Source organism: Globicephala melas, chromosome 4 (genome assembly GCF_963455315.2).
Source record: "Globicephala melas chromosome 4, mGloMel1.2, whole genome shotgun sequence".
NCBI classification, from domain to species: Eukaryota; Metazoa; Chordata; class Mammalia; order Artiodactyla; family Delphinidae; genus Globicephala; species Globicephala melas.
This window is the reverse complement of record NC_083317.1, coordinates 18,987,346-19,059,434: the sequence shown is the minus strand read 5'-3', so window position 1 is coordinate 19,059,434 and position 72,089 is coordinate 18,987,346. Positions and strand designations below refer to the sequence as shown.

General features: G+C 38.6%; 1 protein-coding gene across 4 annotated transcripts; it reads right to left on the bottom strand.

The window, feature by feature from the left end:
* Window positions 1-47,684: 47,684 nt before the first annotated feature.
* Window positions 47,685-70,158, bottom strand: MRPL39 (mitochondrial ribosomal protein L39). 4 transcript variants are annotated; one of them, XM_030880943.2, is made up of 10 exons: window positions 70,043-70,158; window positions 69,038-69,244; window positions 67,105-67,244; window positions 64,135-64,234; window positions 62,992-63,059; window positions 59,440-59,552; window positions 56,850-56,915; window positions 55,259-55,412; window positions 50,630-50,693; window positions 47,685-47,788 (listed from the first exon to the last, which is right to left on the bottom strand). In XM_030880943.2, the coding sequence occupies exons 1-10, from the start codon at window positions 70,104-70,106 to the stop codon at window positions 47,781-47,783; spliced, it is 984 nt and encodes a 327-aa protein (XP_030736803.1). In that variant the 5' UTR covers window positions 70,107-70,158; the 3' UTR covers window positions 47,685-47,780. The 4 variants fall into 4 exon arrangements, with proteins under 4 accessions (XP_030736803.1, XP_030736802.1, XP_030736799.1 ...); XM_030880942.2 differs by having other exon boundaries at window positions 70,022-70,119; XM_030880939.2 differs by lacking the exon at window positions 70,043-70,158 and adding an exon at window positions 69,882-70,018.
* Window positions 70,159-72,089: the final 1,931 nt, after the last annotated feature.

Genomic DNA, 72,089 nt, shown 5'->3' with positions numbered 1-72,089 from the left:
AACACTAGATGCAAGAATACAACAGAACGGGGCTTCGAAGTTCTAAACAAGGGATTGGCAAAGTACATCCCGTGGGCCAGACGCAGCCTGCTGCCTCTTTTGAAAATGAAGTTTTACTGGAACACAGCCAGGCTCATTCATTTACCTCTTGTCTATAACTTCTCTTATGCTACAAAGGCAGAGTTGAGTAGTTGCAACAGAAACCATATGGCTCACAAAGCCTAAAATATTTACTATCTGGCCCTTTACAGAAGTTTGCTGACCACTGCTCTTCAGGAAAATGATTATCAACCTAGATTTCTACAACCCTCCAAACCATAATGCAAGCTGGAGGGTAAGATATATTTACAAACATGAAAGAACTAATAGCTTAATCTATCATACCCTCTTGGAGAATGGAATACACAAGTGGAGTCATAACACAGAAAAGAAAAGGACGTGTGATCCAGGAAACAATGGCTCTTACATCAGAGAATAGTAAGAAAAGTGTAAGGATGACAACCGTGCAGCAAGTCAGGGCACCCAATCCATACTGTGTTGGGAAGACAGAGGAGAGGTCTCTAGGAAACAGAACTTGACAGGATTGACATAATGAAGAGACTGAGGTAGCGGGGAAATGAGGCTATGGTGAAGGCAATACTCTTCAGGGAGAGAACTCCATTTTCTCTAATAATGTAAATACTGACTATTGAGTTTCAATGTGTACCATGAGCCTGTAAGCAAACATGGAAGATTCAATCATGACTGCAAAAAAGAAAGTAAATGTCATCAATCATTACAGTGTAAAAGGAAAAATACAGATCAAAAAGGCTGAAAGATTAAGGGGAGAGGAGACTTAAAGGAAAACTCTCTTCTCTTTGTAATATCTTCATCTTACAGAGTGAGGCAGGACTCTGATGTATCAAGTAACAAAGGTACAATGCTGACCAATACAGAAATCAAAAGTGATAATGGAACTATACTGTAAAGAGAGAAAAGAGGGAGTATGTGGTATAAGTAAATTAAAATGTCTAAATCTGATCAAGTAAGTAACAGTGATATAAATGTGTCATTTAGAAATAGGGTTGAAATCGCCTAGAAAAAAAACTGGTAAAAGTGTTTAAAATGGCTCTGGGAAGCAGAAGTGGGAGTGGGAGGGATGGGGCAGAATTGATGTTTTTAAGCATAAGTCTCTCTGCATTTGATTTTCTAATGATGTGCTTGGTAAATGTTTATTTTAAATGAATAACAAAGTTGTTATTAACCTCTGGATGATGAAATTAAATAATGAAATGGAATGAAATGAAATGAAATGAGCTGGACTGCATGCAGAGTAGATTCACCACTCCTACTCTCACACCACTGTGCTGCTGCAATTGTCCCTGGGATAAATAAAGCAAATTTGCTCCATATTGCTTCATTATCTCCTTCTGTATTGTTATTACCAAATATACTATTTATTGTCAAATACATATTTTAATGCATATATTTTCATATATATAGTATATACTCAAAAATATGGTGTTACAATTATTTCATTATTGATTTAAACATTCTTACATTTTTAAGGAAATATAAAAGAAAAGATGGAAAAATACATATGCAGACTGTTACACATACCTACATATTTAATATTTCCTGTGGTCTGCATCTTTCCTGTGGATCTGAGTTAACATCTTCTGTCATTTTCTTCCTTTCTGCTGGACTTTTTTTTAGTATTCCATAAAGGGAAAGACTGCTAGCAATGAATTCTCTCAGCTTTTGTAGATCTAGGAATGTCTTCATTTTATCTTATAATTTTTGAAGAATAATTTTTTTGGATATTGGCAGGTTTTTTTTCCCCAGAACTTTGATTATGGCATTTCACTGTCTTTGGATCTCCCTTGTTTCTGATAAGAAGTCAGCTGTTTATTTCTGTATTGTTAATGCTCTCTGTGTGGTGAGTTGTTTTTTTCTTGTGGCTTTCAAGATTTCTCTTTATTTTTGACTTTCAGTAGTTGCGCTATGATATGTCTAAATGTGATTCTCTTTATGTTTATACTAGATTCATTGAGATTCTCATATGTGTAGGTAAATGTTTTTCATCAAATTTGGGATTTTTTTTAAAACAAGTAGCTGTAAATATAGGTCGATATATATGAACCTCATGGTAACCACAAATCAAAAACCTAAAACAGATTCAAAAAAAAAAAAACAGAGAAAGGAACCCAACATAACACTAAAGAAAATCATCAAACCACAAGAGAAGAAACTAAAAGAAGAAAAAAACAGAGAACTATAAAAACAATCCAAAAACAATTAACAAAATGGCAATAAGTACATACCTATCAATAATCACTTTAAACGTAAATAGACTAAATGCTCCAACCAAAGACATAGGGTGGCTGAATGGATAAAAAACAATACCCATCTATATGCTATCTTAAGACTTCAGAACTTAAGACACATACAGACTGAAAGCAAAGGGATGGAAAAAGATATGTGGTGCAAATGGAAATGAAAAGAAAGCTGGGGTAGCAACACTCATATCAAACAAAATAGACATTAAGACAAAGTCTATAACAAAAGACAAAAACGAGCACTAATGATAAAAGGGTCAATTGAAGAAGAGAATATAACATTCATAAACATATATGTACCTAATATAGGAGCACCTAAATATATAAAGCAAGTAATAACAGACATAAAGGGAGAAATTGAAAGTAATACAATAATAGTAGGGGATTTTAATACCCCATTTACATCAATGGGCCAACCATCCAGAGAGAAAATCAATATGGAAACAGTGGCCTTAGATGACACATTAGACCAGATGAACTTGATCTCTATAGAACATTCCAACCAAAAGCAGTAGAATACACATTCTTTTCAAGTACATGAAACTTTTTTCAGAGTAGATAACATGCTAGGCCACATAACAAGTCTCAATAAATTTAAGAAGACTGAAATCATATCAAGCAGTTTTTCCAACCACAACGTGAAATTAGAAATCAACTACAGGAAGAAAGCTAGAAAAAACACAAACACATGGAGACTGAAAAAGAAAAAAAAAAAAAAAGCATGCTACTAAAAAACCAATAGGTCAATGAAGAAATCAAAAAGGAAATCAAAAAATACCTTGAGACAAATGAAAATAGAAACACAACTTTCAGATCTATGCCAAGATGGGCCAATATCTGGAAAATAATCAATGTGATACACTACATTAACAAAACAAAGGAAAAAATCACATGATCATCTCAATAGATGCAGAAAAAGCATTTGACAAAATTCAACATATATACATGATAGAAACTAACAATAAAGTTGCTATAGAGGAAACATACCTCAATGTAATAAAGGCCATTTATGACAAACCCACTGCTAACTTCATACTAAATGGTGAAAAGCTGAAAGCGTTTCCTCTGAGATCAGGAACAAGACAAGGATACCTTCTCTCACTACTTTTTAAATATAGTATTGGAAGTGCTAACCACAGAAATCAGACAATAAAAAGGGATAAAAGACATCCAAATTTGAAGGGAAGAAGTAAAGCTGTCACAACTTGCAGATGATACGATACTTTATATATAATAAAGACTCCACCAAAGAAGTATTAGATCCAATAAATAAATTCAATAAAGCTGCAGGATACAAGATTAATATACAGAAATCTGTTGCAATTCTATACACTAATAATGAAATATCAGAAAGATAAATCAAGAAAGCAATCCCATTTACAATCAAATCAAAAAGAATAAAATACCTAGGCATAAATTTAACTGAGAAAGTGAAAGACCTGTACTCTGAAAACTATAAAACATTAATGAAGGAAATTAAATGCAATACAAATAAATGGAAATATATCCTGTGTTCATGGATTGGAAGAATTAATATTGTTAAAAATTCTATAATACCCAAAGCAATATGCAGATTCAATGCAATCACTATCAAAATACCCATGGCATTTTTCACAGAACTAGAATAAATAATTCTAAAATTTGTATGGAAACACAAAAGATCCTCAATAACCAAAACAATCTTGAGAAAGAAGAATAGAGCTGGAAGAATCATACTCCCTGACTTTAGACTATACTACAAAGTTACAGTAATTAAAACAGTAGGGGGATTCACTGGTGGTGCAGTGGTTAAGAATCCGCCTGCCAATGCAGGGGACATGGGCTCGAGCCCTGGTCTGGGAAGATCCCACATGCCATGGAGCAACTAAGCCTGTGCACCACAGCTACTGAGCCTGCACTCTAGAGCCCATAAGCCACAACTACTGAAGCCCACATGCCTAGAGCCCAGGCTCTGCAACAAGAGAAGCCACTGAAATGAGAAGCCCGTGCACCACAACGAAGAGTAGCCCCCGCTCGCTGCAACTAGAGAAAGCCCGCGTCCAGCAACAAAGACCCAACTCAGCCAAAAGGAAATACATAAATTTATTTTTTTTAAAGTATGATACTGGCACAAAAACAACCACATAGATCAATGGAACAGAATAGAAAGCACAGAAATAAACCCATACACATATGGTCAACTAATCTATGAAAGAGGAGGCAAGATATACAATGGGGAAAAGACAGCCCCTTCAATAAGTGGTGTTAGGAAAACTGGACAGCTACATGTAAAAAAATGAAACTAGAACATTTTCTCAAAAATAAGCTCAAAATGAATTCAAGACTTAAATGTAAAACCTGAAACCATAAAACTCCTAGAAGAAAACATAGGCAGTATGCTCTTTGACACTGGTCTTAGCAATACTTTTTTGGATATGTCTCAGGCAAGGAAAACAAAAGCAAAAATAAACAAATGGGACCTAATCAAAGTTAAAAGCTTTTTCACAGCAAAGGAAACCATCAACGAAATGAAAGGGCAATCTACTGAATGGGAAAAGATATTTGCAAATGATATGTCTGATAAGAGGTTGATATCCAAAATATATAAAAAGCTCATAAACTCAATATCAAAAAAACAAACAACCTGATTTAAAAATGGGCAGAGGATTTGAATAGACATATTTCCAAAGAAGACATACAAATGGCTAACAGACACATGAAAAGATGTTCAACATCACTAATCATCAGGGAAATGCAAATCAAAACCACAATGAGATATCACCTCACACCTGTTAGAATGGATATCATCAAAAAGACAAGAAATAACAAGTGTTGGCAAAGATGTGGATTAAAAGGAATTCTCACACACTGTTGGTGGGAATGTAAATTGGTATAGCCACTATGGAAACAGTATGGAGTTTCCTCAAAAAAATTATAAATATAACTACTATACAATCCAGCAACTCTACTCCTGGGTATTTATCCAAAGAAAACTAAAACACTAATCTGAAAGATATACACACCCCAATGTTCATAGCAGTATTATTTACAATAGCCAAGATATGGAAGCAATATAGTTTGCTTTCAAAAGATGAATGGATAAAGAAAATGTGCCATATATATACAACAAAATATTACTCAGCCATGAGAGAGAATGAAATTTTGCCATTTGCAACAACATGGATGGAGCTGGAGGGTATTACATTTAGTGAAATAACTCAGAGAAAAACAAATACTGTATGTTTCACTTACATATGGAATCCAAAAAATAAAACAAATGAACAAATATAACAAAACAGAAATAGACTCACAGATACAGAGAACAACTTAGGGGTTACCAGAGAGGAGTGGGGTGGGGGCGGGCAAAACAGGTGAAGCGGATTAAGAGGTACAAACTACTAGGTATAAAATAAATAAGTTACAAGGATGTAATTGTACAGCAGAGGGAACATAGTCATTATTTTATAATAACTTTGTGTGGAGTGTAATCTATAAAAATATTGAATTACTATGTTGTACACCTGAAACTAATATAATATTGTAAGTCAACTATACTTCAATAAAAAATTAAGGAAGTTTTTGGCCCTTAGTTCTTCAAATTTTTTTTTCTACTCCTTTCTCTCTCCTCTCTTTCTGGAACTCCCATTACATGTATGCTGTACACTTTATGTTGTCCTAAGGTTTCCTTTTTCTTCAATTTTCTTCTTTTCATTTTTCAGATTGAATTATTTCTATTGATCTTTTTCTTCCTTCAAGTCTCTTATTTTTTTCCTCTGTTATTTCAAATCTGCTGTTAAGCCTGTCTGATAAAATTTTTTATTTCAGTAATTGTATTTTTCAACTCTAGAATTTACATTTTGGGTTTTTTTATACTTTATAGTTCTCTATTTATATTTTCTGTGTATTAAGTCATCATCATCACATTTTCCTTTCATTATTTGAACATAATTTCCTTTAATTCTTTGAAAATATTTATAATAGCTGCTTTGAAGTTTTTGTCTATAACCCCAAACTTGGGCTCACTCTGAGCAGTTTCTGTGGACTTCTTTCTTTTTTATTTTTTATTTTTTTAACTGAGTATGGGTTATATTTTCCTGTTTCTTGCATATCAAGTAAATTTTGTTTTTTTTAAATGAACATTTTTAGATAAATATTGTAGGAATCCTTGATTCTGTTTTATCTTTCTTAGGGTTGTGGAGATTTTTAACTTTTTTTAGTAATTTATCCGGACTTAAGCTGTGGAATCACTGATGTCTATTCTCAGTTTTTTAATTACTTTTTTAGACTATTTATCTAAAGGTCTCCCTTTTATACACATAGCTTATTGGTAAACCAATGATGTGGGCAGAAGTTGAGCTCAAATTCCTCATTCCCATAGGACTTCCACCTCTGTCAATTGATTTTTGTGTTGCTTGCAAAATGCAAAGTTACAACCAGTTCTCAAGTTTTCCTTGACTTTCACTTTTCACCAGGCTCTCTCAGGTCTCCCCCATGCATGTACAGTTTTATAGTCAGCCAAGAATGTATAGAGAGTTTATATCAGGCTTTCTATGGATAACTCATTTCCAGGGTTTCCCCATTAAATTTCTGGCTAGTCTACCATTCACCCCAACCAGAACCACAAAGTCAGATTTGCAAAGCTATAGCTATTCCCCATTTATTCCCAACCATGTCCACCCCTTTTAAACAACAAAGCCAAGTATTTTCATCCCCCACCCATATTTAGTTCACTTCCCTTGCAGCAAAGCTGTTTGTTTCAAGATAATCCCCATGCTGATAAAACTATCATTCTTGCCAGCCAAGTTCGGGTGGGGCAAGTGCAGGAAGGATGAATACAGTCCCAGTCAAAAGGCCACACTCTACTGTCCTTACCTGAAGTTCTAGCATTTTTTCAAGAATAAATTCTTCTCAATTTGTTATCTGACTTTGGATGATTTCCAGTGCCCAACCTCTTCACAGCTTCATAAATGGATTTGCCTTCCCTCAAAGAGATTTGAGAAAAAATACCACCTAAAAACACAAGAACAGACTGTTTATAAAACAAATCAAACCAAAAATCTAGCCACTTAGTAATGTTTGAGTCTTATGAAAAGTGCTTGAATACTAAGAAATGTAAACTCTGATTATGGACTAATTAGAAATTAATAAAATTAGGACAACACATATAAAAACTAATGAAATTGTGCCAAAGTGGTATGCAAAGAAGTATTTTTAGCTTTACAATTATTTATAAGAAAGAAAGAAAAAGAGAGAGAAGGAAAGGAAGAGAGAAAGAAAAGGAAGGAAGGGAGGGAGGGAGGGACGGAGGGAGGGAGGGAGAAAGGTCTTAAGGAATTAGAAAAAGAACAATAACCAATAAATAAAAAACAATAAATAAATAACAATTAAATAAACCAAAATAAAATAGAAGGAAGAAAAGCATACAGTTAAAAGAAGAAAGTAATGAAATATGGAAGAGAAAATTAATCTTGGAAAATAAATATAGGAACTGGTTCTTTGGAAAACAGCAGTGAAATACACAAACTCCAAGCAAGTCTAATGAAGGAAAACATCACTAGAATTAAGCTCCATGAGAGCCTTATTTGCCACTGCATTCTCAGCACCAAGAAGATTGCCTGGTATATATAGGTACTCTGTAGATATTTGTTAAGTCAAAAAACTGAATGAACAAACATTAAATTTCTTAAAGAATATAGAAACAAATACAGAATAGAACTTTTAAAGCACATGCTTCTCACTTGTAGGTCTGCAAGTTGGCTACATATCTGCTGGACTATGCTGAGTTCCAGATTCTGGGGTTCAAGCTCTAAGCCCCAAGGCTCCAGGCTAAATGCTATATTCAGTTCTATTCCATGTATCTTCATCTTCATCTTGGACCACAGACTGCTCATTGCATTCTCGTCTCATGATAGATCACAGGCATAAAAGAGGCCAAGCAAAATTATGCAGGCACACTTAATGCCTTTACAAGCATCCATCCACTAACATTCTATTGTCCAAAGGTAGACAATGGGGCAATGTCTTAACCAGTTCAGGCTATAACAGAGTACCATAGATTGGGTAGCTTAAACAACATATATTTCTCACAGTTTTGGAGGCAAGATCAAGGTGCAAACATGGTCAGATTCTCTTCCAGTTTGTAGATGACTGCCTTCTTGCTGTATCCTCACATGGTGGAGAGATCATCTCTCATGTGTCTCTTTTTATCACAGCACTATTCCCATTCATGAGGGCTCCACCCTCATGTCCTAATTACCTCCCAAAAGCCCCACCTCCAAATATTATCCCACTGGGAATTATAATTTTTACATATGAATTTTAGGGGGCAAAAGCATTCAGTCTATAGCAGGCATGAAAATATACCACACCCACTCCAGTGTACTGTATGGTTATATGCCAGAAGGAAGTAGTAATGGATTAAGAACAGTAATCCAATGTACCACAAAGCTCAATTTACCACAATAACTGATATGAAAAATAAGTCTACAGTGAGGTAACATTTCTTACCTATGAAATTGAGAAAAATCCTAAATATATTTTCTTGGTGGGGCTATGGGGAAACAGGTATTCTCGTATGTTAGTAGTTAGAATACAAAACAGTCCCTCTGAAAGGGAATTTGGCAACCTCTAGAAAAATTATATATGCATTTATTCTTTGACCCAGCAATTCCACATCTAGCAATCTGTGCAAAAGACACATTGGTGTGACTATCAGTTTTTATGTGTCAGCTTGGCTAGATTATAGTCCTCAGTTATTCATTCAAACACTAATCTAAGTGTTGCTGTGAAGGTATTTTGTAGATGTGATTGATGGCCATAATCAGTTTACTTTAAGTAAGAAGGATTATACTAAGTAGTTTGAATGGGCCTGATTCTTTCAGTTTGAAAGTTTTAAGAGCAGAAGTTTCCCTGAGGAAGAAGAAATTCCCACTTGTGAACTAGAACTTCACCTTACAAGCAAGATTTCTAGCCTTCCTGACACCCTGTCCTGCCAATTTCAACTGACTTAGTCAGTCTCAACAATCACTCAAGCCAATTCCTTGCAATAAATATCCTACTAGTTCTGTTTCTCTGGTGGAACCCTGACTAATAAAATTGGTAAAAATACCAAAAGGCATAACACAAGAGTATTCATTATAGCACTATTTATAATTGCAAAAAATTGAAAATGTCCATCAATATGGGGACTGCAATGGAGGACTATTGCTATGGACTGTAAGCTAGTGTTCCCTCAAAGTTCATATGTTGAAACCTTCATCCCCAATGCGATGGTGTTTGGAGATGGGGCCTTTAGGAGGTAATTAGGTCATGAGAATAGAACCCTCCTCATGAGATTAGTGCCTTTATAAGAAGAATCAGGAGACAGTTTGCTTCCTCTCTCCATCGTGTGAGGACACGAGAAGGCAATATCTACAAACCTGGAAGAAGAGTCTTATTACACCCCAGATCTGCTAGCACCTTGATCTTGGACTTCCATCCTACAGAACAGTAAGAAATAAATTCCTGTTGATCTAGTCTATGATATTTGTTATAGCAGCCCAAACTGTATAAGACAATTATGCATCTAAAATAAGGAATAAAGACTAACTCTATCTTCTGCTATGGTGTGATATCCAAAATGTATTGCAAATCAAGAAACACAAGATAAAGAAAAGTGTAGACAGCACACTGACATTTATGTAAGAAAGGAAGATATATGCTCAAAAATTGAAGGATAAATTATAAAAATATATTTTAAGGAAAGTAAAAGAAGAAACAGAGAGAAGACAGGGAGAAAAGATAAACTTCTCTAAATATACTTGTTTTCTAAATTTGAGTTTGAAACCATGCAAATGACTTATGAAAATACATAAAACAAAAATAACTCAAAATAAAAAAGCAATACCTAAAAATTGAAAGTAAATTAAAGAAGTGAACTTAGTTGTGAATCACGTTATTAGCCAACAGGGAGAAATTACTTCAAGTGACTTTAAAACGAAGTATTTGGACTATACATCCCCTGTGGGCTATACTCTGAGGACAAAGAGAAGTGAAAAAAAATTATAAAGTATTAAGTTGTTTTCAGTAGTAATATTACCAGCAACAGTGCTGGTGTTATACACTCTGGTGTGTGTGTAGTAGGATAAAGTAAACAAGTAGTAATGTAAAGATACCTGGCATGGGAGAGAAGAGATACAGGTGTGACATCAAAGTAAAGTAATATCATGTAGTTTTAAATATGAACTAAAAATATTAGTGAGAGGTAGCAGTTAATGATAAGGGTTAACTTGTCCAAGAATGGTCACCTGCAAGGAGAAGGAGCTAGCCTCTGTGAAGCTATGTGACAACTGGCTACAACCCAGCCACCCAAGGCAATCAGTCCTGGCCAAGCATGATGTTTAGACCTAGCAACTCCCTCTGTATTAGTTTCCTATGCTGCTGTAACAAACCTCCACAAACTTAATACTTTAAAACAACATAGATTTATTATTCTACAGTCCTGAAAAGCAGAATTGTAAAATGGATCAGCAGAGCTCTGTTCCTTTAGAAGGCTCTAGGGGAGAATCTGTTTTCCTGCCTGTTCCAGCTTCTAGAATCTGCCCACATTCCTTGGCTCATGGCCTTCTTCCATATTCAAAGCCAGTGATGGCTGGGCCAGTCTTTCTCACATCAAGTTATACTCTGATGCCAACTTTTTTGCTTCCCTCTGTTACATTTAAATGACCCTTGTGATCAAATTGGGTCCACCTGAAGAATTTAGTATAATCTAATTTTAAGGTCAACTGATGGGCAAATGTAATTCTAACTAAAACCTTAATTCTCACTTTCCATGTAACATAACATATTCACAGGATCCAGGGATTAGGACAAGGACATCTTTGAGAAGACCATTATTCTGCTTCCTAAACACCTCACCCAGGACATGCCAGGAAAGAGGTTTATGTTTCCCGAACTACGAATGCTAATATGGTGAATTCTGTCACTAACTTGTTATATCATACAGCTACAACCAGAAGGCTTGGACCCTGGCCCCCGATCACATCAGGAGAAAGGCAAGTGCCTCCCTAATCATGATGCTTAAAGCCACACAGCCCAGGAGTCAGTTATCACTCTCCCAAAATCTAAGTCTTTTCCTATCAGGTTGCTGTGACCCACCTTAGAATGTGAATGGTAACAAGGAACGTTCACATCTGCTGCTGCCAATGTACTCATGAATTTTCCCCAATGAACACCAACCCAGCAGCTTTGGTGCTATTAAATTATTTGCTCCATGGAAATTGAATACAGCCTAGTGCTTAAAGCATTAAATCATGGTCAATCAAAATGCTTGGAGCCTGCCCCATCAGATAATTTTGATAAGAGCAAACAAAAGTACTTAACACTCTAGTGAATTAAAGCAAACATTTTGTTACAGAAGATAGTAATGCAGTAATGAGAAGAGAAAAGAACAATGAGAGAAAACCTATACTATCCAGAACCCATATTCACACAAGCCAGAGAGACAGGGACAGTAAAACCGAATGGGTGGTCATCTACAGCAAGAACAGGGCACTTGTAGTTTCTCTCACTGGGATGAGACAAAAATGATCTTACTACTTTGCCAAATGATCTTACTATCTTCATACCTTCATACCAGAAGCCTTCGAACCAGGCTTCTTAAATCCCTAGAAGTCTCATAATTAGTTACATCGGTAGCTATTTCTAGAGCTAAGTTTGCCTGTTGCATAACATATTTTTTTTAATTTAAGAATATGCAGCATGAACAAAAATTAATTCAAAATGGATCAGAGACCTAAATGTAAAATGCAAAACTCTAAAACTCCTAGAAGAAAACATAGAAGACCAAGAAGATCTTGGGTGTGTTGATGACTTTTTAGATATAACCCTGAAGGCTACATGATACATGAATGAAATAATTGATAAGCTAAACTTTTTTAAAATTAAAAACTTCTCTGTGAATACTGTTATCCAAAGTATACAAACAACTACTAAAACTCAACAATAAGAAAATAAACAACCTGATTAAAAAATGGGTCAAACACCTTAACAGATACCTCACCAAAGAAGATATACAGATGGAAAGTAAGCATATCAAAAGCTGCTCTACCTCATACGTCATCAGGAAAATGCAAACTAAAACAGCTAGATACCACTACACACATTAAAATGTCCAAAATCCAGGACATTGACAGCAAACGCTGGAGAGGATGTGGAGCAACAGGAATTCTCATTCAATTGCTGGAAAGAATGCAAAATGACACAGCCACTTTGGAAGACAGTTTGGGAGTTTCTTACAAAACTAAACATAATTTTGCCATACAACCCAGCATGCAACCCAATCATGCATCTTGGTATTTACCTAAATATCTAAAACCTAATTACCTAAATTCCTAAAATGACCCTAAAACTGAAGATTTATGGCCACACAAAAACCTGCACACAGATGTGTACAGCAGCTTTATTCATAATTGCCAAAACTTGGAAGCAACCAAGATGTCCTTCAGTAGGTGAATGAATAAACTGTAGTACACCCAAACAATGGGATATTATCAGCACTTAAATGAGCTATCGAGCCATGAAAAGACATGGAGGCATCTTAAATGCATATTACTAAGTGAAAATAGTCAATCTTAAAGGCTATTTACTATATGACATTCTGGGAACTCCAAAACTATGGGGACAGTAAAAAGGTCAGTGGTTGCCAGGGGTTGGAGTATGAGGCAGGAATGAGTAGGCAGAATACAGTATTTTTAGGGCAATGAAAAACTCTGAATGATACCATAATGGCAGATATATGTCTTTATACTTTTGTCCAAACCCATAAAATGTACAACATCAAGAGTGAACTCTAAGATAAACTATAGATTCAGGGTGACTGTGATGTGTCAATGCAGGTTCATTGGTTTTAACAAACATACCAATCTGGTGGTAATGTTAATAATGGGGCAGTCTCTGCATGTGTGAGGGCAGGGAGTATATGTGAAACCTCTGTACCTTCTCAATTTTGCTGTGTCTCTGAAACTATTCTTTAAAGGAAAAAAAAAAAGAATACACAACTTGTCCTGTATTCTCTTGTACATCCTTGGACACTTGCCCAGTAGATTCATGATTCCAGCATATCTAATGCCCTAAAAGATTATATTAGTGTTCGCACACAATTTATTACTCCAAGGAAGCCAAAGTTATTAATAAACTAATCTATACACACTTTTTCTCCATATGAGGTGGGAATCTTCTGTTTTCTACAAATCGACCCAATGGAGGTAGAACTTCTTGAATTATTTTACATCATTTCTCAGTATAATTTGTGAATATGATTTCCAAGTATAGTGGTAAAGACAGCATGTAAATGCAAAAGTGATCATTTAATGGTTAGGAACAATAAGAATAGAATAAAGAACTTTAAGATTTAAGGCTGTCAGTCTCTTCAGCAAGTGGTGTTGGGAAAGTTGGACAGCCACATGTAAATTAATAAAGTTAAAACACTCCCTCACACCATACACAAAAATAAACTCAAAATGGCTTAAAGACTTAAATATAAGACATAACACCATAAAACTCCTAAAGAGAACATTCTCTGGCATAAAAAAAAACAAAACATTCTCTGGCATAAATCATAGCAGTGTTTTCTTAAGTCAGTCTCCCAAGGCAATAGAAATAAAAGTAAAAATAAACAAATGGGACCTAATCAAACTTATGAGCTTTTGCACAGCAAAGGAAACCATAAACAAAACAAAAAGACAACCTATGGACTGGGAGAAAATACTTGCAAACAATGTGACCAACAAAGGCATGATTTCCAAAATATACAAACACCTCATACAACTCAATAACGAAAAAACAAACAACCCAATCAAAAAATGGGCAGAAGAACTAAATAGACATTTCTCCAAAGAAGACATACAGAGGGCCAACAGGCACATGAAAAGATGCTCAACATCGCTAATTATTAGAGAAATGCAAATCAAAACTACAATGAGGTATCACCTCACACCAGTCAGAATGGCCATCATCAAAAAGGCTACAAATTATAAATGCTGGAGAGCGTGTGGAGAAAAGGGAGCCCTCCTACACTGCTGGTGGGAATGTAAACTGGTACAGCCACTATGGAGAGCAGTATGGAGGTTCTTTAAAAAACTAAAATTAGGGCTTCCCTGGTGGCACAGTGGTTGAGAGTTTGCCTGCCAATTCAGGGGACACAGGCTCACGCCCTGGTCCGGGAAGATCCCACATGCCGTGGAGCGACTGGGCCCGTGAGCTGTGGCCGCTGAGCCTGCGTGTCCAGAGCCTGTGCTCCGCAACGGGAGAGGCCACAACAGTGAGAGGTCCACGTACAGCTAAAAAAAAAAAACAAACTAAAATTAGAGTTACCATATGATCCAGCAATCCCAGTCCTGGACATATATCTGAAGAAAAGTTTAATTTGAAAAGATACACGTGCCCCAGTGTTCACAGCAGCACTATTTACAATAGCCAAGACTTGGAAGAAACCTAAATGTCCATTGACAGATGAATGGATAAAGAAGATGTTATATGTATATATGTGTGTATATATATATATATATATATATATATATATATATATATGGAATACTACTCAGCCATAAAAAAGAATTAAATAATGCCATTTGTAGCAACATGGATGGACCTAGAGATTATCATACTAAGTGAAGTCAGTCAGTCAGAGTAATACAAATATCATATGATATCACTTATATGTGGAATCTAAAAAATGATACAAATGAACTTATTTACAAAACAGAAATAGACTGGGCTCCCTGGTGGCGCAGTGGTTGAGAGTCCGCCTGCCGATGCAGGGGACACGGGTTTGTGCCCCGGTCCGGGAAGATCCCGCATGCCGCAGAGCGGCTGGGCCCATGAGCCATGGCCGCTGGGCCTGCGCATCCGGAGCCTGTGCTCCGCAACAGGAGAGGCCACAACAGTGAGAGGCCCGCGTACCGCAAAAAAACAAAACAAAACAAAACAAAACAGGCCTGGAGATGCAGAAGAGGGTACAAAAGAGCCACTGGGAATATTTAACTAATTTAAAAATAAATCTCTGAAAAGAGAAAACTGAGATTATTTTATTTATATAAAAGAATACAGAGAGAAAACCAAACACCATTATGATAGTCAATGAGTGCATTCAACATATGTCAATTCCTATGTTGAATCCTTAGCCCCCAATGTAATTGTACTAGGAGATGGAGCTTTTAGGAGGTAATTAAGGTTAAACAAGGTCATAAGGGTGAAGTCCTAATTCAACAGGACTAGTGGTCCTATAAAACAGAGAGACACCCCTCTCTATGTGCATGCTCTGAGGAAAGCCCATGGGAGGCCATGGCAAGAAGTTAGCTATCTGGAAACCAGGAAGAGAGAGAGCCCTCACCAGGAACCAAATTGGCTGGTACCTTGATCTTGTACTTCCCAACCTCCAGAACTGTGAGAAATCGATGTCTGCTTTTTAGGCCCCCCAATCTACATTAATTTTTATGTCAGCCCAAGCCAACTAAGTTAACACATCAAAGTACCACTGAGTTTGCAGAATGGTTCCAGGGCCTGGTTTGTTCACACTGGTCTTCAGGCAGAAACAGAACACAGGAACGAATAGCGCTGGTGCTCAGAGAAGTCTCTCTGGTCATTTCAGAGAAGAAGAAAAAAAAAAAAAAGTCAGTGGAGAGTGATTTACTGCGAGTGACTCATCAATTCACCAACTGAAGCTAAGAACGCTGGGCCAGGCCAGTAGAGATAAGAGCTCGGCTGGGGTCAGATACTGAGTGAAGGGAGTGCCATGGGGGGGTGGCTGGAGGAGTTTTCTCTATATGTGATGATGGTAGATGGGGAAGCAGGATGGTTCCCTGCCAATGTTGTTCATAAACCAAAATATTTTTAGGATCTCCGTTCAATCCCAAGACTCTAACCCTTCCTTTATTACCTGAAATTTTCTAACACACTGTGACAACCTGGCTTCCCAAAACATAAAAAAGGAGAAATTGTCTAAGAGCAAAAAGTTTTCATTACCATAAAGTTTAAACATTAAGGTTATAAAATAAGTTATCTACAGAAGGCAGGCAGCATATATATAGACAAAAGGATTCTCACGAGGTAATTAGTGCGTACAAATGATTGACAATTAGGGCATAACTAATCAGAGCCTGTAACTCAGTGCAACAAACACTACTCTCTTATTTAGATGTCTGACTTCATTCCACTGTGCTTTTGGAAGGGGTGAAAGGGAAAGACAAAGTTGAAAGGTTAATTGTAATTTGTAAACTTCATCTCTTTAATGGAAAGAGATTTAAAAAGGAGAGGGGGACACGCCTTTATCCTCTGAAGGGGAAGACAGGCATCCCAGCATCGAAGAGTATCATGTAACACTCTAAATCAGAAACCCATTTACAGAGGAAATGCCGGTAGGAAAACATAGACTTCAGATTTACTTCCAAGACGTTATAACAGTGAAAGGAATAAAAGTTAAATTATGACAGGAAGAAAACCCAACTTCTTATGCTCTATGTATGAAAAACAAACACCATTCATTAAGTCTGGACATCTTATGCAGGCAAATATTTAGCCTTGGGCATTAATTATGGTTGTGCCAATGATGGGGTCTAGAGGATGCCAATTCAACCCGTTACATCCCCAGGAACGGAAAGCATCCACAAGTTCATGGAGTAGTGGATTATCTCCATTTTATTATTCAACTGAAACCCTGTGCTACATTACATAAGCTGGTCAAGCCTGAAATGTCAGTCTATTTCTTCACCCACCATCTAAAAACTATGATCCACTCTGACAAATGTCTCTTTCTTATATTCTTCCAAAAGGCTGAGCTTCAAGATGAGTTTAATACTAAGCTTCCTGGAATTATTTTTAATTTTTTCCATGATTAATTTTTAAGGAGAGAGGTTGTAGGTTGGTTCCTAATCATTCCCTGTGATTGTTGTGGTTTCTGCAGAATTTCATGAACCTATGGTGTGTTTACCAAAACTTCTTCATTGGTATATAGTTGTGTCAGTTGCCACAATCAATTCATCATTATCTACAATAAGTAATATCAACAAGTACCACTGTGATCTGGGAGGTCACTGGTCTGCTCAGCCTCTGGTGGACATGAGTCATGAGGAGAAGGACAAGGATGCCAGCCAGATCAGCCCTGGACACACATATGGATTAGTTTGCTAGAGGTACCATAACAAAGTAACACAAACTAGGTGTCCTCAGCAACAGAACTTTATTGTCTTACACCATTATGGAGGCTGGAAGTCCAAAATGAAGGTATTGGCAGGGTTGGCTCCTTCTGACGGTTGTGAGGGAAGGATCTGGTCTAGTCCTCTGCCCTTGGTGTGTAGATGGTCATCTTCTCTCTGTGTCACTTTATATCATCTTCCCTTTATGTGTATCTTTTTCTCTACACATGACAGTTTTTTTTTAAGGACACCAGTCCTATTGGAATAGGAGCCCACCTTAAGACTTCATCTTAAGTAATTACATCTGCAATGACCCTATTTCCAAATAAGGTCACATTCTAAGGTACTGGGGTTAGGACTTCAATGTATAAATTCAGGGGAGATGCAATTCAACCCATAACAACATCCATGAAACAACACTTGTGCCAGCAAGTGGCTCCTACTTTCTCAAGCTCTCATTTGAAACAGGCACTGTGTATACATCATCTTATTTAATCGTTGTATCCCTGTCTTGATCTGCTAAGGCTGCCATAACAAAATACCATAGACAGGTGGCTTAAACAACAGACATATATTTTCTCAGATCTGGAGGCTTGGAAAGTCCAAGATCAAGGTCAAGCAGGATTCAGTTTCTGGTGAGGACTCCTCCTGGCTGAATTTTTCTTTGCGTGAGTGTGGAGAAAGAGAGCTCTGGGATCTCTTCCTCTTCTCATAAGCGCACCAGCCCTATCAGATTAGGTTCTGATGACCTCATTTAACCTTTATCACCTCCTCACAGGCGCTATTTCTTAATACAGTCACATTAGGACTTAAACACACGAATTTGGGGGAAAAAGTTTGAGGGAAACAATTCACTCCATAGCGATCCCTAATGGAAGACATTATTATCTTCATTTTACAGATGAGGAAACTGAAGCACAGAGAGGTTAATCCCCAGGTCCCACAGCTAGAACTAGTGTAAAATGTCAGTCAGTTCAATTTCAAAAAAAGATTTAACAGACTACCCTCGTTGCGCAGTGGTTAAGAATCCGCCTGCCAATGCAGGCGACGGGGTTTCGAGCCCTGGTCGGGGAAGATCCCACGTGCCGTGGAGCAATTAAGCCCATGAGCCGCAACTACTGAGCCTGCACTCTAGAGCCCACAAGGCTCAACTATCGAGCCCGGGTGCTGCAACTACTGAAGCCCGTGCGCCTAGAGCCCGTGCTCTGCAACAGGAGAAGCCACCACAATGAGAAGCTCATGCACCGCAACGAAGAGTAGCCCCCCGCTCTCCGCAACTAGAGAAAGCCCACGCACAGCAACGAAGACCCAACGCTGCCAAAAATAAATAAATAATTAAAATTAAATAAACAAAAAAACACATTTACCTATCTACCATTACTGTGTATCCCAGACTAGGACCTAATATGAGAAAAGGGAATTTGGACAGGCTTTGCAGGTGTCTACAAGCAGCAGAGTTATGGCCCACCCTGGTGGGGATCATGATTCCTTTCCCCACCACACACTTTACTGCTCTTCTCCAGCTCCTGGACCAACATGGATCTGGCAGGGAGACAGGACTGTGGAGACATACACCTGAGGCAGAGCTGGGTTTGAATCTCTTTTTGACTTCTTACTATGACCTAAGGCAAAGGGCTTAATCTCTCTGTGCCTTTGTGTCCCTCCCTCTTACGATCACACTGAGGACCAAAAGAATGAATACATGTAAGGAGTTTTAGAACAGGGCCTGGCACACAGTAAATGCTTTATAAATGTTATTTGTTATTATAATCATTCTTTTTCAAATTACAAGGAATAGGGAAAATGTAAGCATTCAGAACAGAGGGTTTTAAAATGTCTCCAGCTTCCTTAACCAACCTGGGCCATCTGTAAATTGACTACATCATTTCTAGCTTCCATGCCATCAGGCATTCTAGAAACTAATTTTCTGATATCAGCTTAATACAAACTATTCTAAAATGTCTCCTGCCCCACCTTGGGATGGAGATCCCACTATAGGAGACCTGTGCTGGAATCCAGCCCTGGCCCTGTCTTAGCCACAAAAAGGTATGAGTCTCGTGGCTATGGGGCCAAGTCTATTCCTGACTTTCCCCTCCTCCCTCCCCCTCAAATTTCTTTCTTCTTCCTTCTTACGGTCTACAAGTTTATTGAACTGAGGCTCAAAAATGAGTTACTCAACTAGGCTTGCGGTATACACGTGTCATGTTTTAGATTGATTTTATTCATTTCCATCCAATGTGTCAAAGGACCTGCTCCAGGAAAATGCCCCCCAGCTCTTGACAGGATGAGAGAAAGTGAAGAGAGAGACAATGAAAGCAAAATTAAAACTCAAGTCCTTTGTGCTCCAGGAATATAACCTTAGAGTGGGAATGGGGGGTTGGAGGAGGTGTGGGCGAAAAAATATTGGTGAGGCCAAAATTAAAGAAGGTCGGGGCCTTATATCCTACCACCCTCAAGTATAAATGTGGGTAACAGGCAAGGCACGAATGCACTCAGACCCCAGGTGTACATCCCAAACCACACGCTGACTCCTGAAGGGTACTGAGGGGAGGGGGTCACATGGAGGGGTCCCTTGACCGTGTCTACCTCTGTTGGGACCCGCTTGCCTCCAGCTGATTCCTTTGGGGAAGAAAAAGGTCTCCCACTTGCTCCCTCTTCTTTCTCATCTACAAGGATAGTGTAAAGACACCCCTGTCACCCAGTTAGCAACTTCCCCTCTGCCCGCCGACTGAACGCTCATTTGAATGCGTTTCCTTTTCATTAAGAACAAAGGTTGGAGTCCGAGCCTCGCAGCGCGGGGGCCGGAAAGTACACGACGTGTGTCGAGAGCAACACACACACACACACACACACACACACACACACACACAATGACCCACGAGAAAGGGAAAGGGGAAAACACCAATCCCGCGCTGGGCTTTTTCGACTTTTCCTTTAAAAAGAAAAAAGTTTTCAAGCTGTAGGTTCCAAGAACAGGCAGAAGGCGGGGGGGGGGGGGGCGTGGGGGGGTGGGGGGGGTGCGAGGCGGGGGTTTACAGAAAAGGCGCCTGGTCGGTTATGAGTCACAAGTGGGTTATAAAAGGGTCGCACGTTCGCAGGCGCGGGCTTCCTGTGCGCGGCCGAGTCGGGTCGCAGCCCCGAGGTCCCGTCGGGCCGCCTCCAGCCTCGGGACGCGAGCGGAGCCGAGCCCAGCGGCGATCACGCGACGCGGGGAAGGAAGGAAGGTACGCCGACTTTGCACTCTTCTCCGCGCCGGGACTCGGCGGGCGGCGGCGGCGGCGGCGGCGGCGGCGGCGGCTCCCGGGTCCCCCGCTGCCGGGCGCCGGGGGCGGGGGCGGCGCGCACGTGGCCACCACCTAGTGCCGCGCCCGAGCCCGCGAGCGTCCGTCCTAGGGGCGCCGTCCGGGGGACCTCGCCCTGGCCATCAGGTGGCTCGGGATGGATTTCTGGGGAGGAAGGGGGAAGGGGAAGGAGGGGTGCTCAAGACCCGGCCCTCGGCTTCTCCCCAAATTTCCCTTGGTTGGTAGAAGGGGTACCAGGGACGAGGCCCTGGACGAGCTTAGTTAATGGAGCGGCCAGGCAAGTGTGCAGAACAGACTTGAGGGGCAGGGTGGATTGGATCAAAAGGGACTGCCTTCAGGATAGGAGCCTTTTCTATTTTCTTTTGAAAAATAACAAATAATATACCTTCATTTTATAAAGTTAGAATCCTAACGTCTTAGATATCAAGGTCTTTATTTAATCGACGTGAGGACTGAGCAGACGTTCTGTGAGCTTCTGTTTTTACTTGCTCCCATCGTGCCAGGGTGCCCTTTGGCAGAGCACGTTGGTTAGCTCTCTTTATTCCCACAAACCCCCCGTATGTGTCTGTCCTCCACGTCCCAAGGGTGGACCAGTTCTTTGAGTTTTCTGTCATCTAAAGCAGGCATATTGGGATGATTATGAATAAAATTTAACCTGGAATTACTGAAGTTGACAGCTGACAAACATATAAGCCAGAATCCAGTCCTTTAAAATGAGAAGACTGAGGACGCGGGAGGTGAAGTTACTTTTCCAATGTCACACAGCAGATCCAAGACACCATGTGATTTGAAGAGGCCAAAGGTATCTAATAATGCTCATAATTTAGTCTATATTTTATGTCAAATAGTTGAGGTCCAGTGGAGATATTCTTTTCATGTGACCTTATGTAGAAGATTACATAAAGCCGGAGTTACTCTTTCTCTCCATTCATCTCTCTGAAGAAGTAGTGCCTCTGATGTATGGCTTTAACATAATGTATACTCTAAATGACTGTAGGGCAGCTGAACTTTGAATAATCATGGGACTGAGCTTTTAAAAATGGTTATGTATAAAGTATTGAATTGTCTATCCATGTTAACAGTAATATAAGCTATAAAGTTGCCAAGGCAATTTCCTGCCTATTGTCTAGTTTGATAGAGTCATCATAATAGAAAATTAGCAGGGTAGGTGGTGTTATCCCATTTTGCCCATGAGGACTTGTGGCTTGGAGAATTTATGTTTTCTCTGGTAAGGTCACTAGGTCCTTAGTATAAAGCCTGCTTCTAGGGACGGATGTGGGATGTGTGATGTGGGGCGTGGGGCTGTGCAGCCCAGGAGCCTTTTGACTCCATTTAAGCTCATGTCCATTATACTTGCTGCCCCCCTGATTTCTTGCAGGGAGCCAAAGCACACTGAGTAATTACTTCTGCTGCACGGACTAGTGGGTAATGGCTGGTAATAACCGAGTTTCCTCATGCAGTGGGTCAGCTCTCCCTGGCCACCGGACGAAGCTTCTGAACCATGTATATTAACAAAGAGAAACCTGAGCGCGGGCTGAAACCTGCGCTCTTTCAAGGCAGGTCAGTGGCATTGGCAAAAACTTCTAGTCTTGTTTTTACCTAACTAATCATGTGTAAAAAGTGTAACTTCTTGGGCTTCCCTGGTGGTGCAGTGGTTGAGGGTCCGCCTGCCAATGCAGGGGACACGGGTTCGTGCCCCGGTCTGGGAAGATCCCACATGCCGCAGAGCGGCTAGGCCCGTGTGCCATGGCCGCTGAGCCTGCACGTCCGGAGCCTGTGCTCTGCAATGGGAGAGGCCGCAACAGTGAGAGGCCCGCGTACCTCAAAAAAAAAAAAAAAAAAAAAAAAAAAGTGTAACTTCTTGGTCTTAACAAAACAAACAAACAAAATCCCTGAATGCCATTGCTGTGCATGCAATTCAATTGCAGTAACATAACTAGTTAGAATGTGCTGTGGATTTTGTCATTCTGTACTTTCCAGTCGCAAACATGGAAAATTAATAACCTTCATCTTTCTGCTTCTGTCGTCAAATCAGTCTTCTGTGAATCAAAAACGCCACGCAAAAAAGCCCTAAGTTTTAACTTTTGAAAGGTTTTTTTCATCAGCTGTTTTATGTCATGACTAAGAGCTACCGCTCAACTGAAAGGAGGTTTTTCATATCAAAGTAATAGTTCTTAACTGTTTTTTTCCAATCTCAAATCTAATGGAAGTTATGTATGCGTTTCCCAGATTTTTTTCTTTTTTAATGTGCATGCTCACACCCAATTTTGCATTCAGTGTCAGGATGCTCCAGGCTTCCTTGAATCTCAGCCATGATCCTCCTGGGGTTGGAGTTTCATAATCTCTATTCTAAACCTAGTAGGACTAAATAGCTTGAGTGGTAGAGACTGGTGGGTAGACTCTACCTTGCCCCTGGATTGAGCACCCCTGTCTTTGACAAGCTGGCGTTTCTACGGTTTTGTGAGGTCATTGGGTATTGCTCAGCTGAAGCCATTGATTTTTATACCTTCGTTGTTTTGGTGTTAGGCCTCCGAAGCCTGGTATTATGGAAAGAGCACCAGCCTGGGAATCATGGCAGGTTTCTAAGTCCCAAGCTCTGAGCAAATGCCTGTGCCTCATTCTTCTTATCTCTAAAATGGGTGGCTGGGATTAAAGTCATTTCCGAAGTCTCTTAAACTGATGAAATTCTATGATTCCAGCGTGACTACCACTTCATTTTCCTATAGCTCCTAAGACACAGCTGGGCTCAGTGAATTCATATCCTCTATGTCCAAAGAGAGCGTAAGTACCAGTATGATTGACTAGAGAATATATGTTTGTCTTTCACTGATCTTACTGCTTCAGAACTGTCACATGTTGGCTGAAATTGGCTAGAATAAGAATATTGTGAAACTTATTTTTCTCAAGGAAAAATATTAAAATTTTAAAAGCTGCTCTTTATCCCACCTTTTGAATACATCTTTATCTCAGACTCTTAAATAAATGCAGCATTTTTAATTTGATCACTGCTGTATAATTTTCATCTGCCACGAAATACTTAAGCTCTGTCCATCAATCTTGTCTTTGGCTTACAATACCCGGGGCCTCAAGCAAGACCACCCCCAAAGCACATCTATCCTTAAATAAATATGCCACGTGTCTGAACAGTTCCACACCCTCAGTCACAACTCCAGGACTCACAGCAATGTGGAAAAACACTTTGAACCAAAAGGCACAGCTCCCACCCTTACGCAAGATGACACACTAGCCAGAAAATGGGGCTTAACATCAGTCAGGGGGCATGGTACTACAATAGACTGTGAATACATCTGTGAGAATTCTGGAAAACAGGAACCATGTGTGGGTACATGGGGTTAAGGCACTGGCAGAAGGAAAGATTACTGAAGGCTATCAAACAGCTGATTTCATGAAATTGTGAAGCTGATGTTTGGATAAGGACAATGACAGATAATAACGTTTGTGTCATGACTCCATAAATGAGAATGTTCTATACGCAGTAGAAATTCTTGGCTGTCTTAACAAAATGCTATGCTCTTTTATGTGGCTCAGCCATGGTCAGGCCAGCATTGTGGTTCAGAGCATGGACGCTGGTGCCAGACTGCCCTCGTTGGTATCCCAGCAGTTTAACCTTGGGCAAGTTACTTCACCTGTCTGTGCCTCCATGCCCCCAGGTGCAAATGGGCAGGTGATAATACTCATTCTGAAGGTTGTTAAGAAGAATAAGCCAGTTAGCATACATCGAGCAGTCAAACTGCTGCCCGGTCCAGAGGGTGCCCTGTGTGAGTGTTTGCTATTATTATGAATACATTTATGATCTTTTATATTTCAGGAAACCAATTTGGAAAATGAGATACAAAAACAGCCTAAGAAAGTAAAGTATATATGTACAAAGTGGTCTCTAAAAGTTCTTGACAAAGGAAAAAAGTTGTTTGTTTTAAAGAGCTTCTAACAGTTTCAGAATGCATTTCTCTCCTGATCCCAAAGAAAAACTAATGAAACATTTTAGAAAATCATTTCCAAGGAAACATCTTGCTGTACCTTCTAGCAGTTACCTATGACTTAGAGATTAGGATACAAAAGGATTATTTGGCTTCTACAGGTTTTTCAATAACCTCTAATTTATATAATGATTCAGTTATACAGTAGTAAATGTATCTTGACTTGTACTTTTAAAACAACAAGTGCAACATGTAATAGACGTACAGAGACTTATGGGCACTCGGCAAGTATTCATGACTGATGCCATTAGCACTGTGGCTCACACCCACTGTGATTATGAGCCTAGCACCCGACAAATGCTTTACGTTCACTGTGTCACTTCATCTTCACAACGACCTTTTCAGTAGGTTCTATCATTATCTCTATTTTTAGAGAAACAGCTAAAACTTAAAGAGGTCAATTAAATTACCAAGTACCACACAGCTAGTAACATTGCTGGCATCAGGAATGGAACCCAGGCAGGTTGAAAACAACAGAACAATAACACCCTGGACCTTTCACTTAGATTCATAACATCTGCCACATTTGCTTTATTTCTCTTTGTCCCTATCCACCTCTCTCTATGACTGTATCTATATGCAGACCTGGCATCTCACCTCTAAATGCTTTGGCATGTTGTCTCCTAAGAATGAGAACATGCTCCCACACAATGAAAACACATGTTTATGGCGTCCAACTGTGGTTCCAAAAAAAAAAAAAAACATGAATGGAACCTAGTTTTTATCCAGAACTTCAGATAAGTATATCTGGCAGAATTCTCCAGCTTTATCCTATAATGATTAGACTTTGTAGACTGAGATCAAAGCCTAGACTCTTCTGAATGTAAATGGTCCATTACTCATCTGGAATACCAACAAACCTCACTGATCTGCTTCCACATTTATAAGCTTCTACTACCCTAAGTCTCCAAGAATCTGCATATTAGTTAAATCTTACTGAAACACTCCTGTGTCAGATCCAAGCCAGTTGTGCAGACACAAATGCCTTTGGAGGATCTCAAGCACTTATTCAAAGCATTTACTGAGCGTGAGCCATGTATCAAGGACTGAGGTAAGACCGAGTCCCTGCCCTCAAGCACACCTCAGCACTAGTGAACGACATAGTCACAGTGCTGGGTGATGAGTGCTCCAACTGAGCATGGAGAGAGGACCAACCACCTTGGGGGAGACAGCAGGAGGGAGGGTCACATAAGAAGACAAAGAGAACCCAGCCTCCCGGAGTTTGCTCTCTGCTGGAGAAAGAGAAAGAAGGCAAGGCAGACAAGGCTATCTTTGAGGAGAAATTTGGAGTAGGAATATCTAGTGCCTAAGAGTATGTATGAGATTGTCTAGAGATGACTTCGTGTGGAGTAGCAGACGTAACCCTCATCTGGGGTGTCACGGCCCTGACTAAAGTGCTATGGGGGTGGAAGAAGTAAATGGTATGGTGTTTGCCTTGTAACTCAGGGTATCCTATACACGAGGCATCTTAAGAAAATTAATTTTTAAACGGGCAAAACTAAACTGTTCCCAGAACTTGCTCAGTTTGTCTAACATAGTTCTCAGTACACAAAATTTTCCTTTCCGTGATGGTGTGTAGAAATAGAAATTTATGAACTGTGTCTTGTAGAAAAGCTGATTTTTCCTATAATGCCAGACATAGGAGACCGTGTACATATAACTAACAAACAGGTTACACATAGTAAGTTCCAAAGGAGGCGTTTTATTGAAATTCACTGTTGAGAATAGGCACTATAAACCCAAATGCACAGAGGAGGCCTAGAAGAGGTGACCCTTGAAAGATGGCAAACACCCAGAGTTGATACCTGCCATCACCCTTCCTTTTTCCTGAGGCGGGGGAGGTGAGGGGAAGGGGAGAGAAAAGACATTGAAAATAAATTATAAATGAAAAAGAAAATTATGATTAAAATTATCTTCTGGAATATGATACTTTAAAGTTTAAGTTGTTACGCACGTGGAAAACCTTTTGTGTAAATATGAAAGAAGAATGAACGGCTATGATTTAAAGCAATAGAATGCATCTACCCTGAGCTCTCTCCTTCCCGACCTTGTTTTTATCCATGATTGTTTGATAACATTTTCCCAAAGTTTCGGGCCTGAAGCTGTGCCAGGGTGAGGTCGGGGCATGGAGGAAGTCCCCTCTGTGATACACTGGTCCAGGAGTCAGGCTGGACTCAGGCTGGCTCTCAACCTACTTCTCACTCCATAGAATGACTCTGGGGGAAAATATTTCTAACCTGTTTTTTTCCACATCCTTATCTGAAAAGTGAAGGTATTAATCTCTGTCCATAATAGAACTATTGGGAAGGCTACTTAGCTTGTAAATAAGTTCCAAGGGAGTTTCACTAAAAAACTTCCTGGTTTTAAAATTGGGAAAAGCAGAATAATCCTCTAAGGCCAATATTCTTTCTCATTTGCGTATTCACAATCTAATGGTCACTCTGTATAATGTTTCCATGGTGATCCTGTGTATCCACACTGGCTTTCTTCTGAGACAGTTCAAAAGTATGAAGTACTTAGTTTTATGTTTTAAAATCATTATTGGCATATATCTTTAAAAACTCATTTTCTGAATTTCAAAATACAGAAATGTATGTTCTATTAAAGCTGTTTCATGTGCAAACAAGTCTTCCCAGTAAGGAGCTCTTAATTTAGAAAAAGTAGATATTTTCATTAAAGAATTCTTAATTAGAACTATTAAGAAAAGGGATGTTAGATATTTTATGGAAGCAAATGAAAGAAAGTATCATGACATAGTGAGTTTATAATATTTTTCCCAGCAATGGCTTATACAGGGAATTTTCCTTAAATGTAAAGTTAATGATATGAAAAGTAATTTTATCATTTATCAGGAGGTCAGGATATGGGTTATTTCTACAGAACAATCCATTTTACTCTTAGAAGATGCATTTGTGTGCTTTTTTTTTATTGGAGTATAATTGCTTTACAATGGTGTGTTAGTTTCTCCTGTACAGTGAAGTGAATCAGCTACACATATACAGGTATCCCCACCATCTCAATCAGTAGCAGGTCACACCATCGATCCCTCTTTAATGATGGAATTCGTGTGAATACAAGAGGAACATAATACTCTTTGCCGCATTTCCTGACAGCACAGAAGTTGACTTAACTCTAAAATGAGTTACTGAGATGTAACACAGAATAATCATATTCTACAGAAAACGATAATAAAAAAACTTCACAAGACTAAACACACTTTAGAAAACCAGTCACTTAAATATTTCTTTTTGTCACTGAATACTGAAGGTCTTTATGAAGAATTATTGAGAAATTGAACAATTTATATGTGGTTTTATAACATGTAGGCGTTGAAACACAGAGGACTGAACTAAAACTCAGGTGAGACTGTTTTAAATACTTAATTTGTGGCTCTTGTAGTCTGGACATGAAAAGAATGAACTCTCGGATGATTTGAGGGTATATCCTCATCTTTCCTCCAAATCACTCTTTATCCCCATTAAAACTTACCCACTTTGGTCCTCCCTCCTCAGTCCTTGATCTCTGCTTTCAGAGATGACTAGCTAGCTAACCTAACAAAGAAGTCTAAGTTGAGGTGTCCATGGAGGGACTTCAACCCCACCCTTCTCCTCCTTCTCCAAATAACTGATTTGCCTTTCAAGGACATTTTACCTGAAACATTACCTGCCACTATGGTTCTCCCACCCAAAGGAGATGGTTCTAATTGTAAGAAATTCAGACTAAGTAGAAGCGAAGGGAAGCACTACTATGTAGAATTGTTACGAGGGGCAGGTCCTTGGGGCATCATATGCGCAAGCACCCTAGTCAAAAGTTAATCAAGAAATTGTTCTTCCAAAGATGAACAACGACAAGTACAAACTTTCTCAGGATCTTAATTTTTACATACCTTCGTTAATCTTCACTGCTTAGTTTTATGACCTAAATCAAAACAGCAACTTCAGAACATAGGGAATTAGAGTAAGTTCTGGTGGGAAAGCCAGATGCTGCTTTCTTATGCAATTATATGCTAGTCGCTTTCAGTGAGCAGATCCCAATAGGAATCAACATTGAATTCCATTTTAATGATTATGATTTTTACTGGTACATAAAAAAATTAAATAAAAATGGGGAAATATTTAAAGGAAGTTATCTAAACTTAATCATTTTAATTTTCAAAAGCATAATTACATTACTTTTCACCTATTAAAATGGCTTTGGAGCTAGGATTTGTAAGGCTATATCAATATAGGATCATGCCTTTCAGTAGAAATAAGTGTATATTCACTTTGTAGCAACAAATTAATAGTTTCCAAGTATTTATACCTTTCATGGTGAGTAAAGTCAGGGCTGTCTCGTGATGGCTTGGTTATAAGAGTCAATCATTGTAACTCTTTTCTTTTTAAAGAAAATTTCATAGCATGCAGTTTTTTTTTCTTTTTTTGTTCAATTATTTTTAATTTTTTATGCATCTAAAGTCCTTTGAATTTGTTTCCTTTTTCTTGAGTTTATCTGAAAGTAATATGCACACTCAAACACTAATAAGAGTTGTAAACATGTCCACATTCATAATTCCCATCAAAAAAGAGATATTTCTGAAAAAGGTTACAGTATTCTAAATTTTCTTACCAAGGGGAAAAATATTATGTATTACAAAGTCATGTTAATTACCTATTATAAAAGCCTTGTGAAGTGAAATATCTTGTGAATCCATATCTATTTCCATCTATATCTATTTCGTTATATCTGTGTCTCTATAACATTTGTTATATTGACAGACTCTTCGTATCTGTTACATCAACAATTTAGATTTCTGCTTTGTGTGTGTGTGTGTGTGTGTGTGTGTGTGTGTGTGTGTTTGGGTTTATTAGAAGAAGTTATTACACTAAAATTCTTGAGGCTTTCTATAATAGGAAAGGGGTAATCTTTCAAACTGAGTGACAAGAGTTATGCAGGACCCATGAAAGAAGATACTGAAAATGCTTGGTATTCATTCATTCATTCAGCAAGCATTACTGAGTGCCTACTATATTCCAGGACCTCTGTTAAACATAGGAATAAGAAAATGAATAAGACATTAGATTGTCTCAGTGTAGTAAGAGAGACTGATAAACAGGGAATTTAATCATGGTGTAATATATTCTATGACAGAGGTGCAGAGTATTATCGGAGCACTGAAGAAGTGTTCTTTTCTTGTCTTGAGAGATCAGAAGACCTTCCCCGAGAAGGTGATGTTTTCAAGAATGAGAAGTTATTGGCTAGGGGGAAAAGGAGAGAGAGGCACCCCAGGCAGCAGAGACACCATATGCAAAGGGGAAAGTAAGAGTCCTGAGAGATCAGGCACTGGAATGACTTGGTGCAGAAGGCCTGGGTGGTGGGTGTGATGGGAGATGGGCTGGAGAGGGAAGACAAGTCACATGTATGCCCTGCTAACAGTGGAGTAATCTGAAGTCAAAGGCTTCAGGATAAGAAGGCAGGGGCAGTGAGTATGGAGAAAAAAGCATGGATCTTTGAGTCAGCTAGGATGTATAATAACAATAGCTCCTGGAATGCAGTTCTTTTGGTATGCAAATATGAAGTGGTTGGTGCTGAGAATATGCAGCAAAATAAGAAAATACATAGGTATATAAAATTGTGGAAGGATCTAACTTATGATTCATATATGAAGAGATCCTTAGTGACAAACTTAAGACATATTCTACTCTGAATGTACAGCTACTGACGTCTTTCCTGGCAAATCAGTAAGGTAAGAAGAAAAGGACATATTGCAATAATATGCCCCCCCCCACAAAAATCATCCTTCAGAAAAGCATAATTTAAGGAAATTTTCCCCAGAATGCTGCCTTCAGTTTAGTGCTAACTACCAGAGGGAGAATCGATCTGCCATATAATGAAAGATATCTATTGTTGTTATTCACCTAGTATATCTAGTGCTTCATTTTGGTAGATTTTTATTGAAGACAAGAAGGAATGGTTCTGACACTCAATTACTGAGTAATAAATTCTGTCAAGTACTACATTGAACTTGGAACCTATCTTCAGCTACTGAAAAGAATTGTGCTATAGTCAAGTTTATATTCACAATGGACATTTCATGCTGTGGGCCTAAAAGTAGTGTGGGTCATAGGGTTTAAAGTATGTCTTTAGAACTGCCCTAGTCAAGACCCTCACTCTAATTTATATTGTATAATCCATATGAATTTCTCTGTATTGCTATACATTACACATTATATTTGTTACAGTCTTATCAAATGGTTAGCAGCTGTAGCTGTTGATTGCTGGGCCTATAATTATATACAATTCTTCTGCCACCCTTCCAGCTGGGTGGCTGCACTGATTCCAGAATAAGCCACTTCTTTTCTTATTACCTCATGACATCATCCTGTGCCCAATGCCTTGACTAATAGACTAGCCTTTGTTGTCTGTGGTCACTAATTTCCACTCAGACACACAGAGCAATTCTGGTTTTGGTTAACTTGGGTCCTCCTTGCAAACCCAGGCAAAAACAGTGAAGGTGAGCACGGCTTCACTGCTGGCTGAATGACATTCTGGTCGTTCTAATATCTAAAAGTCTACTGACTATACTTTTAAAAATACTATTCTGGGATAATTTCTCCTTTATTCTGTTTATTGGGATTAATGCTTTTCATCTCTCATTATGTTTTAAATGAGATTTAAGATTGTGTAGTATATTTAGACAAAGTGCTCATTCTGTGCAGTTTTAGGAATTCATCATGTCTGAGGGGTCTGTCTAGATAACACAGTACCACAGTTTCTGTCTGAGCACTGTGAACAAAAGGGAACCTGTGTGGTGCTTTTATTTCAGCATACCTTTAGTGTTTGAACCAATAAAAAAATAAAAGCTGTTAGAATTTTTAATATAGTATTGTGAAAACCATTGTCACTTTTCTGAGCACTCTAATTGGTCAATTGTGAAAAAAGATGAGAGAGAAAAAAATCTGATTATTATACTAAATGCATTTTTTTAATACCTGTGCTCAGATGTCACCTTTAAAGAACAGGAGTAAAATTTATGGGAAGAACAGTACGCAAGCAATTCACCTTAAATACGAATTAGACACAGCTCTTTAAAAGAAGGTTGAATGATATTGGCTGGAGGAACTAACATTAGGATATTAATATACATTTATCGAGCATTTACTGAGTCCAAGGTTCTGTGAAAGGGGAAAAAAAGTCCATATTTTTATAAGCTTTATTGACTGAAAATCTGTATAAGTAAACTAGAATCCATTATTTAATTCAAAGCTCTTCATCATTAAACTAATTCATCTCAGAAAACAGCAAAGTTAAAGAAAAAAAGTACTATCAGTAAGAATGACAAATTTCCTTGGTCTGGAAATTTCCAAACCACGATATTCTGCCCTGTCAAAATATATTCACTGGGGAATTTTTAACTTTATACACTTCTTTTGAACTTAATCACAATTTCACATCGAGCTGGCTTCATGATTAAATAAAAGAGAAGGTGATTCCCCTCTTGTGCTAAAGGCAACCACATACTTGAATGATACTCTAACTTCTAGGTTCTGCTATAGTAACACCGAAACCAGAAGCTTGTGGGAGAAATGTCACTTTATCTGAGAGAGTAAAATCGGACTCTAACAGGAAGTAGCAAATTCACCTTTTTCTTTTTTCAATCCACTCTGCCGAAGGCAAGTAGTTTGAAACACAGCACTCTGTAAGTCATACTTCCTTTACGCAGATCAAAACCAAAGCCACTGGGTAGTGCTTCCCCCTAAGGAATCTCTAAATAGAAGATGGGGCCATTTTATGATGGATTCATTTGTAGGCAAGACCTCCACTGCCTGTATCAGATCTCCCGAAAAAAAATAAATAAAGGTAAAACCACAACTATTTATTACAGAATGAAAATCTAGCCCAAACTCCTCTGTAAAATAAGTTAATTCTGTTTTAATCTTCATAAATCATTAAGCACCATTTTTAATATTTTGGCCTTTTACCTCAATTACCTACTTTTCAGGTGAGATATAAATCAGAAAAGATGGTACTATGTCAGAATGCAAGGTCTCGCCTTTGCATTTTAGCATTTGGGGACTTTGAAGAATGGTTGCATTTTTGTTTTAACGATGATCCGTATGTGTAAATAATTCAGAACTATATTAGAATTGAAAACATAAATTTTAAAATAGTCTTCCAATACACTTAAAGGTAAACATATCATCCTTTAATTGACAATTTCTCTACCCTGAACAAATGACTAACTAGGATTTACTGAACCCTCTCCCTTAAAGAAAAAAGAGACTGTCTTTGCTTTCAGATTTATAGTCTGTGACTCCAACTTTATAACTGCATGTGCGTACACAACAATTTCTGTCTCTCTTGCAGGTGGCACAGACCAGGAAGGGGAAATCTGTGGTTTAAATTCTTTATGCCTCATCCTCTGAGGGCTGGAGGCTTGCTGGAGGCTGTATGCTGTTAATGCTAATCGTGATAGGGGTTTTTACCTCTGACTGACTCCTACATGTTAGCATTAGCAGGGTACGGTGCCTGTTACTAGCATTCACATGGGACAAACGGCCGACGTGGGAGGATGACAAAGAAGCGTGAGTCACTCCGTTGGATAAACTCAGACTTCAGGCTTTATTATTTTTTGTTAATCATAATATAGTCACTGGGATGTTCCACCTTAAATTAAGTGTTAAGAGTAAGGTCATTTGAAAGATTTATCAGCTGTATCCTGAATGCCAACATTTTTACTTTAATCCTCAAGCCCACATCCTTGTTTTTATCTTTAATGGAAAATATATTCGTGTCATTTTTAATTCGAAGTTATGGTTTGTCTCTTGTAACTGTTCATAAACACTTTCCATAATTCAACCGGAAAAAATATGGACTAAACACATTCTGAAACAAGCTTCTAGAATATCCTTGTAGTTGAAAATTAAAAGGGCTACCACTATCCACCAGTTACATCATGGATTGTCCAGAAACGTGTATAAAAAGATTTAGAAATTGGTATTTTCCCCCATGTTATAATTCTATTTAGACAACTTTAGTGTAAGATGGATACTTTTATTTGAATCTTAAGGGAGAACTGAAAGGCTATGACAATTATCAACAATTTGTCTTTTATATTTTTACAAATTAGTATGGTAATTGACATCTGAGAGCTAACCCCTGTCTTTTCCCTACAAGATACAAAGATTTAATCAAAAGTTTAATATTTGAAATTAAGTCCCAAATCTAGCCACATAACACCGTGAGGTCAGAGAATCCACTTTTCCTCTCAGCCTGTTTCTCCTTCCACAGAATTGGGCTAATACTTTATGATGTTGGTGTGAGGCTTACATGAGCTAGAGAACTAGTTTGTAAAATATAAAGTGCTACATTAATGTTATAGTAAAATTAATCCAAGAACTACTCCCCCTACTTTGTTAGAGAAGAGCTAATGATTTGGTTTACAGAATTTTTCAGGTTTGGATTTCTATGCAACCTTTCTCCATAATTATAGAACTCTATCACTTAGAAATATGTAGCTAATTGTAATTGTTAGCATATTTAATGTGTATTTGTATTAGCAACTCTTCTTAACATTTTGTCAAAGGGGTTATGCACTGTAACCAAATAAATCTCTTGAGTCTTTAGTTGATTTAAAAGAATTTTTTTTGTTATGGCCTTTTTTCTTTTGCAAAGTACAAACTGTAATTTCAGAAGTTATTTACACACACAAAAAAAAAAATGGGAAAAAATTATGCGAATACTAAGGGGAACATTCCTGACTCCTAGGACACAGTATTGTCATCTGAGGGCATCCCCTTGGCCTGTCCCCCATTTCTGTTCAAGTTAAGTGTTACCAAGATAAATTTCTCCTCAACCTGGAGTGAACATTTGGCTCCATGGAGCCCCCATGTAGGTATGTCACGCTGAAGGGTATTTCTTCGCACTGTGCATCTCATCTGCACTGTTTGTCTACAAGAGGAGTCCTTGTTTTGAGTCCCAATTCTTCAAAACCCTGCTTGCGACCTACAGCCACCAAGTCCCATAGTGTTAGGCCTGGAATACACTAAGCTCATATTACCTTCCTGCTGTGATAATGAAAAGCTACGACCAACAAGAAGGCAGATTAAGAAAAACTGCCCTGTGAAATGCTTCCTTTGAAGAGCACTAAACTACCCTACGTGAAACTAAAGGGAGTTACTTAATCTCTGTACGCCTCAGTCTCCTCAACAGTAAAATGATGAATATATTTCATAAGGATGACAGGCTTAAATGAAAGTGTTTGTAAAGAGGACCATGTCCACTATGCGTTGTGTTAATTAAACACTAGCTTTAAAACTTGTAACTTTCAGCTTTAAATCAAGTGATCTACTATAGCAGATCTCCCCAGTAACTTCAGTCTAACTGTAAGCCTCTGATGACAACCAAGAGAACCTAGATACTGCAAGGGCCACTGGGTTTTCTCTTGGCCCCATCCTCTCAGGCTTCTAGTTCCTGATCTCATGGTCTTAGATGGAGTCCTTCTGACCAATATATTCAGTCATTTCAAAAATTCTCGGAGCATGAGTAAGACTGGGTGTGTGTTTGGGTTGAAGGAAGGGATAAGTGACAAGAAAGAGTGTGTGTGTGTGAGTGAGTGAGTGTGTGTGTGTGTGTGTGTGTGTGTTTTGAAGTGACAACTAAGGATGGCTGAAGACGAAGTCAGCTCTGTGGTAGATGGTGTAGGGAAAAGGAACCCAATTTTGTACACAGAAAAACTGAATTGAATGAAACACTACATTATGCAGGACCTGATTTCTTAAAAAAAAACAAAACTGAAGAATGTCAAGATGGTTTTCTAGGATCTGACCCACTTCCCCAGAAACTTGCTAAATTAGAGACCAGTCCTTTCCTACCCACTGTCAGCAGCCAGATAGACCCAGTAGCTTAAAAATAAAGGGAAGGAACTTCCCTGGTGGTCCAGTGGTTAAGACTCCACGCTCCCAATACAGGGGCCCCGGGTTCGATTCCTAGTCAGGGAACTAGATCCCGCATGCCACAACAAAGAACCCCCATGCTGCAACTAAGAGCCCGCATGCTGCAAGTGAAAAAAGATCTCACGTGCTGCAATGAGGATTCCACACACAGCAATGAAGATCCCACATGCCGCAACTAAGACCCGGCACACCCAAATAAATAAATTTTTTTTTAAATAAAATAAAGAGAAAAGAAATAGAGGAATAAGAAGAAAAAAAGTGAAGTCAGGGGATTAAAGAATGTATAGAAAACATGGAGTATTAGAATTTCCCCAAAAATAGAGATGAGCAGGGCTTTGTTCAAAGAAGGTGGGGAAACCTGAAGAGGAAAAAAGCTTGAAGAAAATAGAGCCCATAAATGGGCAGCACTCAAAAAAGCTGACCCATTATGTGGTTCTCCACTTACAATGACCAGAAAACAGTGAAACCAACCGATGAAACTTGCACATAAGCTTTCCACTTTATATTTCAAATTCTCTTATATGCAATGAGTATAAAGAAATAATATACACATAAAAGGTTTGCTGTTGTTGTTGTTGTTATTACTATTGTATTTTAACTAATCTAAGTGTTCCAGTATTAGTCTTCAGCTGGCTAACATACATATTCCTAACCACTTAAGTAATGATTTTTTTTAGGTGGATTTCTCAACTATCATCCCAAAGATGTCTTCTCTATCTTGGATCACTCTTCCACCCTTCTTTGCAAAGCTCAGGGGTTTCCCAGATCACTAGCACTTAACACACTGTATACTAATTTGTTTTAGTGTGTGAATGATTGCCCTAGAGGAAGTGGAACCCATGAGGGCCCATCCACCATCTTGCATTTCTGTATCCCACTCAATGATTACTGACTTAATCACACCACTATCATTCCAAGTCCAACTGTAAAAACAGAAATAAGTTTACATACAATAAACATTTCACTTTATACTGATAGGCTCAAAGAGGTGATTTTGGGTAAAGATTCATTTAGCAAACAAATGACTGGAAAGTTCTACATATAACTGAAGAGCTAGGGCAGTGACTCTCACCTTGGAAACTCGTTAAGGTGCAGGTCCCCAGGCTCCCACCCCCACCAAGGTTCTTATTCTGTAATGAAGCTGAGGAAACTACCTTTTTACCAAGCTAACCAGGCAATCCAGATGCAAGTGGTTCATAAACTGACTCTGAGAAACAGTAGTTTATACCCAGTGCTGCTGTTGGTGTGGCAGCTAGGAATGATGCTCAGAGGAAATCCTGCAACATACAGGTGTAATGTCTGTTTACACACCATTCACTCTGTGTAATGAGAGGTTCTGCAATGTGGGCTGAGTGATGAGATGCCCTTATCACTGATCTCTTTGGGGGATAAGCAGCAATAAATTTCATGTCCCATTATCCTTCCCTGCCAAAAACATCCTAACCATCTCAATAAAATCCACCTGATTTGAAAGTTGCCCACTGAAACCAGCTATAACCAACCAATGACCTCATACTATTTAGGCCTAACAGATCAGCTGCTACTTAGAGCAGTAGTTAGGGAGGGTCAAGTAGAAGGAATTCGGTGCAGTTCCTGACAAAAGAATGGATTGACTAAAGAAACAAGCATGAAATGTCGCTGCCATCCTATCTCACCCTCTCACCCCTGGGCTGTCAAGGCCTCACCAACCTTTATACCCAGTCTCCACTTAGGAAAATCCTACCCTTTCCCAAATGCTGACAGCTCAGCAATTTCTGACCCCTTTGCCCATGCTGAGCACATAGGAAAAGAACGCTGAAAAGGGTTGCACCCAAAAGCGATCCTTCTCCTCTGTTATCCCAAAGTACATTTTGTATCTCATAAAAGTGCTTTGCACTGTGCCCCGCGTCCATTATTTGCGTACATGTTGCCCTCTCTTCTAGATCATGAGCTCCTGTAGGGAAGAAATATCATTTTAAACTTTTCTGTATTCCACTCAGCTCAGGGCCTTGCTCACAGCTGCTTAAGTGGAATGGGAAAACGTATCCAAGTCTCCACTGACTTTGGAAATACAGCTTGTTCTGATGCAGGAGACTATCTGTACCTGGCATATGTGTATGTCCAGACCTGAGGGACTGTTTTTCAGGTTGACTTGTATGGACTCATTACAGACAGCTCAAACATCAATTTGGCTTTTCCTAAATTCTGCAGCTCAAGAAGGCAGTCTCCATATTCATTTTAACAAATTCCATCATTAAAAAAATATATATGAAAATTTGTCCTTTCCCTCTCTCCAGGCAGGCTTGGTATAACACGCAACTTTGCAATCCCTTAGAAATAACACTGCAGTAGTAGCCACCCCCAAAACTATAAATATTTTCCCTTTCTTTCAATATATTTAACCATGTATGAAATCTAAAATCTAATTGAATAAATTTATCTTCAAAAGGATGTTATCTATATTTGTCAAAACTGAAAATACACATACTCTTTGACCTATAGGATCACCTACAAGAATTTATATTATAGAACTACTAGCACACGTGGAGCATCATATGTTCAAGGTTACCAAATGAAGCATTATTTTAATAGCAAAAATGTTAAATCAACAGGGTTCTAACTAAATAATGGTACATCTTTATTTAACACAAATACAGTATTCAGTACAAACAGAATACTATATACTGAAAGAAGAGAAACAATGTATGTAACTTCTAAAACAGAAAGGAAAAAAGAAAATTAGGAAAATTGGATCAATCCAGTATATGGCAAGAAAGGAGAGAAAAGAATGCAAAGAAATGGTAATCACAGGAAGGGGTATATGAATGAAAACCTATTTCTTAAAAGACAGTAATTCCAAAACTGGATTTGAAAAGAAAATAACAGTTTTATGCTGTTTATAAAAGAAAGACTTAAAACATTAACAACATTTAAAAAGTTGAAAAGGGAAAGAAAAATGTATACCATATAAACACTAATAAAAATCGAATGTAAAAATAGAACCAGATTAAAGAAAAAATAGATTGAGGAAACCAGATTAAGGGGGAAAAGCATTATTAGGGATACAGAGGATCCTTATTTACTGATAAAAAAGAAACAATTTGCCACCAAGTTATAAAAATTCCAAACCAGAATATATAATGCTAACAAAATAGTGTCAAAATAAAATAAGCAAATATAAATTGTCAAATCCACAATCATTGTAGGAGAATAGATTTAAGGTAGAGAAAACAAACAAAAAAGAAGATTCCTATGTGCTTTTTTAAAGAGAAAACCTAAAATATAATAATATGAAAAGTTAAAAGGAATGGAAAAATATTTACAACTAACCTAAAGAAATCTCATGTAGAAGTATCAGTATCAACCAGAGGGCAGACAGCAGAAGCAAGAAGAACTACAATCCTGCAGCCTGTGGAACAAAAACCATACTCACAGAAAGATAGACAAGATGAAAAGGCAGAAGGCTATGTACCAGATGAAGGAACAAGATAAAACCCCAGAAAAACAACGAAAACGAAGTGGAGACAGGCAACCTTCCAGAAAAAGAATTCAGAAAAATGATAGTGAAGATGATCCAGGACCTTAGAAAAATAATGGAGGCAAAGATCGAGAAGATGCAAGAAATGTTTAAAAAAGACCTACAAGAATTAAACAACAAACAAACAGAGATGAACAATACAATAACTGAAATGAAAACTACACTAGAAGGAATGAATAGCAGAATAACTGAGGCAGCAGAACAGATAAATGACCCAGAAGACAGAATGGTAGAATTCACTGTTGTGGAACAGAATAAAGAAAACAGAATGAAAAGAAATGAAGACAGACTAAGAGACCACTGGGACAACATTAAACGTAACAATATTCGCATTATAGGGGTCCCAGAAGAAGAGAGAAAGAACCCGAGAAAATATTTAAAGAGATTATAGTCAAAAACTTCCCTAACGTGGGAAAGAAAATAGCCACCCAAGTCCAGGAAGCACAGAGAGTCCTATATAGGATAAACACAAGGAGAAACATGCTGAGACACATAGTAATCAAACTGGCAAAAATTAAAAACAAAGAAAAATTATTGAAAGCAGCAAGGGAAAAATGACAAATAACATACAAGGGAACTCCCATAAGGTTAACAGCTCTTTTCTCAGCAGAAACTCTACAAGCCAGAAGGGAGTAGCATGACATATTTAAAGTGATGAAAGGGAAGAACCTACAACCAAGATTACTCTACCCGGCAAGGATCTCATTCAGATTTGATGGGGAAATCAAAAGCTTTACAGACAAGCAAAAGCTAAGAGAATTCAGCTCCACCAAATCAGCTCTACAACAAATGCTAAAGGAACTTCTCTAAGTGGGAAACACAAGAGAAGAAAAGGACCTACAAAAACAAACCCAAAACAATTAAGAAAGTGTTCATAGGAACATACATATCAATAATTACCTTAAATGTGAATGGATTAAAGGCTCCAACCAAAAGACACAGGCTCGCTGAATGGATACAAAAACAAGACCCATATATATGATGTCTACAAGAGACCCACTTCAGACCTAGGGACACATACAGACTGAAAGTGAGGGGATGGAAAAACATATTCCATGCAAATGGAAGTCAAAAGAAAGCTGGAGTAGCAATATTCATATCTGATAAAATAGACTTTAAAATAAAGAATGTTACAAGAGACAAGGAAGGACACTACATAATAATCAAGGGATCAACCACAAAGAAGATATAGCAATTATGAATATATATGCACCCAACATAGGAGCACCTCAATACATAAGGCAACTGCTAACAGCTATAAAAGAGGAAATTGACAGTAACACAATAGTAGTGGGGGACTTTAACACCTCACTTACACCAATGGACAGATCATCCTAACAGAAAATTAATAAGGAAACACAAGCTTTAAATGACACAATAGACCAGATACAGTTAATTGATATTTATAGGACATTCCATCCAAAACCAGATTACACTTTCTTCTAAGTGCGCACAGAACATTCTCCAGGATAGATAACATCTTGAATCACAAATCAAGCCTCAGTAAGTTTAAGAAAACTTAAATCATATCAAGCATCTTTTCTGACCACAAGGCTATGAGATTAGGAATCAATTACAAGGAAAAAAACGTAAAAAACACAAACACATGGAGGCTAAACAATACGTTACTAAATAACCAAGAGATCACTGAAGAAATCAAAGAGGAAATCAAAAAATACCTAGAGACAAATGACAATGAAAACACGATGATCCAAAACCTATGGGATGCAGCAAAAGCAGTTCTAAGAGGGAAGTTTATAGCAATACAAGCCTACCTCAAGAAACAAGAAAAATCTCAAATAAACAATCTAACCTTACACCTAAAGGAACTAGAGAAAGAAGAACAAACAAAACCAAAAGTTAGTAGAAGGAAAGAAATCATAAAGATCAGAGCAGAAATAAATGAAATAGAAACAAAGAAAACAATAGCAAAGATCAATAAAACTAAAAGCTGGTTCTTTGAGAAGGTAAACAAAATTAATAAACCATTAGCCAGACTCATCAAGAAAAGGAGGGAGAGGACTCAAATCCATAAAATTAGAAGTGAAAAAGGAGAAGTTACAACAGACACTGCAGAAATACAAAGCATCCTAAGAGACCACTACAAGCAACTCTATGCCAATAAAATGGACAACGTGGACGAAATGGACAAATTCTTAGAAAGGTATAACCTTCCAAGACTGAACCAGGAAGAAATAGAAAATATGAACAGACCAATCACAAGTAATGAAATTGAAACTGTGATTAAAAATCTTCCAACAAACAAAAGTCTAGGACCAGATGCCTTCACAGGTGAATTCTATCAAACATTTAGAGAAGAGCTAACACCCATCCTTCTCAAACTCTTCCAAAACACTGCAGAGGAAGGACCATTCCCAAACTCATTCTATGAGGCCACTGTCACCCTGATACCAAAACCAGACAAAGATACACAAAAAAAGAAAATTATAGACCAATATCACTGCTGAATATAGATGCAAAAATCCTCAACAAACTACTCGCAAACAGAATCCAACAATACATTAAAAGGATCATACACCATGATCAAGTGGGATTTATCCCAGGGATGCAAGGATTCTTCAATATACACATATCAATAAATGTGATACACCATATTAACAAATTGAAGAATAAAAACCATATGATCATCTCAATAGATGCAGAAAAAGCTTTTGACAAAATTCAACACACATTTATGATAAAAACTTTCCAGAAGGTGGGCATAGAGGGAAACTACCTCAACATAATAAAGGCCATATATGACAAACCCACAGCAAACATCACTCTCAATGGTGAAAAACTGAAACCATGTCCTCTAAGATCAGGAACAAGACAAGGATGTCCACTCTCACCACTATTATTCAACACAGTTTTGGAAGTCCTAGCCACAGCAATCTGAGCAGAAAAAGAAATAAAAGGAATACAAATTGGAAAAGAAGAAGTAAAACTGTCACTGTTTGCAGATGACATGATACTATACATAGAGCATCCTAAAGATGTCACCAGAAAACTACTAGAGCTAATCAATGAATTTGGTAAAGTTGCAGGATACAAAATTAATGCACAGAAATCTCTTGCATTCCTATACACTAATGATGAAAAATCTGAAAGAGAAATTAAGGAAACACTCCCATTTACCATCGCAACAAAAAGAATAAAATACCTAGGAATAAACCTATCTAAGGAGACAAAAGACCTGTATGCAGAAAACAATAAGACACTGATGAAAGAAATTAAAGATGATACAAACAGATGGAGAGATATACCATGTTCTTGAATTGGAAGAATCAACATTGTGAAAATAACTATACTACCCAAAGCAATCTAGAGATTGAATGCAATCCCTATCAAATTACCAATGGCATTTTTTACAGAACTAGAACAAAAAATCTTAAAATTTGGACAGAGACACAAAAGACCCCGGATAGCCAAAGCAGTCTTGAGGGGGAAAAACAGAGCTGGAGGAATCAGACTTCCTGACTTCAGACTATACTACAAAGCTACAGTAATCAAGACAAAATTGTATTGGCATAAAAACAGAGATATAGATCAATGGAACAGGATAGAAAGCCCAGAGATAAACCCACTGACCTATGGTCAACTAATCTAATGCAAAGGAGGCAAGGATATACAATGGAGAAAAGACAGTCTCTTCAGTAAGTGGTGCTGGGAAAACTGGACAGCAACATGTAAAAGAATGAATTTAGAACACTCCCTAACATCATACACAAAAATAAACTCAAAATGGATTAGAGACCTAAATGTAAGACCAGACACTATAAATCTCTTAGAGGAAAACATAGGAAGTACCCTCTTTGACAAAAATCACAGCAAGATCTTTTTTGATCCACCTTCTAGAGTAATGGAAATAAAAACAAAAATAAACGAATGGGACCTAATGAAACTTAAAAGCTTCTGCAAAGCACAGGAAACTACAAACAAGACGAAAAGAAAACCCTCAGAATGGGAGGAAATATTTGCAAACGAATCAACGGACAAAGGATTAATCTCCAAAATATATAAACAGCTCATGCAGCTCAATATCAAAAAAACAAGCAACCCAATCCAAAAATGGGCAGAAGACCTAAATAGACATTTCTCCAAAGAAGACATACAGATGACCAAGAAGCACATGAAAAGCTGCTCAACATCACTAATTATTAGAGAAATGCAAGTCAAAACTACAATGAGGTATCACCTCACACCAGTTAGAATGGGCATCATCAGAAAATCTACAAACAACAAATGCTGGAGAGGGTGTGGAGAAAAGGGAACCCTCTTGCACTGTTGGTGGGAATGTAAATTGATACAGCCACTGTGGAGAACAGTATGGAGGTTCCTTAAAAAACTATAAATAGAGCTACCATATGACCCAGCAATTCCACTCCTGGGCATATACCCAGAGAAAACCATAATTCAAAAAGACACATGCACCCCAATGTTCATTGCAGCACTATTTACAATAGCCAGGTCATGGAAGCAACCTAAATGTCCATCGACATATGAATGGACAAAGAAGATATGGTATATATAGACAATGGAATATTGCTCAGCCATAAAAAGGAACGAAATTGGGTCATTTGTAGAGACGTGGATGGATCTAGAGACTGTCATACAGAGTGAAGTAAGTCAGAAAGAGAAAAACAAATATCATGTATTAACGCATATATGTGGAACCTAGAAAAATGGTACAGATGAACCTATTTGCAGGGCAGAAATACAGACACAGATGTAGAGAACAAACGTATGGACACCAAGGGGGGAAAATGGCGGGTGGTGGTGGTGGTGGGATCAATTGGGAGATTGGGATTGACATGTATACACTAATATGTATAAAATGGATAACTAATAAGAACCTTCTGTATAAAAAAATAAAATAAAATTCAAACAAAAAAAGAAGTATTGGTATCAGAAAAACAGATTTTCAGACTAGCACTCAGAAGTTGACACGCTGATCCAACAACCATCAAAATTTTGAAATAAAAAATAAGAATTCACCATACCATAAATTAAAATGTGTTATAAAGCTGTAATAATTAAAACTGTGTGACAGTGGTGCAGGGATAGACAAATGGACAAGCAAGGTGCACCCAGGCATTTAAAGGAATCTGATACATGTATGATATAACCTCTAAGAGTAGGAAGAAAATAAATGGTACAGAATAACTGACTATCCATGTGGGGGTGGAGAGGATTCAAAATTAGATCCCTTCCCTCACTCTATATGCAAAATTAAATGTCAAATAAATGACACAATATGAAAAGACTTTAAAATGTTAAAAAATACAAAAGAATACCTTATAACTTCAAGTTAGGGAAGGCTTTTTAAGATTTCCTAAACACATATAAATCATAAAGAAAAAGATGAGTAATTCTGACCACACAGAGACAGCATCAACAAAGTTAAAAGATAAGCCAGGCTAAAGATATTTGCAGTGACAAAGGTTTTTCTGAAAATATAAAGCACTCGTATTAAAAGGAACAAAGAGGGGACTTCCCTGGTGGTGCAGTCGTTAAGAATCTGCCTGCCAGTGCAGGGGACATGGGTTCGAGCCCTGGCCGGGGAAGATCCCACATGTCACACAGCAACTAAGCCTGTGCGCCACAACTACTGACCCTGCACTCTAGAGCCCACGAGCCACAACTACTGAGCCCACGTGCCACAACTACTGCAGCTTGCTTGCCTAGAGCCTGTGCCCCTCAACAAAGAGAAGCCACAGCAAAGAGAAGCCCACGCACCACCACAAAGAGTAGGCCCTGCTCGCCGCAACTAGAGAAAGTCCGTGCCCAGCAACGAAGACCCAACGCAGCCAATAAATAAATAAATAATTTTATTAAAAGAAATAATAAAAAAAAATAAAAGGATCAAAGATCCAATAAAAAAATAAATAAATGGGGCAAAGCCTTAAACTGGTAACTCACAGAAGAGGAAATCTTATTGGATACTAAACAAAGGGAGAAATGCTCATTGTCACTATATGCTCAGTATTAAACAAATTAATTTAATTAGGTAGGATCATGCATATCCAACCGACCAAATATTTGAATGTCTGACAATGACAAGTATTTGCGAGGGAGTAGGGAAACAGGAACTATCAGACTACTAATAGGGAGTAAACTGGTACAACTATTGTGGTGACTAACAATATTTAGTAGAGTTGAAGATGCATGTTCTACTTCTAGGTATGTACCCTAGAGATACTGTCAAATGTGTACACAAAGAAACATAAACAAGAGTATTTTCTGCAGTACTGTTTATAATACTAAAAAGTCAAGACCAACCTCAATGGTCAATAAGAGAATGAACTAATTGTGGGATTAATCATACAAATGGGATACTATATACTCCTACAGGTATTAACCAGCTCAGCACAAGTACTAGCTCTACATGTATCAACATGTTAAATGTGAACACACAATACTGAGCAACGGAAGCAAATTTCAAAAGGATATGCATATCATGAAACCAATTATGTTTAGTATAAAATACAGAGAATAATATACATTGCAAATCATGAATGGTAAGGATATGCAGAAAAAAAGGACAGTAGTTCTTCTTGGAAATGACATGAGGAAAACTTTCAATGGATAGAAAGCTTTTTCTTTATTTAAAAACGAAAGGAAGAAGGTTAACAGTGGTTAATTTGGATAGTGGCTATATGTCAACATTCTTGGTTGCAAACAAGATCTGCTCTACTAGTTCAAGCAAAAAACAAATGGCTCACAAGGCTCAGAGATCAGGTTACAGGACTCAAAGAAATGCCCATTATTACAGCACAGAGCAGCAGCAGGGAGAAAACCACTGAGCACAGCCCCACACCTTGTACCACGACACGGGACCCTCCGCCGCTGCTGCCTTAAAAGCCACATGTCACTGTTCCCCTCAACAAACTGGATCCCGTGTGCCATGGTCTTCACAGCATCACTTTCAAATTTCACACAGGTGTGTCTAACTAGTGAGCCTAGGACGCCTGTCTGGGCCCTGACTGCAAGGAAGGTTTGGAAACTAAGTTTCACTCTCCACTTGGTAAGATACATAAAGGGGGAAGTCATCAAACAGTGGATGTTCAAGCAGGGCTAGGTGCCCAAAAAGCATGAAAAATGTCCATCCAAATAAGGGTTTGTTAAATTATTTTTTGTAAGCTCAAAATATTTGACAATTTTTTAAAAGAAAAAGAAATTCAAAGTATAAATCCACAGACAACAAAGGGGATGGGAGAGGAAAACAGCAGCAGACAAGAAATTTCGCCCAGTTGCTAAAAGATGGACAGTGGAGTGACCAATGCAACAGTAGAGGATGTCACCGCCTAGAATACATGCAGGAGTCCAGCAGAAGACAGCCAACCTGCCCAGTTGGCCTGGAGAAGCTCAAAGATGGTGGAAGACAGAAGACAGAAGAGGGGCTAAAGAGAATGGGATCAACTAAAGGTCTATATACAAACCAGTTGATCTCTACTCCATACCCCCTACCTCCAAATACAGAAGGACCTGAATCCAGATATTTGCCCACAGGTAAGATACTGGAGGGATCTCATAAAATAAAAGAACAGTCTGGGGAGAACGAGACTAGTCATTATAGAAACCAGTCACCAAGACTGACAATCTCTTCATTCTAGCATTAGAAAATCCCCATCATAACAGCCAGCTTCACCTACTTATCTTGAGAAGCCAAACCTCGTCCATACCATACCACAGAGCCACCACTCAACCTCCCTACAGCCGCATTATCAACTAAAACTAACAACCAACAATCGCTACATTTGGAAAAAAAAAAAAAAAAGCCTGAAACATGAAAGACTGAGATAAGCAAAAAATCCAACTCTAGAGGAACGAGATCATTCAGGGACTAGGAAATAGATGAATGAACAAATCAATGACTGTAACTCTATTAGTATGTTCAGAAAGATTCACAAATACATACTATAACTGTTAAACATGAACAAGAGAGTGGTACATAAGAGCACGTCAGTGAAAGCACCTGGGTCCAAATTCCAGCTTTGCTACTTGCCAGTTCTATGCTCCCCAGTTTCCTCATTTACAAAATGGAAACACCATCTCAACAGGTTGTTGTGAGGATTAAATAAGAGACTACATGTGAAAAGCTCAGCACGATGGCCAGTATATAGGAAATACTCAGTTACTCAGTAAATAGTCAGTTAATCCATCCACAAACACTTGCCACTTGCCACAATGTTGTTTACTGCATCACTGTTGACAACAGTGAAAAATGGAAACTAGGATGGTCCTATTTATGTTTGTAAAAGATGGCATTTGTATTTGTGCATATATGTTTATACATGTACAAAAAAGGACTGAAAGGAGAAAACAGGCCAAAGTGTTACATTTGGGGAGAGGAGGAGACAGGGTTGTTTCTGTGTAAAATTTTTATTGTGTTATCCTTTAGAAAAAGGAAAAAGTAAACATCAGTATACATCTTAGGGAGAAAAAGACAAAAAGCACACACAAACATTACATAGAAAACTTTTATTTTAATTTACTACACATATCTAAATTTGAGGAAGTTACTAGGCAGATGCACTTTCCTCTGTAGGCTGAGTTTGATCTTCAGGTACCTGTAAAAACATAAATAGCTTTACTTTTCTAATAAACACTTTTAGTTTTACCCTTCACCCACCATTTAAAATCACTGCACAGCCTTTCTCTTATAATGACCCTGTCTTTGTCTTTCTCCTTCAATAGTAATTATTATAGAAAGTTAAGTAGAAAGAGAAGAAAACTTACAAGACCAAGTTCCCAATATAAATTACCAAGTACAACAATTCCATTAAAAATACACTGAGGCATATATCTAGGCTTCTCAAGATGGTCATTTTATTTTTCATCTATAAAATGAAATCATTAGTTTAAGAAAAATATCAGCAGTGCTGCAACAAGGTATTTTAAATCAATCTATCTTGTTGAAAAAAATCAATAATTCTACTTTGAATACAGTATAATACAGGTTTAGTAGAAACAGATATCTGTATGTTAATATTTCTATTATATGTCACTCAGACATAGCAAACAAACAGAGCTAAACTGTATCCCTCATCACCCCCAAAACCTGCCCTACTTCCTGCATTATCTATTTCAGTGAACGGCTTTATCCAGGTGCCCAAGCCTGGCATGAGAGAATCCACAGTTCTCTTACCTGCATATTTAATCAACAGTCCTATTAGTCCCACCTAAGTAACTCTCACAGCCATTTTCACTGCCCTGCCGGAACTTCAGGATCTCATCATCTACTATGGCTTAAGTCACAGTTATCTTCCATGCTGCCCCCAGAATGAGCTTTTACACAGGAATAGTTTACCAATAGGTCACTTCCTTATTCAAATTCTCCAGTTACCTGTCATTTCCTTATTCAAATTCTCCAGTTACCTCCAATCACCTTCAGGAGGGGAATGCAAATTCCACATCATGGAAGACAAGCCCCTCATATTCTATTTCCAACAAACTAATCTGGACTCATCACCCACCCTACATGTGACTGTACATCCAGATTCATCTTACATTCACCACACACTCCATTCCTCCACACCTCTTAGGCGAGTAGCTTAAAACCAGCTTAAGAAACATCAATTCCTGGGAAGCTTCCTTAACCAACCCCTCCCAGCTTGGTTTGGGTCCTTCTCTTCTTTATGCCAGAGCCCCACATGTACACCTGAATTGTCTGCTTCTAAGTCTAGTTATCCTGTTCAAGTAACTTCCTTGAGGACAGCAAGAAGATTGTGTTCATTACTATACCCACTGTTGCTGGCACATAACAAACATTCAATAAGTCTGTGTAGTTAAATCAATGAAGCATATGTTTAACCTACTCCCTTTAGACGAGCAAACAAACAGTGGAAGAAGGAAACTGAACCAAAATAAATGTTGCAAAAACAGCTACTCACTGATTTCTACTAGATACTACTCTAGGTTACTGTCTCTACTATTTTTCTACATTTCTTATAGACTCATTTTTTTCTCTAGTTTCTTAATCTAAAATGGACATTGTGACCAACCAAAGAGACAAAGTTACTCTCTCTATTCAAAAACACTTTCTTCTCATGAGAAAAAGAAAATTTATATCACCTTTACACAAAAACATTATAGCTAAGTGCCTAAATAGTGAATTCTATCTGTAAAGTCATTGATAAAGACTAGGTTTACACATCATCATGCAAAATAATCACTAAAAATGTATTGGGTAATCCCCCATATGCCAAGTGCTGTGTTCAAACTCTGGCATTACACATAGTATACAACCAACCCTGAATGGGTTAACACAATGTAAATGTACTAGCAAAAATAATCAGAAAACAATATGAGGAGGGATACAATCAAGCAGAGATTGCAGGGATGGATATTTGTTCAGAGATTACTCTGAGAATGTTACATGGAGAAGGTACGATTTGGACAAGGTCTTGCAGAATGAGTAGGATGTAAACAGACAGGAGGAGGATGGGAAACAGAGTCTAGACATAACTGTCATAAAGACACAAACTTGAGCATAAGTTTGAGTTAACAATATGCAATACGTATTTGAAAGTTGCTAAGAGAGATTTTAAACCTTCTCATCATAAAAAAAAGGTAACTCTCTGAGATCATGGATGTGTTAACTAACCTTATTGTGTTAAACATTTTGCAATACATAGATATAACAAATCATTACACAGTATATCTTAAAATTACACAATGCTGTATGGCAACTGTATTTCAATAAAGCTGGAAAAAAATGAAGTGACAGAAGAAGGTAAACTAAAACAAAGAAACAAGAAAGTAAGTTTGATGTGTACTTGTAAGCTTGACTAGAGTGGAAACTTAGGGTAATGAGGAAGGGTTCATGAGGCCAGGTTACACAGGAGAGCTATCAGATAATGTAAGTAAAAAGTTAACACTTAGTCTCTGAAAGAGTGAACAGGGATGATCGTGGTCAAGAAATATAATCATTCCTATTTGTGAAATCTAGATGCTAGTGACACAGAATAAACGACAGTAGCACAAGTATTCAAATTTGGTTCTTCAGGACATTTGAATATTTAATATGTCAACTGTCGAGGCAGCTTTAACTCATATCTGGCAAATCTTTAAATGTTCATTAAGTTTACCAAAAAATTATCAAGACCTAATTAACACCATTACAACCATTAAGAACTACAACTACTATACAGTAATATTCTTATTTTTCTTCAAGTTCTACAATATCATTCCCATGATACTAACAAATAAAAATGAAAAGAATTGCCAAATAACAACTTTTCTCTTGCCAAAATACTAACAGGGTCAACAACCACAATACCGCTTTAGCTATTTAGACAACTAATTACTTTTTTCTTTCTTTCTCTTTTCTTTTTTCTTTATTATTTTGTTGTTGTGGTAGTAGTGGTTGCTTAATTTCAAGGAAAATTTCTTCATAGAAATGTACTCACCTGTTGTCAAAAACACCATTTTCCGAGACCTTTCCAATAGTTTATTCCATATCGTAAAATGTGCCTTGAGAAGAAAAGATTTACTATAAGTTATATAAAGCACAAAAGTTACAATAGAAGAGGCTGAGTCTTTACATAGGTTTTAAACAAAACAAATACATAAAAAGTTAGGCAGTACTAATGAGGCGAAGTGGTTCCAAAAGTGAGTTCAAGTAGGGAAAAAGGGTACATACTATACAGAGCAGCTGCTTTGTTTAGCATTTAAGAAAAGAAGACTTAAGGACTGAATATGCCATTCTTCCTCTTTGTCCTTCTTAATCATTACCACCGTAGAACACGCTCCTTCTAATGGGAAGCAAAAATCTGTCCCACTTTTCCACCCGTTCTTTTCTTAAATAGCCAATTCCAACATGCTAGTGGTCATTCTTCAAATCACAAGCAAGCACAAGGAAAGGTTCATTAAGAATCAACTGTGACGCAAGAGGGAGGGGATGTGGGGATATATGTGTACGTATAGCTGATTCACTTTGTTATACAGCAGAAACTAACACAACATTGTAAAACAATTATACTCCAATAAAGATGTTAAAAAAAAAAAAACAACTGTGACACCTCACACTGAAAGAGCAGACCTAGAGGATTTAGTAAATTACCCTAAAGAACAAGTAAAAACTAATGAAGACAACAGTAAAGTTATAGAACCACTTTCCTTAATTCTTAACAATCTTATGTAGCAGAGGATTATCAGAATGCATAAATGAAAAATGCAAGGTGCAAAACGACCACATCAACGTTACTAACTCAGTTGAAGGTGATACTGAGGGACATGGATGGGTCAGGGACTATTTCAAACTGGATGAGCTGGTAAAATCTGTAATAAAAGGTAAAATTACTAAATATGTACATGCAAACCTTCTGGAGGAAGAGCAGCATGGTATGTTAAAGGGAAAACCATACCTGGCTCAGGCAGAATGAGCAGCGGGTGGGAGACTTTAAGGTGTGAGTGGAATATAACGGGTAATGGAGAAAGCGGTATGAGATGCAGTCAGAGAGAGAGAGGCAGGAGCCACACAACGTAGGGCTTTGTGAGACAGAGTGAAGGGCTGGCATTTGTTCATGAGAAGCCACTGGAACGTCTGGGGCGGAGGAACTGCATGATCTGATTTGTATATTAAAAGCTTCGTTTGGGCTATTCAGCAGAGAATGTGCTGTAGGGGGCAAGAATGAAAGCAAAGAAGGGGAGTGAAGAGAAAGAGCGACAGGGATGAGGGAAGCAGTAGTGGATGAGCTGCTATGCCGTGGATACATTCGGAATATGTTTTAGGGTTAAGAGTTGAAAGGACTTGCTGGTGGATGGGATGTGGCATGGCTATGAGGGAAACAGAGAATCAAGGATTACCTCAAACAGCCGGCTAGACGACAGTATCATTCACTGAAATGGAAAAAGCTAGGAAAGGAAGGTGTGTGGAAAAAACATGTAAAGGACACGTATGGTAAAAACTAAAAAATGCTGATGAAAGGGATGAAAGAAGATTTAAATAAATGAAAAGATGTATTGTGTTCATAGATTGGAAGGCTCAATGCAGTAAAGACATCAATTCTCCCCAAACTGATATACAGGTTTAATAAAATTTCTATCAAAATCCCAGCAAAGGAGAACCATTGAAGATGGCGGAAAAGTAAGACGCGGAGATAACCTTCCTCCCCACAAATACATCAGAAATACATCTACATGTGGAACAACTCCTACAGAACACCTACTGAATGCTGGCAGAAGACCTCAGACTTCCCAAAAGACAAGAAACTCCCCACGTACCGGGGTAGGGCAAAAGAAAAAAGAAAATCACAGCAAGATTTATTGATAGAAAAAAGATTACCCTAAAGTTAAATGGAAAGGCAATGGATCTAGAATAGCTAAAACAATTTTTATAATAAATAATAACATGGGAGGAATTATTCTACCTCATTTTAAGACCTATTAAAGCTATAGTAATCAAGATTGTGTGATATCTGGAAGAGAGACACATAAATCAATGGAACACAATTGAGAACCCAGAAATAGACCCACACATATACGACCACTGATTTTTAACAACAGTACAAAAGCAACTCAACAAAGGAAGGATAGCCTTTTCAACAAATGGTACTGGAGAAATTTGACAAGTATAGGGAAAAAGAAAACAAGGAACCTCATCCTAAATCTCACACCTTATACAAAATTTAACTCAAAATAAACTACAAACTTAAATATAAAACTTTTAGGAAGAACAATAGGGGAGAATCTTTGGGATCTAGGGCTGGGCATTTAATTCTTAGAATTGACACCAAAAGTATGATCCATAAAGGGAAAAACTGATAACCGGACTTCATCAAAATTAAAAACTGCTACCTGTAAAAACCTGTTAAGAGGATGAAAAGACAAGCTACAGACAGAAAGAAAATATTTGCAAACTACATATCTAGCAAAGAACTAGTATCCAGAATATCAAAAAAAAAAAAAAAACTCTCAAAACAACAGTAAAAAAGCAAACAATCCAATTAGAATGTGGGCAAAAGAGAAAAACAGACATTTCATCAAAAAAAGATACAGATGGCAAGTAAGCCCATGAAAAGATGTTCAACATAACTGGCCAGTAGGGAAATGCAAATTAAAATTAAATAAGAAACCACTACAAACCCATCAGAATAGCTAAAATAAAAATTACTGACAACATCAAGTGCTGACAAGGATTAGAAAAACTGATTATTCACACACTGCTGGTGGGAACAGAAACTGGAACTTAGCTTGGTAGTTTCTAAAAAAACTAAACATGCCCCTGCCATATGACCCAGCAATTGCACTCCTGGGCATTTATCCCAAAGAAATGAAAACATTTATTCACAAAAACCTACACACCAATGTTTACTGCAGCTTTATTCAGAATAGCTTTATTCAAAGTAGCCAGAAGCAACCCAAATATCCTTTAACAAGTGAACGGCTAAACAAACTGGGGTATATCCACACCAAGGAATACCACTCAGCAATTAAAAGGAACAAACAATTTTTTTTTCTGTTTTGTTTTGTTTTTAATTTATTTATTTATTTTTATTTTTGGCTGCCTTGGGTCTTTGTTGCTGCACATGGGCGTTCTCTAGCTGTGGTGAGCAGGGGCCACTCTTCGTTGCAGTGCGCGTGCTTCTCGTTGGGTGGCTTCTCTTGTTGCAGAGCACAGGCTCTAGGTGCACGAGCTTCAGTAGCTGTGGCACTCGGGCTCCGTAGTTGTGGCTCGTGGGATCTAGAGTGCAGGCTCAGTAGTTGTGGCGCATGGGCTTAGTTGCTCCGCGGCATGTGGGATCTTCCCAGACCAGGGATCGAACCTGTGTCCCTTGCACTGGCAGGCAGATTCTTAACCACTGTGCCACCAGGGAAGCCCAACAGGAACAAACTATTGATATACTGATACATGCAACAATTTAGATGAATCTCCAGAGAATTACACTGAGTGAAAAAACCCAATCCCAAAAGATCACAATAGTGAATGATCCCATTCATATGACATTCTTGAAATGACAAAATTATAGAAATGGAGAACAAATGAGAAGTTACCAGAAGCAAGGAGGTGGGGGCGGAGCAGAGGGGAGTGGGGGTGAGTGGCTGTGGCTATCAAAGGCCAACATGAGGGATCCTTGTGAAGGAATTGCTCTGTATCTTCACTGTATCAATGTCCATACTCTGGCTGTGATAGTGTGCTATAGTTTTGCAAGATGTTACCATTGGAAAAACTGGGTAGAGGCACTTGGGATCTCTCTGTATTATTTCTTAGGACTGCATATAAATCTACAATTATCTCAAAATCAGAACTTTAATTAAAAAATAGAAGCATTAGCAAGGGGTGGGAGTAATATGGAAAATGATATGGAATAGATCCTCAAAATAGATTAGGGAGAAGAACGTGCCAAATGTTAAGGCCAAAAGGCACCCCTGAAGGTCCTATCAATATGTGCTCCATTACCCCTCACTGCACCCTCCTCTATATTAATTTGAAGTATTAAAAATACTATCTCAGACTTCCCTGGTGGCACAGTCGTTAAGAATCCGCCTGCCAATGCAGGAGACACAGGTTCGAGACCTGGTCCAGGAAGGTCCCACATGTCGCGGAGCAACTAAGCCCGTGTGCCACAACTACTGAGCCTGCGCTCTAGAGCCCACGAGCCACAACGACTGAGCCCACCTGCCACAACTACTGAAGTCCGTGCACCTAGAGCCCGTGCTCCACAGCGAGAGAGGCCACCGTAATGAGAAGCCCACACACCGCAACAAAGAGTAGCCTCCGCTCGCCACAACTAGAGAAAGCCCACGCGCAGCAACGAAGACCCAATGCAGGCAAGAATAAATAAATAAATAAATGTATAAAAAAAAGAAAAACTATCTCAATTTGACTTAATTTTTTCAACTAATACTTCTTTTGTAAATTATCTGTTTACATCCTGGGTAAAATTATTTTTAATCATAAACCCAAGTTGACAAAATATTAGTGTTACACAACTTAATGAAAATTAAAATGTATGTCCTTCAAATTGGTATAAAATCAAGACCAGAATCACACCCACACCCAAACTGAATGACCTGAAACTTTAAGCTTTACTTACTCTTAAGTGCACAGGTAAAGAGAGACCCTGGAATCTTCGTACAAGACTCGACTGGGTGGCTTGAAGATTATGAACCGCTGACACTTCGTACTGGAAACAAATACTTGTTCTTGGAATAAGAGGGCCCTCACTCACATCAATGAAGTCACCAAATCTGATTTGATTTAAAAAATAAACAAATAAAACCTCAAAATCAAATCACTTACAATAGTTAAAAAAAATCTATTCATTCTTTTTGCCACTACATCCCTAATCAAGAACAATCTATGTGGATCAATTCCATCTCTAATAGCCCCCGACACAAGAATCTCAAGTGATGAGACTAAAATTTTAGAAATTAAAATCAATGAATCCGGGCTTCCTTGGTGGCACAGTGGTTGAGAGTCCGCCTGCCGATGCAGGGGACACGGGTTCGTGCCCCGGTCCGGGAAGATCCCACATGCCACTGAACGGCTGGGCCCGTGAGCCATGGCCGCTGAGCCTGCACGTCCGGAGCCTGTGCTCCGCAACGGAAGAGGCCACAACAGTGAGAGGCCCGCGTACCACAAAAAAAAAAAACAAAAAAAAAACAATGAATCCTTTTCTTACTTAGCATTAATATAATTTTAAAGATTTTTAAATATTTTTTTAATTAATTAATTATTTGGCTGCTTTGGGTCTCTGTTGCTGCGTACAGGCTTTCTCTAGTTGCGGCGAGCAGGGCTACTCTTCATTGCAGTGAGCGGTTTTCTCACTGCGGTGGCTTCTTCTGTTGTGGAGCACAGGCTCTAGGTGCACGGGCTTCAGTAGTTGTGGCTTGTGGGCTCTAGAGCACAGGCTCAGTAGTTGTGGCACACGGGCTTAGTTGCTCCACGGCATGTGGGATCTTCCTGAACCAGGGCTGGAACCTGTGTCCCCTGCATTGGCAGGCAGATTCTTAACCACTGCACCACCAAGGAAGTCCCTTAAAGATTTTTAAGATCACTGAACACATCATGCTATCAAGTGGATCCAATGTCTAAAACTGATATCCTATCACCTTATAACAACTAACTGCAACAGTTTAGAATTTAGCATGTAAGACAGCTTCCTAGAGGAAAAAATTAAAATCTGAGTCAAGAAAACATTAAGTTGAGAAAACAGATACAGGCCGTGAAGCCACTTTTGCATAATGCATTCTTACCTCTCTCATTCCAGCATCAGAAAGCACACTGTGATATAACTTCCTTATATGTAACGTAAGTAGTAACTAATTAGGCAGTATTCATGTTTCTATATACATATGAATCATGTTCATTTCATAACAATGAGTATTTTGCCCAATTTCAAAATTAACTCTAAAAGTTACATTTTCTTACAATGGTTTCCAACTCTTTCAGAAATAGAAATAACAAACAATAAAATGAGGAACAGAAACCACAACTGTTCCTGAAGATGACTTAAAGCTTCCAATTACACCATAGCAAAAAATTGAACAAAGCAGTAAAAAGTAAGGTAATAAGACCAACAAATTAAGGTACAAATCTTTTCCAGTCACACACCAGTCAGGTAACAATAAAACTAAACCTTCCTATAAATTAGCATAGCAGTCAATTTTTATATGTTTACTTACCTGTGTAGCTTGACTATTCTCTCAGGGTTCTGAGATGCCTTCTCTTCTATGAAATCTAATTTGTACCTAAAAAGCAGCAAAGAAACAAATGTTTTAATCCTAAATGTACAAAAAGGTGCTTAAAGCCACTTCCCTTTCTCTTCCTCTTCAGCCGTAATTTTTGCAAGAGGGGTTTACACTTGGAGCCTCCCCTTCCTCACTTCCCATTCACACCTCACTTCCTTCAATCTGGCCACAGCTTCACAACTCCACCAAACTGTTCTCCTTGGTGCCAACCTAATGGACACTCTTTAGTCCTTATTTCCACTGCTCACCTCCACTTCTCAAAGTGTTCTTTTCCACCGGCTTCTGTGGCATTCCCTACTGCTTGTTATTTTAACTCTCTGGTCACCCTTCTCTTTCCCTGCCCTTCAAGGGTTCTGTCCATAAACTCTTTTCACTCTAAGCATCCTCTCTGGGCTAGCTCCTTGATTTGCACAGTTTTAATTACTACTTATGTGTTTATATCTTCTACACCTCTGCTTCCAATCCACATACCTCTTCTGAGCCCCAAACTGTATATCCAAAACACTCCAGACATCCACCAGGGTGTCTACAAGCATCTTACACTCCCAAGTTCTCAAACTGAACAAAAACTTACCCTCTCTTTTCTCACCAAATTTATTCTTATTCCTGAATTCCCTAGTTTAATAAATGACACCACCAACTACCCACAGCTCCAAGTGAAAACCTTCAGAGATTTCCTTGATTCCTGTTTCTCCCACCACATTCCCTCCATCCAATTCATTACCAAGTCACATCAATTCTACTGCCTAAATGTCTCTCAAATCCACTAGGGTCTGTCAGTATAATGAATAGTACAGATGGAACTGCACAGCCCAGGTTCAAATCATGACCTTACCACTTACTATTAAGAGCCTTGCCTATTTACCCCAGAATGCTAAACAAACATTACACATGTGTGGCAAGGTTGGGAAGCGTCAGTTTGTGCAAAAACATCCGCTTACTGCCACACCCCTTCTTCCAGAGCCCTGATGATTACTGAGGGAGCCAATTCCCTTGAATACTTGTTCCTCTTGACCCACTTCTAAGAGAAACTCCTGTCCCCTGGGAGGCAAAACCACTGAAAGTTCCCCCTACAGGAGAAAGGCCCCATCACTGATCCACCTTCAACCTCCAAAATTCTGTCTCCTCAAACTTGCCCCTAGATGATCTCCCACCTCCCTTTACACATTCACCTAAAGTTACCAAAGTCCTACAAGCCTCTCCTAGACTTTGACAGTTGAGTGGGAGGAAAGGGAAATCTCAGTGTAACATGAAATGAAAGTTTAGAGTACGCTGCCCAATATAGTAGCTATGGAGCACGTAAATGTAATTAGTCCTAATTGAAATGTGCCTTAAGTGTGAAATACACATCAGATTCTGAAGACTTAGTATGAAAAAGAGAATTATAAAATATTGTTTTTAATATCAATCACATGTTGAAATGTTTCACATACATTGTTTAAATAAAACTGTTTTATTAAAATTAACTTCACCTTTATTCTGAATTTTTTTTAATATAGCTAACTAATAAATTTAGTTATATAGATGACTCACATTATATTTCTATTGGACAACACAGCCCTAGAATTTTGGTGGGGGAGGTGACTTGATAAATTCTGATAATTTAAGGAATTTTCTTATAGAATTAATGGTAATTTAGTTGTAAAGAATAATTTGTACTCCAGTTCAGTATATTCCTACTGCTTTCTAAGTACACTGGTTCCAAAATATGCGAAATGTTATAAACTAGCCCCATGAGAATCTGTGCCTCATTTTATAAATAGCTAAAGAAATTCCAAACTATTTACCTTTAACAATTTGCAGGCGCACATTTTGGCTTCAGAATCTAGTATCTATATGATTTTTTGCAATGCAGGTATTCCTTTCTAATTAATTCTAATTTTAATTTGTTTAACATTAAATTTTAGTTTATGTTCTCACAATTAGTAGAAGATAAATTGGAAGTTTTCTGAGTGAAAAAGGGAATTGAGAAGGCAGGCAGGATTTAACATGTTGGCGAAGAAAATCTATCAAATGGTTAATTCCCATGCAGAAGACTAAGATCTGTGTGAACGTTTTACTTCAGCTGTTAGCTGCCTCCGAACAGCTGGTATTTTCTGTCTTACCCTTTTCATCTGAAGAGTGGAAAGATGGGAAGGAAAGGTTGCCAAATGCAACAGTTTAAATAAATTTAAGTTTAAATTCAAAATAATACAATTTCTTAACGTAGGCTACCACTTCACAATGGAAGGAAAAAAGGGAAACATATTGCTATGGTGATATAAAGAAAAGGACTAGCCAAAGAAAAAGAGAAGTAAGACAAAGTAAGAAAATTATCAAAGGTGTGGCAGGGGCACTTCTTCTCAGTGAAATAATGAGATGAACAAAAGCAAATAGGCTGGTGCAGAAAAGAGATCCCAGAGCTAAAAAGTAAAAAGTGTGCTACATAAATACATCAAATATGAAAGTTATTAAGAGCTGAATTTTCTTCATTACATACAACTTTGGGAGGTTTAATTTTGTTTAAAAGGAAGCCAACACTTACTTATTGTGTTGAAATATTTCTAACGCCACTTTTGCTTCAACTTCCAGAGTTTCAAATGGAAGATCCTTATAAATTAAAGTACGAGCATCTTTGGTGAAGGAACATAGGTTCTCCTTAAAAATGAAAGTATTAACCTTTTGTAACAATTTACTTAAAAACATTTCCCTATAAGGCAGATAAAACTGTATGCTTAATATTATAAGTCCAACTACAACAAAAAGCAAATTTGCTAGGAAAGAAAGCATTAATTTGCAACAATTAAATACTGGAACCACAAAATGTACAATTAGCAATTTCTCCCAATTCTACAAACTACAAAACTTGTATTAAATAGCCGCCTGTATTAGAAATATTATGGATAATCCCACAAAGAAATTTTAATAAACATTTCGTTCAAATTATACAGCCCTATAAATGTTTATTAAAATGATGGTGCAACAAGTAGAAATACTAATAAGTAAATGGTAAGATACAAAAATTTGTTTATACTATGAGTATAAAACTAAGCTTTTTAAATAAAGGCATGAGGAAAAAATTATTATTTATGTGATTCAGAAACTTTCACTAGGAAATGTAATGTCATCGTTGGCCATGTCCCAAATATAGCATAAATCCAATATTAGAAATTTCTGTTTAATGAAAATGTCAATTTCACACAATTAAAATGATTAATAATACACATTAACAATGTTTATGAGTTTAATAAAAACTATAAATAAAAACTATAGTTTTCACACTATAAATCATAACTAATACAGAAAAGATCAAGCACTATTATGCAAATAATTTTTGCAATAAAATTCTTTCCATAAACTTCCTAATAGACTCTTTTGAATGAAATGACTCTTCTCCATTCTTAAATGGACAATTTTCTGTATAACCAATGCACATTCATGGTTTAATATAGCTGTTACTTGACTGTAACTTTCCCCCCCTTTCTAAACCCCATGGTGCCTGCAATTAACTAGCACATTTCTTTTTTAAAGTTTTATCTTTAAAAAAAGGAAAAGGAGGCAGCAAGTTTCATACATAATGAGACTTAAATTTTCATCTCCTTAGTTTTTACTTAACTCCCCCAATGAATTAAGAATCTTGACAGACTTGAAAAAAAAAGAAATTATATTGCCACAAGTCCACAGATCATGAAGAAACCATTCCAACCTCTCCCCTCATGCCCCCATCTCTCCCAATATCTCTCTTCCCTCCCTTTCTCTCTCTTTTTTCCTTCCTGTTTCCCTCCTCTCTCTCTCGATATTAAGCAGTAACGGCAGGATTACACAAGAAATAACTGTCAAAGCCAGCATTTAAATCTGGATCTTCCCTGACTCCAAAAATTTTTTTTTCAGGTGTCATTTGTGATTTCCTTTTTTTTTTCCCCCACATCTTTATTGGAGTATAAATGCTTTACAATGGTGTGTTAGTTTCTGCTGTATAACAAAGTGAATCAGCTATACATATACATATATCCCCATATCCCCTCCCTCTTGAGCCTCCCTGCCACCCTCCCTATCCCACCCCTCTAGGTCATCACAAAGCACCGAGCTGATCTCCCTGTGCTATGCGGCTGCTTCCCACTAGCTATCTAGCTTACGTTTGGTAGTGTATATATGTCAGTGCCACTCTCTCACTTCGTCCCAGCTTGCCCTCCCACCCCCAACCTCCCGTGCCCTCAAGTTAGTTCTCTATGTCTGCATCTTTATTCCTGCCCTGCCACTAGGTTCATCAGTACGGCTTTTTAAAATTCCATATATATGCATTAGCATACAGTATTTGTTTTTCTCCTTCTGACTTACTTCACTCTGTATGACAGATTCCAGGTCCATCCACCTCACTACAAATAACTCAATTTTGTTTCTTTTTATGGCTGAGTAATATTCCATTGTATATATGTGCCACATCTTCTTTATCCATTCATCTGTTGATGGACATTTAGGTTGTTTCCATGTCCTGGCTATTTTAAATAGTGCTGCAATGAACATTGTGGTACATGTGTCTTTTTGAATTATGGTTTTCTCAGGGTATATGACCAGTAGTGGGATTGCTGGGTCATATGGTAGTTCTATTTTTAGTTTTTTAAGGAACCTCCATACTGTTCTCCATAGTGGCTGTATCAATTTACATTCCCACCAGCAGTGCAGGAGGGTTCCCTTTTCTCTGCACCCTCTCCAGCATTTATTGTTTGTAGATTTTTTGATGATGGCCATTCTGACTGGTGTGAGGTGATACCTCATTGTGGTTTTGATTTGCATTTCTCTAATGATTGGTGATGTTGAGCATCTTTCCATGCATTTGCTGGCTGACTCCAAAATTTTTGCTTTTAGAAACTACAATATTTCACTAAATCCGAGATGCACCACTAAGAAAAAACATTACCAGTTATAATCATAAGATGCTATCTACTGTAAGTCACATTTGCTCTAGAGAATTACACTGAGTGAAAAAAGTCAATCCCAAAAGATTACATACTGAACGATTTCATTTACATAACATTCTTGAAATGACAAAACTATACAAATAGAGAACAGATTAGTGGTTGCCACAGTTTAAGGATGGGGGGGCGGATGGAGACTAAAGAGAAACATGGGTAATTTTGGCAGTGATAGAAATGTTCCTGGCTGTATCAGTGTCAATATCCTGGTTGTGATATGGTACTATGGTTTTGCAAGATAATACCATTGGGGAAACTGAGTAAAAAGAACATGGAATCTCTATGTATTATTACTTAAACTCCATCTATAATTTTCTTCAACTAAAAACAGTTTAATTTAAAAAAGTTATAGAAACAAACAAAAGACACATTTGTTTTCAGAGATATTAAAATGTGAAAAAAATGTACATAGCGGAATTGATAAAATGGTATGCTACACTGCCTCCCCTCTTCTGATCTCCAGACTTCCAATCTGTAGGACATACAGTTTTGCTTAATTAAGAATTAGGCATTTGTCTGTTCTCCCCAATCATAACTAAGCCTCTAGGCTTGACTTTTGCAAGCCATCAGCATCCTCTACCTACACAGCACCTGATCTAGATTCACTCTGTTAACCAGGCTCCTGCTGCTACCCCAGTCCCAGACCCACAAGGAGCACCCTCCTTATGAAGGCAGACCATTCCAGAAGAGGCTAGTTTGCTGCTATTTAGTTTGCTGCTACTTCGGTTACCTTTGTCAAAGCCCGATATTTTAATTCACCCCTCCCCCACTCTCAATGTAACCCTTGGTGATAGGAAGATCTCAGGATGCAATAGGCTTAAAATGGCTTAGGGCAGTGGTTTTCAAATTGTGCTCTGAAGATCCAAGGAGGTAAGGCTCCAGGCCCCTCGCCCCCACATCAACCAAGATAGTTAAGCTTCTATATTTTATTCTGGGTACCATGCTGTTGTGAATACCCTCAATCATATACATCTGTCTTAAATACACTAAAAAGCAACAATAAAGATTGACTGATTCTTTTAATATCCTCGACATGCAGTACCATTCAACAATAGTAACACAGGACTCGTTCTAACAAAGAAAGGCACAGACTCTAAAATTAATACTCCAAAGAGTAGACTTACTTTTGTTGGCATCCACTCATCAAGTCTCTTGTCCAAAACTACATCATAGCAGAAGGCTCCAGTGATTACTGTAAATCCAACCAAAATAAAAAGCAAAGTCAAATCTGTTAGGGTAGAAAGTTACTAATTTGCAACAAATGAATATTTAGACCATAAAATGAAGCGTCAACAATCTCTCCCAACACTACAAATTATAAAATTGTCACCATTATTCCAGCTGCTTGTCAGAGCTATACCAACTTTCCCCCCACCATAAAACTAACTCACCTTTTTGTTAACCCAACATCACCAGTATTTTTTAACCATTCACATTTTCTTCAGGAATATTACCACCATAGAGATCTTAAATATTAGTTACTAGATATAAAAATTCCTAAAGAGTAAGATATTTAATAAGTAGATGAATAACTAAATGGACATGAAATGTTTAATTTCTTTTTTAATATCTTCTAAATTTCTTCATTTTTTGTTGTTTTGTTTTGCTTAGAATCATTTATCGCCAAATCAAATATTTTTTGGTATATAAACTTCCACCTTTTTAAAAAAAAATACAATTGTGATCCTACTACACATACTGTTGCAAAATCCTAGTTTTAGGAAAACTACAAAGAATGTGAACTGTTCCACCTCCCCAAAATGGTATTCCTCTCCAGTGTCAGGGTCATTTCTGGTGAAATGGTACCACCTAAACACAGTTTTCTACAGAAGTCTATTTATACTCATATCTCCTCCTCACATTCTGTTTGGAAATAAGTACTTAAAATGCTAAGAAATAAATACTGACACAATATAATTACATGAAATTCACATTCAAAAGAAACATTCTCCTCTAATTCTATTATGTTAATAACTGACCGCCAGTAATTAAATAAAATGGATTCTTTTACCATTATAAATAGAAGGTATATATGACAGTAATAGGATGGATTTTGTTACCCATAATAAGTGGAATGTATGCATGATGGTAATTTATATTAGACTAAATTAGAACTGAACTCTATACAACAAAAATATGTACCAAAATATTCAAAGATTACAGAAAGTGTCTGTGTGTCTATATACACATATATATATATATATGTGTATATAGACACACACACACACATATATATGTTTATTTATTTATTTATATGTGTACATCACCTGGAACTTCTGGAGCTCTGACCAAACTGACCACATATTCATCTTTGAATGCCCTCTCTATCACACAGCCCATAATCATGGCACAAGAACGCCAATAAGCCTAGAAAAATAAAATGCACACAAACATAATAAACACAAGATTTACTAACATTTCTTTAATATAAAATTTAGGTTGACTTTTGACTTAGGAACCATTTCTCAAATATCTGTCCATCCTCCACATTTAGCAATGGTTACCATCAGACCATGACATGACCACCACCAAGCAAAACCCACAAAAGAATGAAGCACCAACTTCATGTAGTTAGCAATGTTTGTATAAGATACCAGACACTATAATGTTTATCAACCAATAAATAGTTTTACTATTGGTAGTAATTTTACTTTTAACCCAGTATAAAGTTAACTTGTTAACAAACCTGTGCTAAAGTAAAATAAATATATTAAAATATACCTGTTTATAACATACATAAATATGGAGGGATAACCCAACTTTTTTTTTTTCCATCTTTATTGGAATATAATTGCTTTATAATGGAAGCCAACTTTTAAGAATTACTTATAGGCTTCCCTGGTGGCGCAGTGGTTAAGAATCCCTCTGCCAATGCAGGGGACATGGGTTCAAGCCCTGGTCCAGGAAGATCCCACATGCCACGGAGCAACTAAGCCCGTGCGCCACAACTACTGAGCTGGTGCTCTAAAGCCCACGAGCCACAACTACTGAGCCCACGTGCCACAACTACTGAAGCCCGTGCGTCTAGAGCCCGTGCTCCATAACAAGAGAAGCCACCGCAATGAGAAGCCCACGCACTGCAACAAAGAGTAGCCCCCGCTTGCTGCAGCTAGAGAAAGCCCGCACATGGCAACAAAGACCCAATGCAGCCAAAAATAAACAAATAAAAATAAAATAATAGGGCTTCCCCGGTGGCGCAGTGGTTGAGAGTCCGCCTGCCGATGCAGGGGACACGGGTTCGTGCCCCGTTCCGAGAAGATCCCACATGCCGCGGAGCGGCTGGGTTCGTGAGCCATGGCCGCTGAGCCTGCGCGTCCGGAGCCTGTGCTCCGCAATGGGGGAGGCCACAACAGTGAGAAGCCCGCGTACCACAAAAAAAAAATAAATAAATAAATAAATAAAATTTTAAAAAAGAATTATTTATGACTCCTATCCTATACCTAACATCACATATCACTTAGGTTATTCATATTTATAACAAAGCAACCTCACTATTAACTGGGCTTCCATCTCACTAGCATTTTGATCCATGGACATGCCCAATATGGGTATCCATGCAATGACCTTCCCAGAGTCATAAAGAGAAATGTAAGTCCTACACCATCTTAAGCTCTGTACTGGCACTACTATAACTAGGCACTTGGCTTTCCTAAGCTCTTCTCCGTATCTGAGGACAAGAGTGGGCTCATTTGGTTGCACATGGCAGAGACTGCTCCAGAATGTGTTCTACACAACCACACAAATATACTAAAAATAAATGCAAACCCAGGCCTTGAAGGCCAGTAGCAAAATGCACTTCTTCATCTATCTGACTTGACTGTTTTTAATGTCTGGTGAACTCCAGGGTCAATGCCTAGGTGCAAATCCAGGCTCAGCCACTTAGCAAACTGGTAACCTTGGTCAGGCTACAACACCTCTCTTTGCCTCAATTTATTTATCTGTAGAAAGGAGATAACAGCACCTTTTATGGGAATTTTTTTAAAGAGGATTAAATGAGTTAATACCTGTGAATCACTAAAACAGTGCCTGATATACAATAAATGTTCAATGTTAGCTACTACTATTATCATGTCTACCATTTCCTTCTTTAAGTATTTCATTTCAACAAATATTTATTAAATACCTACTGTATGTAAGTCAAGGACAAGATCTAATAAGGGACATGATCCCTGTCTTCACAGAGCCAAGAATCCAGTACATTCAACAGTTCGTATTACAAGGGAAAATCAAACTACTGTATCTAGAGACACTAGCCGCATGTTGTGAGGCCCGGAAGAAAAGAGGGATTCATTCTGACAAGAAGAAACTGAGAAGGTTCCACAGAGCATATGGCATTTTAATTGAACTATAACAGATAAACAGGGTTTTAATAGGGAGGAAAGAAAATACTCGAAGAGCATCAACAAAAGCAAGGAGGATAACACAACAGAAACCATTAGTGACCAAGTCCTCCAGTGTGGCTGGAGCAAAGACAAAGTGGAAAGATGCCGTGGAAGGTGAAGCTCAAAAGGCAGGCGAGAGTGAGAAAAGTGTCCACGCAGAGCTGGGAAAGTTATATGAACGGTTACCAGGTAGACAAGTTCTTTAGGAATAAGTGACATCATCCTTACATCATTTAATAAAACTCTTGCAGGACTATTAAGGAAGACTTTCAGATTAAAAAAGGGGGGTGGGGGCTTCCCTGGTGGCGCAGTGGTTGAGAGTCCGCCTGCCGATGCAGGGGACACGGGTTTGTGCCCCGGTCCGGGAAGATCACACATGCCGCGGAGCGGCTAGGCCCCTAAGCCATGGCCGTTGAGCCTGCGCGTCCGGAGCCTGTGCTCCGCAACAGGAGAGGCCACAACAGTGAGGCCCGCGTACCGCAGGAAAAAAAAAAAAGGGGGTGGGGTGGGTGGGAGAGTTAAAAAGTTATTGAAATAATCCAGAAAAGATGGTGAAAGACAAGAATGAAATTACTGCAATATACAGGGTGATTAATAAAAGCAAGCTGAACAAAGATATGAATGTCATTTAGTTTTCTCAAACCAAAATACAGAGACATTAATGCCACTGAGGATTTTTGAACTATGAACATGCCTAATCTACCAAGTAAAACCCTGATTATCTAGTACAGTACAACATTTGACCTTGGCCAGATTTGTACATTTCAAACTCCATAGGAAACAGATTTTAATTTAAAAAAAGACTAGGAAAAAAACTGGGGGGAGGGGTACAAAAGAACATAGAGGCAGAAATACCTTATTGACTTCTCCCGGATCATCATCTTTGAAAGTAAGAAATTTAATTTCACATGACTTGGTCAAAGGCTTATACATGTCCCAAGGCTGTCCGTCCACAAGAGCCAGAATGGACTTCCTGCAGTACCACTCACTTAAATCTAGGAATTTAAAACAGATTGAAGATCTAACTCTAACAAAACCCAAGTGAAAACTTACATGTTTAAGCACTACGTTAAGAAATAAAACAACAGAAAGGCAAGATTCTGCAAGCTGTCCTTTTTGGGGAGAAAAAAAAGATTTGTAGCCAATGAAAAAATGATTCCCAACACATCCAATGTATTGCTAATTATTAATGAAATTACCCAAACAAAAATCATTAAGGCTAAGTCTAACTTGAAATTAATCTGTTGATTATTAAGTAATAAAATAGTTTTCCAAGAGCTACCCTTAAATATTCAGAGAGCAGCATCGTGGATATATTTGGCTATATGCACACACAACTTAGAAGGGAAAATATATAAATATACATCCCAGTAAGTCTGTTCTAGATGGGTTTGGGGTCTTGCTCCCAAACCATCTTTACTTCCCTAACATGGACTCTTCAAGTTAAATACCATAGTTACCAGTTTTTATTCAATAATTATCAGTATGAATTCACACATAAACCAATCAGCTCTGGTCTGTTATATGACTCCAGAATGCAACTCCAACTCTGATTAGATGTTTTTTGAGTACCCAGCTATTCACAGAAGTGGTCAAACCACAGGTCTAAATAAGTTCCATAAGGCGGGGATCATGCCTATTTCTGCTCACTTGCTAGTATAGCTAGAGACTAGCATCAGGCCTGAAATACACTAGGTACTCAATAAAATTTATTGAATGACTGACGGTATGAGTGACAAGCAAGTCTGAGGGCAGTGGTCATGCTAAGAGTGGTTCAGAGGCTTCATCTCTACATGTGATGTGTGTAAAACTCCTGAGCCTGAGCTTTGTCTTAGCCTCCTCTGTATTCCTAATGCCTATCCTACAGCAGAGGTTCAATAAATGCTTGCCAAACAAGTAAGCAATTTTAAGTACTAATTCAAGTGCCAAAGTAAAGGAAGATTGAGAGTACACACTCGGCAGGTCAGCTTAAGCTTTTAACTAAAGTTAATTACTTAAATGGAATCATTACTGAGTTTTCCAAAAATCTGAACAATGCAGCCAATCATATATGAGCGAGCATGTAGGTGTACATATCTACTTTTTGTTCTTTTGGAATTTAAACGTTACCAGTTCTATCAAAGCTACTACAAAAGCATTTTGATCGAAAATAACATAGAGGCCTTGTTCCCTTCATTTCCACACCAAATCACACACAGGGCCTTGTTTCCTCCCTTAAGATATGAACACAACAAATATTTTTACCCCAATCACATTCACCCTATGCACTCACACATTTACTACATGTACATGTAAATGTAAACAAAGACACAACACACAGAGGCAAGTGGTGAGCAGATAAAAGACTTAAGTTAGGCTATAAAGAGCAGGAAAGGAAAAGAAGGCCAAAAAAAGCTGATCATCTGAGGCCAGGGCAGTCCCTCCACCCCAAAATCCTTTAATGGGACTCACATGGTGACTGCTCCCATTACACCACAGTGTGTCTAAAAGAGGCAAGCACACTAGTAGCAATGCTTTCAGGTCTGCCTCCTGCAGGAAACAATGACAGCCCTCTAAACTCAGCCAGATTCCAGCAAGTCCCAGGACAACCTATGCATTACAGCACCAACCTTTCAAGACCCACAGTGCCCTCAACTGCTAAGCCTGCAGTGAACACTCAGTAAGATGCTAGATAAAGGAGAACTTCTGGGAACTTCAGGGAGCAATTACAGCATCTTGTCTCCTCTGTACCGGTTCTTCTCCTGATTTATGCAAAATCTTCAAAATGGTACCCTGATTCGTTACTTACGCATGGCACAGCTATAAGGAGTTGAGATGTTTTTATTCATGACAAAGACAGTGCCAGGGTCAAATTTCCCAACGTGCTTAACTTCAATCTTCTCAGTTCGGGGAGTTAATGATAGCTGCCTGTTTTTCTCTTTGTTAAAGAGATCATTCTGCATTTCTGTCAGTTCGGTCGGTGACAGTTGAGAAGCAGGTGATGTCGCTATAAATCCTGTGCAGAAGTTACAATAAATGTGAATACTGACCAAAAAAATAATATATTGCCCCACCCTGTTCCCCTCCCGTATCACCATCCTCCAACAAGGAAAGAATAGGAGGCAAGGGAACTTTAAACGCTGTTCACCAAAATGAGTTCAGAAGTAAACTTAAACCCCTTTCTAATATTAATAATTAAAACGCCCACGGAAAAGAACTGCAGCCTGCCCTGATCCGCGCCTTTACTTCAAGTTTGCTCTTTCACCATCAGGTCGCCACTTCCCACCAGTTTCCTAGGTCGTATTCCAATCTGGGCTTTACAATAAGGGGCAAAAAGTAACCAGGAAGTGGAGTCAAAACCAGCCCAGTCATTGGAAACGTGAGCAAAACTGTCACTTTGAAAAGGTCTTGAGGACAAGAAAGCTCCACGAGACTGCAGGTCCCACGCCAAAACTCTCCATATGTAGAGAGAGAAATGCTAAGCTTATTTTCCAAACCCCAAATCAGAGGATTTGGCAAGGCATGTACGAGTCCAATGTTAAAATAAGGACACGTTTGCACCGGGACGTGGTCTCCCACCCAGGGGCACCCCAAGCTCCTCCCGCGGCCCCGCCCCTGCCCTCCCCGTCCCTCTCGCGTCCCGAGGTATGTACCCCAAGGCTGGGAAGGGTGTTGCGGCCAACACAGCAGGGACTCAAAAGACCCTCCTCGGCCCCCAACCCCGCGGGACCCCCCAGGACCCGCCTCGGGCCCAATCTGGGCAGACACCATCCTCTAAGCCTCCCTCCCTGACCCTATGGCCGCTAAAACTCACTCCAGCCGGCCCCGCCGCCGGGGCCGGCCCGCCAGAGCCGCAAGCCCCAGACTCCCACGGCCATTGCCTCCTCCGCGGCGCTAGGAACCTCCGCGCGCAAGTCCTTCTCCGTCTTCTTCCCCGGAAACTCCGAGCGCGCGCCCCAGGTTCCGTCGGACAGTTTTGTTCCGGGCCGGGCTGTCGGGCGGCATCCGCCACCAGGGGGCGCGCTCGCGCCTCGCTGATAGTCAGTCGCTGGAGGTCTGGAGTCCAGAGCCCGACTTGTTCCCGGCACGCGGAGGATGACCCGGAGGTCCTCGGCCCCACGGCGCCCGGTCGGCCACCCGGTGGGCTCTGCAGGGGGACAAGCGTCTCCTTTGGAGCCGCAGAGCCCGACACGCGTCGTCACCCTCCGCCCTCCGCGGGTTCGATTCCCCGCCTGCTGAGCAAAACCCTTGTTTCTCTCAAAGTATGTTTCTGGGGAGAAAAACAGAAAAGCTGACTTCTGTTTACTCTTACTTTCGTGGTCAGCCCGGCCGGCCACGTCGATGGCATCTTCAAGCTCTTGGCTTAACTCTCGGTTTTGCAAGGGTGAGTTCTTAGGGTAGCTGGAGTGGGTCTGCGCCTGGCTTCTCCATTTATTTAGACGTAGTAATATGGACCTCAAAACGTGTCCTGTTGACGTTGGAGGGAACTTTGTAATCTGCAGAGCGTTTTACAAATTATCTAGATTAATTTATATACTATATAGAGAGCACGTTAAAAGAATCCCATGTTAAAGGGTGGAATTTTTGTCTCTTGTTCACTGATGGATCCCAAGCACCCAGAATGCAGCGTGGCACACAGTAGGTGCTCAATATGTTATTTGTTGAACGACTGAATGCCTTTGCATTCAGCGCAGTGTCTGATTCCTTTGTCCGACTAGGATGTTGCTAATATTGAAGTAAGCATCCCAGAGGTTTAGTATGGAAATGCTCTTATTCAAAGTTGTTTACTGCTATAGCTTTATTTAAATCGTGTAAATTGACAAATTCAGCCCAAGGCCTTTCCCTACTCTGCTCCTTGACTTGCAATTGAAAGACACCACCACCAGGTGGCAATACTGGCTAAGGAACAGATGGGCACCGTGAGACTTACCTCCTGCAGCGAAATTGGGGAACCGTGGTCCTAAGGCACAATCTTAGTTATAAGATAAGTACTGGGGATGTAACGTACAACATGATGACTATAATCAACAATGCTATATGGTGTATTAGAAAGTTGCTAAAAGAGGAAATTCTAAAAGTTCTCATCACAAGGAAAAAGTATTTTGTTTTCGTAACTCTATGAGGTGATGGATGTTAACTAAACTTATTGTGGCAATCATTTTGCAATATATACATATGTCAAATCATTATGCTGTACACCTTAAACAGAGTTGTACATTATTTATAAAACTGCAAGAAAAAAAGAAGACTGTGCTTGTTAGATCTGTCACCTTGACCCAAATTGTACATTCGCAATAACTGCACAGGGAAAGTATAATTATCGTCACTTTTTTTTTTTTTTTTCGGTACGCAGGCCTCTCACTTCTGTGGCCTCTCCCGTTGCGGAGCACAGGCTCCGGACGCGCAGGCTTAGCGGCCATGGCTCACAGGCCCAGCCGCTCCGCGGCCTGTGGGATCCTCCCGGACCGGGGCACAAACCCATGTCCCCTGCATCGGCAGGCGGACTCTCAACCACTGCACCACCAGGGAAGCCCTATCTTCACTTTTTAAATGAGGAATGTAAGTAAGTGTCCGAACTTGGATTTAAACCCAGTCTGCATTTTACCAGACCACCTCTCAATTAAGATACTATCTCAAAACACGAAATATGCATACATCAATATATATGTGTGATGTGTATATATCAGCAAAAAATGTGTATTTTTTGCTTCCTCCTTAAATTTGATCCCTTGGTGATCTTTGTTTCGCTAGGCTTTTAGAGTCTATCCCCATTTAACCTCATGTAGTTGCCTGCAGAACATTTTAGAGTGATACTTAAACAAAGCCTCAGAACATAAATTTAAGCAAGTTTAATCATGAAT

Bases quoted from the DNA above. Each gene is read 5' to 3' on its own strand.
- MRPL39 (XM_030880938.3), bottom strand. From the start codon at position 70,106: ATGGCCGTGGGAGTCTGGGGCTTGCGGCTCTGGCGGGCCGGCCCCGGC. The intron at 69,245-70,042 runs GTGAGTTTTAGC...ACTTCTGCACAG, and splicing joins CGGCGGCGGGGCCGGCTGGA to GATTTATAGCGACATCACCT. The intron at 55,413-56,849 runs GTAAGTAAACAT...AAATCAAATCAG, and splicing joins AGAATAGTCAAGCTACACAG to ATTTGGTGACTTCATTGATG.